Below are 72,089 nucleotides of genomic sequence, written 5' to 3'. Positions count from 1 at the left end.
GCATGAGCATGAGCAGTTATTACTTATGAGCTTTGCATGAGCATAAGCAGTCATTACTTATGAGTTGCACATGAGCATAAGAAATTTTTACTAATTAGTTGCGCATGAGCATGTGCAGTTATTACTTATGAGTTGCGCATGAGCATGTGCAATTATTACTCTTTACTAACGCATGAGCATGAGAAAGTATTACTTAAGAGTTGCGCATGAGCGTGTGCAGTTTTTACTAATAAGTTGCTCATAAGCATGAGCAGTTATTACTGATGAGGTTTGCATGAGCATAAGCCATTTTTTACTCTTGAGTAACGCATGGGCATGAGCAGCTATTACTTATGAGTGGCGCATGAGCATGAGCAATTATTGCTGTTAAGTTGCGCATGAGCTTGTGCAGTTATTCCTGAAGAGCTTCGCATGAGCATGAGAACTTATTACTCTTGAGTAACGCATGAGCATGAGCAGTTTTTACATATGAGTTCCACATAAGCATGAGCAGTTATTACTCTTGAGTAACGCATGAGCATGAGCCGTTATTACTTATGAGTTTCGCAGGAGCATGAGGAATTATTACTCATGAGTTGCGCATGAGCATGTGCAGCTATTACTGAAGAGTTGCGCATGAGCATGAGCACTTATTGCTCTTGAGTAACGCGTGAGCATGAGCAGGCATTACTTATGAGTTGCGCATTAAGATGAGAAATTATTACTAATGAGTGGCGCATGAGCATGTGCTGTTATTACTTATGAGTTGCGCATGAGCAACAGCAGTTATTACTGATGAGTTGTGCATGAGCATAAGTACTTATTGCTCTTAAGTAAAGCATGATCATGATTAGTTATTACTTATGAGTTCCGCATGAGCATTAGCAGTTATTACTCTTGAGTAACGCATGAGCATAAGCAGTGATTACTTATAAGTTGCGCATTCGCATAAACAATTATTACTGATGTGTTGCGCATGAGCATGTGCAGTTATTACTGAAGACTTGGGCATGAGCACGAGCACTTATTACTTATGAGTTACGCGTGAGTATGAACAGTTATTACTTATGGGTTGCGCATGAGCATTTGCAGTTATTACTTATGAGTTTCGCATGAGCATGAGCACTTATTACTCTTGAGTAGCGCATGACCATGGGTAGTTATTACTTATGAGTTGGGCATAAGCATGAGCAATTATTACTGATGAGTTGCGGATGAGCAAGTGCAGTTATTACTGAAGAGTTGTGCATGAGCATGAGCACTTATTAGTCTTAAGTAACGCATGAGCATGAGCAGTTATTACTTATAAGTTGGGCATGAGCATGAGCAATTATTACTAATGAGTTACGCATGAGCATGTGCAGTTATTACTGAAGAGTTGCAAATGAGCATGAGCACTTAATACTCTTGAGTAACGCATGAGCATAAGCAGTTATTACTTATGTGTTCCGTATGAGCATGAGCAGTTGTTAATCTTGAGTAACGCATGAGCAAAAGCAGTTTTTTTTTTATGAGTTGCGCATGAGCATGAGGAATTATTACTACTGAGTTGGGCATGAGCATGTCCAGTTATTACTGAAGAGTTGCGCATCATCATGAGCACTTATTACTCTTGAGTAACGCATGAGCATAAGCAGTTATTACTTATGAGCTTGGCATGAGCATGAGCAAGTCATTACTTATGAAATGCGCATGGGCCTGAGAAATTATTACTAATGAGTTGCGCATGTGCATGTAAAGTTATTACTTATGAGTTGCACATGAGCATCAGCAGTCATTACTGATGAGTTGCGCATGTGCATAAGCACTTATTATTCTTGAGTAAAGCATGATCATGAGCAGTTATTACTTATGAGTTCCGCATGAGCATGAGCAATTATTACTGATGAGTTGCGCATGAGCATCAGCAGTCATTACTGATGAGTTGCGCATGTGCATTAGCACTTATTACTCTTGAGTAAAACATGATCATGAGCAGTTATTACTTATAAATTCCGCAGAAGCATGATTACTTATTACTCTTGAGTAACGCATGAGCATGAGCAGTTATTACTTATGAGCTTTGCATGAGCATAAGCACTCATTACTTATGAGTTGCGCATGAGCATGAGAAATTATTACTAATTAGTTGCGCATGAGCATTGCAGTTATTACTTATGAGTTGCGCATGAGCATCATCGGTTATTATTGACTAGTTGCGCATGCGCATAAGCACTCATTTCTTTTGAGTAAAGCATGATCATGAGTAGTTATTACTTATGAGCTCCGCATGAGCATGAGCAGTTATTACTCTGTAGTAACGCATAAGCATGACCAGTTATTACTTATGAGTTGCGCGTGAGCATGAGCAATTATTGCTGATGAGTTGCGCATGAGCATGTGCAGTTATTACTGAAGAGTTACGCATGCGCACGAGTAGTTATTACCCTTGAGTAACGAATGAGCATGGGCAGTTATTACTTATGAGTTGCGCATGGTCATGTGCAGTTATTACTTATGAGTTGCGCATGGTCATGTGCAGTTATTACTGATGAGTTGCTCATGAGCATGAGCATTTATTACTGATGAATTTCGCATGAGCATTAACGCTTATTACTCTTGAGTAACGCATGAGCATGAGCACTATAAACTAGCTAAAAACACGCTCTTTGATAGGTTGCTTAAAAATTAAAAACGATTTTATGTCTTTGAAAGAGAGCGTTCTAAAAGTTTCCATTCCTCAATACCCTGGTAAAGGAGTGTCTTGTTTCTGTAGTTAGTTCATACTTGTGGAAGACGGAAATCATTCTTTCTCCGGGTATTATAGGAATGGATGTCGCTGTTTTTAAGAATATTAAAATTATAATCTACAAGTCCATGAATATACTTAAAAGTGATTATGTATCTATTTACAAGGCGACGTTGGGACAAGGTTGGCCAGCCAAGTGACTTGAGTGCATCGGTTGATGAGGCATAGCCAGGCAAATCAAGGATAACTTTTGCTGCCTTATTTTGCAGAATCTTCAAATCGCCTATAAGTGTAGTGTTATCTTTGTCACCCCAGATAACATCAGCATAGTCGAAAAGGGGACTAATCAAAGTGTTATACAGTGTAATCCGTGCATCTGCCGGTAACAGAGGCTTGACACGTTTCAATAGGCCAATCCTTTGATTCACTTTGGTAATTAATGAATCGATTTGCTCATTCCAAGTCATGTTTTTGTGAATTTCACGCCAAGGTACTTGATTGAATCTGAATTCTCGAGGCAAACATTATCCATAACAAGCTTGACATCATGGCAACTTTGCAATTTACGATTGCTGCCAAACAGTACGAACTTAGATTTGGACGTGTTTAAAGTTAGGTAATTGTTATCAAACCAATGGGCTAACTTGCCAAGGTCGGCATTTGGATGCGATTAAATTTCGTGGCAGCTTTTCCCACTATAGTATAACACAGTGTCGTGTGCATACATGACAACTTTGCAGTACTCCAAGCAGTGTGGGAGGTCGTTTACGTAGCTTAGAAATAGAAGTGGACCAAGGATGCTCCCTTGCGATACGCAAACGCGAACTTCGTGAGAAGGGGACAGACAGTTTTCAATTGATGTTACTTGATGTCGGTTATTCAGGTAAGACACAAACCATTTTTCGACTTGGGTAGAGACACCAATAGACTTGAGTTTTCTTACAAGAATCTCATGATCCACTGTATCGAATGCGTTCGAAAGATCTATGAAAACTGCACCGGTCATACAGCCGCTGTCTAAGCTCAGAAGAATGTTGTCGGTAAAATGGGCGAGAACAGTTACAGTAGACAGTTTAGGGTGAAAACCGAATTGGTTTTGGGTGAGCAGTTTGGACTCAGACAAGTAACCATACAGCTGTATGTGCACAGCCCGTACAAGTAACCATACAGCTGTATGTGCACAGCCCGTTCAAGAATGTTGCTAATGGTTGGGAGAACAGTAATGGGCCTATAGTTATTACAGTCAGTGTGCTCTCCTGCTTTAAACAGAGCGGTTACTTTACCCTGCTTCCAGATTGCTGGGAAGGCGCTTGTCTGAAGAGACCGGTTGAATAGTCTGGTCAGAACAGGTGCTATACAATCAGCAGAGTCTCTCAACAATCTACCACTGATGCGGTCTAATCCTATGGCATTGTTAGTTTTCAAACCCTTCAACTGCTTGAGAACGAACGATTCAGTGATATATAAAAAAGAAAAGAAATTTTCTTCGGTGGGACTTCCAGCAGGTGAAAAACACATAGTAGCATTACTGACCTAAGATTGAACCTTTTCTTTGATTTTGGTTGCCAGTTTAAGACCGATCAGGGAGAAATGCGTATTCAAAAGGTTTGCTTTAGATTCATTATCAGTGTACAAGATGCCGTCTGACTCACTGATGGGGTTGACCTGTGAACTGGACTTTCTTGAGGTGATTTCGTTAAATGTCTTCCAAAGTACACCAAGATTACCTTTGCATGAGCATGAGCATGAGCATGAGCAGTTATTACTGATGAGTTGCGCATGAACATAAGGAGTGGTTACACTTGAGTAACGCCATCGGCATGAAAAGTTATTACTTATAAGTTGAGCAAAAGCATGAGCAGTTATTACTTATGACTTTCACATGAGCATGAGCACTTATTACTCTTGAGTAACATATGGGCATGAGCAGTTATTACTAATGAGTTGCGCATGAGCATGAGCAGTTCTTACACTTGAGTAACGTATTAGCATGTGCAGTTATTACATATATGAGTTGCTCATGAGCATGAGCAGTTATTACTTACGAGTAACGCATGAGCATGAGCAGTTATTACTTAAGAGTTGCGCATGAGCATGTGCAGTTATTACTGATGAATTGCTCATGAGCATGAGCAGTTATTTCTGACAACTTGCGCATGAGCATCAACACTTATTACCCTTAAGTAAGGCATGAGCATGAGCACTTATTACTTATGAGTTGCGCATGAGCATGAGCAGTTATTACTAATCACTTGCGCATGAGCATGAGCACTTAGTACTCTTGAGTAACACATAAGCATGTGCAGTTATTACTTGAGTTCCGCATGAGCATGAGCAGTTATTACTGATGAGTTGCTCATGAGCATGAGCAGTTATTACTGATGAGTTCCCCATGAGCACGAGCACTTATTACTCTTGAGTAACGCATGAGCATAAGCAGTTATTACTTATGAGTTGCGCATGAGCTTGTGCAGTTATTACTGATGACTTGCTCATGAGCATGAGCATTTATTACTGATGAGTTTGGCATTAGCATGAACGCTTATTACTCTTGAGTAACTTATGAGCATGAGCAGTTATTACTTATGAGGTTTGCATGAGCATAAGCAGTTATTACTCTTGAGTAACGCATGTGCATGAGCTGTTATTACTTTTGCGTTGCGCATGAGCATGAGCAGTTATTACTTTTGACTTTTGCATGAGCAGAAAAACACTTATTACTCTTGAGTAACGTATGAGTATGAGCAGTTATTACTTATGAGTTGCGCATGAGCATGAGCAATTATTAGTTATGAGATTCGTACGAGCATGAGCAGTTATTACTTATGTGTTGCGCATGAGCATGAGCAATTATTACTTATGAGTTACCTATGAGCATGTGCAGTTATTAGTTATGAGTTTCGCATGAGCATGAGCACTTTTCACTCTTGAGTAACGCTTGACCATAAGCAGTTATTACTTATGAGTTGCGCATGAGCATCAACAGTTATTTCTGTTGAGTAACGCATGATCATGAGCAGTTATTACTTATGAGTAATACAGGAGCATGAGCAGTTATTACTGATTCGTTGCTCATGAACATGAGTAGTTATTACTGACGACTTGCGCACGAGCACGTGCACTTATTACTCTTGAGTAACGCGTGAGCATGAGCAGTTATTGCTTATGAGTTGCGCATGAGCATGTGCATTTATTACTCTTGACTAACGCATAAGCATGAGCAGTTATTACTTATGAGTTCCCCATGAGCATGTGTAGTTATAACTGATGAGTTGCTCATTAGCATGAGCATGAGCACTTATTTCTCTTGAGTACCGTATGAGCATGAGCAGTTATTACTTATGAGTTCCGCATGAGCATGAGCAGTTATTACTCTAGAGTAACGCATGAGCATGAGCAGTTATTACTTATGTGTTGCGCATGAGCATGAGCAATTATTACTTTTGAGTTACCCATGAGTATGAGCAATTGTTACTTATGAGTTGTGCATGAGCATGTGCAGTTATTACTTATGAGTTTTTTTTTTAACAAAATTAGACGTTATTTCCAAGAACATATTACTTACATTATATTACAATGCTTTCACTACAGATTACTTACAGTACTAACAATACAAAACTCTATTTGCCATTAAAATAGTGTTTCAAACATACAATTACTTAGCTTAATTACTTATAATGTGGCTGTATATACTATTAACTACTTTTCATTTACTACTAACTTCACTTACAACATTAGTAACACCGTAAACAAAACGAAATATAGATATATATATATATTGATTAGGTAAATATCATAAAAAAATTTTGATCACTGATTTTGTAGAACACACCTTAGAGAAAGAAGAACTAAATATTTTGTAAGAAATCCCACTTTTTGATATATTTAGCTTGTGTGCCTGATTTACTCGCGATGTATCGTTCCAAAACTAATTTGTCGCGAACTCGAGATTTAAATTCACCAAACTGAACTTTATTTCTGGCATTGGAGTTGATGTATAAATAGTATTTTCCTATGATGATGAGATGATTTAGGGCTAAACAGTATCGAGAGGAGTGAAATACACCATATAAAACATTTAAGTTCGAAAGATGGAGTTTCGTTCCACTTTGGTTACCATACCAGTCTTGAAATTCTACCCAGAAAGAGTTGGCTTGCGAACATTCTATAAACAAGTGCCAAATAGTATGGATCTCGGAAGGGCAAAATGGGCAATTTGGAGAGTCAACTTTTTTTATTTTATGCAATAAACTATTTGTGGGTAGAATGCGATGAAGGATCTTATACTGGAACATCGTCAATTTTGTTTCCTTTGTGACATTAAAGGGTAAGAGGTACACTTTACTCAAATTATTCTTTTGTAAACCATATTATATAAGTTTTTTTTCTGCCTTGGGTGGTGGTAACGTTTCCAGAGATAGTAGTTTTTCATATAAAGCTTTGCATGACAATAAGTCGCTAATTGAGTGAACAGATGCGATGTGGGGTCGTTAGCTAGAATTTAATAACTTTTTCCAGGAGGCAGGAACAGAAGAAAGCACGCTGTAGTATTGGAGAAAATTAAACTTTGCGTTATATTTTTCGCAGAGGGAGTTAAAAGATAGAAAACAGTTCTTTTCTGCGTCAAATAAATCTGAAATGTAAATGATTCCAGTCTGATGCCAGCGCGGAAAATAGATCGATTTTTTATCAACAATTAAAAACCTATTGTTCCAGATCACTTGATTTAACACCTCAACTTTGTTTTGGGGTCAGCTTACAGCAATTTTCTGCCAATAGGTAATGATATCTTTGTAAAATCTGGGGAGGTGTTCACTTAGGGAAAGAAGTTTGCAGTCATAATTACACTGAAATAAGAAGGCGCCACCGACATTAGCAAGAAGAGAGGTTGGAATATATTTCCATGGAGCGTCATGGTCTGAACATAGACGGTATATATATTCTCGTATATGTCTTTAAAGAAGAGTTCCATTTCTTGAAGAATCTGTTTTGGATCTGTTATCCTCTTATCTTCGTGATTAATTATAGAACTCACATGTTTCTTCTATAGTTTGTTTTTTCTAAGCTATAAAAATATTTGCTATTTTTCTCGCCGTGCTCATACCACCGTGCTCTACTACGGACGATTGTGCCTTCTGTTTTGATAGCCTCTATTCTGGAGAGTTTGGCTTTCAGTTTGTCCATTTCTGTTTTGTCGCTTTCATTGTAGTTTACTTGCAGCTTATTTTGAATATCTATTAGCATTGTTTGCAGAGCGTTTTCCTCATCGCGCTTTTTCTTTGCTTTACGTTTCGAATATTTGATCGTGAAAGCCCTGATTTCCATTTTGATCATTTCCCAGAACAAACCTCTATCACTTACTTCGCAATGTTTATTTACAAATTCAGGGAGTATAAAAGTTAGCAATTCAACATAGTCGGTATCCATCAAAAGCGAATTATTAAACTTCCAGAAGCCTGCTCCGCGTGTAGGACTGTCTTCGTTAAGGGCAATTTTTAGCAGTACAGCAGAATGGTCGGAATGGATGTTTGGAAGTATATTACACTCTCGAATAAGTTTGCACAAGCTTTTAGAAACAAAGAGGTAATCTAGCCGACTTTGGATTTTTTGAGAGGCATTGCTCCAAGTAAATCCGCCCGAGTCGGGATTCTTAAAACGCCATGAATCGACCAAATTGTTTGTTTTGATCAGGTTTTGAAGTTCAATGTCTGACACCTTTCTTGCATCAAACGGTTTGCCACCTTTCTTGTCTAAACTGTTAATTACACAGTTGAAATTACCTCCGAGTACAACATTCTCGTTAATGTATTCTTTAAGAAAAGAATTGAAAAGCTCATTTAGGAAGGAAACCTGATGCCTCGCTTCATCAGGTGCGTAAACGTTAACAAGTATGGTTTTCGTATCGTCAAGGGTAGTTTCAATTAAGACACACCTCCCATAATTATATGTGATGATCTTTTCAATGCACACGTCAAGTCGCGGTTTGAACAAAATCATTACTCCTCTACTGTGTGAAGAACCATGACTGTAAGCAACTTTGCCACCCCACTCTGTTTCCCATGTTTTAATTGTCTGAGGAGTGGAATATGTTTCTTGAAGAAAAATAATATCGGGCTGTTGACGGTGCAGCCATCGAAAAACTTGTCTTCTTTTTCTAGAACTGTTTCTCCCTCGAATGTTCAAAGATAGAATCTTATACATTTAGCTCTTCTTTTTTCAAATGTAGTATTAATGATGACTGAATAATAATAATAATCGACCAAACGAATACTGTTTTGGTAGGATGTGTTCTGCGAGATTTACTAGCCATAGTTCCAGTGATTTTACTTAATAGAAAGTTATTTGAAATTAACACAAAATAAAAGACAATAAGCAAAAAAACGAAAGAGTAATTAAAGCTAAACAAGAGCACAAACTGGATACAAAACAACTTAACTATTAAAGACTTACGTAATCGTTTGTTCGGCATTTTAGCTGACCGGTTTTGGGTGAAGGCGAGCGTTGGCCGCCATAATATAGCCAAGATTAGTTTCAGAGAAAATAGCTGTTACATTTACTGCTTTAAATGTCCATTAAACGTCCGCACAGTGGAAAGTCCTTACTGAGTTTCGCATGACCATGAGAAATTATTACTCTTGAGTAACGCAAGACCATGAGCAGTTATTACTGATGAGTTGCGCATGAGCATCAACAGTTATTTCTGTTGAGTAACGCATAAGCATAAGCACTTATTACTTATCAGTAACGCATGAGCATGAGCAGTTATTACTCTTGAGTAACACATGAGCATGAGGAGTTGTAATTTAAGAGTTGCGCATGAGCATGTGCAGTTATTAGTGATGAGTTCTGCATGAGCATAAACAATTATTACTTATTACTTATTACTATCGCATGAGCATAAGCACTTATTACTCTTAAGTAGCGCATGACCATGAGCAGTTATTACTTATGAATTGCGCATGAGCATCAGCAGTTATTTCTGTTAAGTAACGCATGAGTATGAGCAGTTATTACTCTTGAGTAACGCATAAGCATGAGCAGTTATTACTCTTGAGTAACACATGAGCATGAGCAGTTATTACTTATAAGTTGCACATAAGCATGGGCAGTTATTACTGATGAGATGCGCATGAGCATGTGCAGTTATTACTGAAGAGTTCGGCATTAGCATAAGAACTTACTACTCTTGAGTAACGCATGAGTATGAGCAGTTATTACTTCTGAGCTTTGCATCAGCATGTGCAGTTATTACTCTTGACTAACGCATGAGCATGAGGTGTTATTACTTATCAGTTGCGCATGACCATATGCAGTTTTTAGTTATGAGTTCTGCATGAGGATGAGCAGTTATTACTTATGAGCTTTGCATCAGCATGTGCAGTTTTTACTCTTGACTACGCATGAGCATGAGCTGTTATTACTTATGAGTTGCCCATGAGCATGTGCAGTTAATACTTATGAGTTCTGCATGAGCATGAGCAGTTATTACTGCTGGGTTGCTCATAAGCATCAGCAGGTATTACTAACGACTTGCGCATGACCATGCGCACTTATTACTCTTAAGTAGCGCATCAGTTAAGAGCAGTTATTACTTATGAGTTGTGCATGAGCATTTGCAGTTATTACTGTTGAGTAACGCATGAGCATGAGCAGTTATTACTTACGAGTTGGGCATGAGCATAAGCAATTATTACTGATGAGTTCCACATGGGCATGTGCAGTTATTACTGAAGAGGTGCGCATGAGCATGAGCACTTCTTACTCTTGAGTAACGCATCAGCATGAGCAGTTATTACTTATGAAGTTTGCATGAGCATGAAAATTATTACTAATTAGTTGCGCATGAGCATATGCAATTATTACTTATGAGTTGGGCATGAGCATCAGCAGTCATTACTGATGAGTTGAGCATGTGCATAAGCACTAATTACTCTTTAGTAAAGCATAATCATGAGCAGTTATTACTTATGAGTTCCGCATGAGCATAAGCAGTAATTACTCTAAAGTAACGCATGAGCATGAGCAGTTATTACTTATGAGTTGCGCATGAGCATGACGAATTTTTACTTATGAGTTACGCATGAGTATGAGCAGTTATTACTTATGGGTTGCGCATGAGCATGTGCAGTTATTACTTATGAGTTTCGCATGAGCATGAACACTTATTACTCTTAAGTAGCGCATGACCATGAATAGTTATTACTTATGAGTTGCGCATGAGCATCAGCAGTTATTTCTGTTCAGTAAGCATGAGCATGAGCAGTTATTACTCTTGAGTAACACATGAGCATGAGCATTTATTACTTATGAATTGCGCATGAGCATATGCAGTTATTACTTATGAGTTCTGCATGAGCATGAGCAGTTATTACTGATGGGTTGCTCATAAGCATGAGCACGTATTACTAATGACTTGCGCATGACCATGCGCATTTATTACTCTAAAGTAGCGCATGAGTATGAGCAGTTATTTCTTATGAGTTTCGCATGAGCATGAGCAGTTTTTACTTATGAGTTGCGCATGAGCAAGAGCAATTATTACTAATAAGTTCCACATGGGCATGTGCAGTTATTACTGATGAGTTGCGCATGAGCATGAGCACTTATTACTCTTGCGTAACGCATCAGTTAAGAGCAGTTATTACTTATGAGTTGTGCATGAGCATTTGCAGTTATTACTCTTGAGTAACGCATATGCATGAGCAGTTATTACTTACGAGTTGCGCATGAGCATGGGCAATTATTACTGATGAGTTCCACATGGGCATGTGCAGTTATTACTGAAGAGTTGCACATGAGCATGAGCACTTATTACTCTTGAGTAACGCATCAGCATGAGCAGTTATTACTTATGAGCTTTGCATAAGCATGAAAATTATTACTAATTAGTTGCGCATGAGTATGAGCAGTTATTACTTATGGGTTGCGCATGAGCATGTGCAGTTATTACTTATGAGTTTTGCATAAGTATGAACACTTATTACTCTTGAGTAGCGCATGACCATGAATAGTTATTACTTATGAGTTGCGCATAAGCATCAGCAGTTATTTCTGTTCAGTAAGCATGAGCATGAGCAGTTATTACTCTTGAGTAACGCATGAGCATGAGAGGTTATTACTATTGAGTAAAACATGAGCATGAGCAGTTATTACTTATGAGTTGCGCATGAGCATGTGCAGTTATCACTTATGAGTTCTGCATGAGCATGAGCAGTTATTACTGATGGGTTTCTCATGAGCATGAGCAGTTATTGCTTATGAGTTGCGCATGAGCATGTGCAGTTATTACTCTTTACTAACGCATAAGCATGAGAAGTTATTACTTAAGAGTTGCGCATGAGAGTGTGCAGTTATTACTGATGAGTTGCTTATGAGCATGAGCACTTTTTACTCTTGAGTAACGCATGAGCATGAGAAGTTATTACTTGTGAGTTGCACATGAGCATCAGCAGTTATTTCTGTTCAGTAAGCAGGAGCATGAGCAGTTATTACTCTTGAGTAACGCATGAACATGAGCAGTTATTACTTATGAGTTGCCCATGAGCATGTGGAGTTGTTACTTATGAGTTCTGCATGAGCATTAGCAGTTATTACTGTTGGGTTTCTCATGAGCATCAGCAGTTATTGCTTATGAGTTGCGCATCAGCCTGTGCAGTTATTACTCTTTACCAACGCATAAGCATGAAAAGTTATTACTTAAGAGTTGCGCATGAACATGAGCAGTTACTACTGATGAGGTTTGCATGAGCATGAGCACTTCTTTACTCTTGAGTAACGCATGAGCATGAGCAGTTATTACTTATGACTTTCTCATAAGCATTAGAAGTTATTACTTAAGAGTTGCGCATGAGCGTCGACAGTTATTACTAATAAGTTGCTTATGAGCATGAGCACTTCTTACTCTAGAGTAACGCATGAGCATGAGCAGTTATTACTTATGAGTTCTGCATGAGCATGAAAAGTAATTACTCTTGAGTAACGCATGAGCATGAGCAGTTATTACTTATGAGTTTCGCATGAGCATGAGCAATTCTTACTTATGAGTTATGCATGAGTATGAGCAGTTATTACTTATGGGTTGCGCTTGAGCATGTGCAGTTATTACTTATGAGTTTCGTATGAGCATGAACACTTATTACTCTCGAGTAGTGCATGGCCATGAATAGTTATTACTTATAGGTTGCGCATGAGCATCAGCAGTTATTTCTGTTTAGTAAGCATGAGCATGAGCAGTTATTACTCTTGAGTAACACATGAGGATGAGCAGGTATTACTTATGAGTTGCGCATGAACATGTGCAGTTATTACTTATAAGTTCTGCATAAGCATGTGCAGTTATTACTCTTTACTAACGCATGAGCACGAGAAGTTATTACTAAAGAGTTGCACATGAGCGTTTGCAGTTATTACTGATGAGTTGTTCATGAGCATGAGCACTTCATACTCTTGAGTAACGCATGAGCATAAGCAGTTATTACTCTTGAGTAATGCATGAGCATGAGAAGCTATTACTCTTGAGTAACAAATGAGCATGAGCAGTTATTACTTATGAGTTCCGCATGAGCATTAGCAGTTATTACTCTTGAGTAACGCATGAGCGTGAGCAGTTATTACTTATGAGTTGCGCATGAGCATCAGCAATTATTTCTGAAGAGTTGCGCATGAGCATGAGCACTTATTACTCTTAAGTAACCCATGAGCATGAGCGGTTATTACTTATAAGCTTTGCATCAGCATAAGCAGTCATTACTTATGGGTTGCTCATGAGCATGAGAAATTATTACTGATTAGTTGCGCATAAGCATGTGCAGTTATTAGTTATGAGTTGCGCATGAGCATCAGCAGTCGTTACTGATGAGTTGCGCATGTGCATAAGCACTCATTACTCTTGAGTAAAGCATGATCATGAGCAGTTATTACTTATGAGTTCCACTTGAGCATAACCAGTTATTACTCTCTAGTAACGCATGACCATGAGGAGTTATTACTTATGAGTTGCGCACGAGCATAAGCAATTATTACTGATGAGTTGCGCATGAGCATGTGCAGTTATTACCGAAGAGTTGCGCATGAGCATGAGCACTTTTTACTCTTGAGTAACGCATGAGCATAAGCAGTTATTACTTATGAGCTTTGCATGAGCATAAGCAGTCATTACTTGTGAGTTGCGCATGAGCATGAGAAATTATAACTAATTATTTGCCCATGAGCATGTGCAATTATTACATATGAGTTGCGCATGTGCATAAGCACTCGTTACTCTTGAGTAAAGCATGATCATGAGCAGTTATTACTCTCTACTAATGCATGAGCATGAGCAGTTTTTACTTATGAGTTGTGCATGAGCATGAGCAATTATTACTGATGAGATGCGCATGAGCATGTGCAGTTATTACTGAAGAGTTGCGCATGAGCATGAGCACTTATTACTTTTGAGTAACGCATGACCATTACCAGTTATTACTTATGAGAGCCGGATGAGCATGAGCAGTTATCACTTATGACTCGCGCTGAGCATGAGCAATTATTACTTATGAGTTACGCATGACTATGAACAGTTATTACTTATGGGTTGCGCATGAGCATGTGCAGTTATTACTTATGAGTTTCGCATGAGCATGAACACTTATTACTATTGAGTAGCGCATGACCATGAATAGTTATTACTTATTAGTTGCGCATGAGCATCAGCAGTTTTTTTTGTTTAGTAAGCATGAGCATGAGCAGTTATTACTCTTGACTAACGCATGAGCAAAAGCAGTTATTACTCTTGAGTAACACATGAGCCTGAGCAGTTATTACTTATGAGTTGCGCATGAGCATGTGCAGTTATTACTTATGAGTTCTGCAATAGCATGAGCAGTTATTACTGATTGCTTTCTCATGAGCATGAGCAGTTAGTGCTTATGAGTTGCGCATGAGCATGTGCAGTTATTACTGTTTACGAACGCATAAGCACAAGAAGTTATTACTAAAGAGTTGCGCATGAGCATGAGAGTTATTACTTATGAGTTGGGCATGAGCATCAGCAGTTTTTTCTGTTCCGTAAGCATGAGCATGAGCAGTTATTACCCTTGAGTAACGCATGAGCATGAGCAGTTATTACTTATGAGTTTCGCATGAGTATGTGCAGTTATTACTTATGAGTTCTGCATGAGCATGACCAGTTATTACTGATGGGATTTTCATGAGAATATGAGAATGAGCAGTTATTGCTTATGAGTTGCGCATGAGCATGTGCAGTTATTACTCTTTACTAACGCATGAGCACAAGAAGTTATTACTAAAGAGTTGCGCATAAGCGTGTGAGTTATTACTTATGAGGTGCGCATGAGCAGATGCAGTTATTACTGAAGTGTTGGGCATGAGCATGAGCACTTATTATTCTTGAGTAAGGCATGAGCATGAGCACTTATTATTCTTCAGTAACGCATGAGCATGAGCAATTATTACATATGAGTTACGCATGAGTATGAGCAGTTATTACTTATGGATTGCACATGAGCATGTGCAGTTATTACTTATGAGTTTCGCATAAGTATCAGCAGTTATATCTGTTCAGTAAGCATGAGCATGAGCAGTTATTACTCTTGAGTAACGCATAAGCATGAGCGGTTATTTCTTATGAGTTGCGCATGAGCATGTGCAGTAATTACTGATGAGTTGCTCATGAGCATGAGCAGTTATTACTGTTGTGGTTTGCATGAGCATGAGTATTCTTATTCTTAAGTAACGCATTAGCATGAGCAGTTATTACTTATGAGTTCTGCATGAGCATTAGCAGTTATTACTCTTGAGTAAGGCATGAGCATGAGCAGTTATTACTTATGATTTGCGCATGAGGATGCGCAATTATTACTGAAGAGTTGGGCATGAGCATGAGCATGAGCACTTATTACTCTTGAGTAACGCATGAGCATGAGCACTTATTACTCTTGATTAGCGCATGAGCATGAGCAGTTATTATTTATGAGTTCCGCATGAGCATGAGTAGTAATTACTCTTGAGTAACGCATGAGCATGAGCAGTGATTACTCATGAGTTGCGCATGAGCATGAGCAATTATTAGTTATGAGTTACGCATGAGTATGAGCAGTTTTTACTTATGGGTTGCGCATGAGCATGTGCAGTTATTACTTATGAGTTTCGCATGAGCATCAGCAGTTATTTCTGTTCAGTAAGTATGAGCATGAGCAGTTATTACTCTTGAGTAACGCATGAGCATAAGCAGTTATTACTCTTAAGTTACACATGAGCATGAGCAGTTATTACTTATAAGCTGCGCATTAGCATGTGCAGTTATTACTTTTGAGTTCTGCATGAGCATGAGCAGTTATTACAGATGGGTTTCTTATGAACCTGAGCAGTTATTGCTTATGAGTTCCGCATGGGCATGTGCAGTTATTACTCTTTACTAACGCATGAGCATGAGAAGGTATTACTTTAGAGTTGCGCATGAGCGTGGGCAGTTATTACTGATCAGGTGCTCATGAGCATTAGATACTAATGAGTTGCGCATGAGCATGTGCAGTCAATACTGAAGAGTTGCGCATGAGATTGAGCACTTATTGCTCTTGAGTAAAGCATGATCATGAGCAGTTATTACTTATTAGTTCCGCATGAGCATGAGCAGTTATTATTTATGAGTTGCGCATGAGATTGAGCAAGTATTACTGATGAGTAACGCATAAGCATCAGCAGTTATTACTTATGAGTAACACATGAGCATGAGCAGTTATTACTCTTGATTAACGCATGAGCATGAGCAGTTGTTACTAATGAGTAAGGCATGGGCATAAGCAGTTATTACTTATGGCTTGCGGATGCGCATGTGCAGTTATTACTTATGAGTTGCGCATGAGCATCAGCAGTCATTACTGATGAGTTGCGCATGTGCATAAGCACTTATTACTCTTGAGTAAAGCATGATCATGAGCAGTTATTACTTATTAGTTCCGCATGAGCATGAGCAGTTATTATTTATGAGTTGCGCATGAGCATGAGCAATTATTACTGATGAGCTGCGCATGAGCATTAGCGGTCACTACTGATGAGTTGCGCATGTGCATAAGCACTTATTACTCTTGAGTAAAACATGATCATTAGTAGTTATTACTGATGAGTTGCGCATGAGCATGAGCACTTATTACTCTTGACTAACGTATGAGCATGAGCTTTTATTACTGATGGGTTGCTCATGAGCATCAGCAGTTATATCTGTTGAATAACGCATGAGCAAGAGCAGTTATTTCTTTTGAAGAACGCATGACCATGAACAGTTATTACTCTTGAGTAACGCATGAGCATGAGCAGTTATTACTTTTGAGTAACACATGCGCGTGACGAGTTATTACTTATAAGTTGCCCATGAGCATGTGCCGTTATTAGTTATGAGTTTTGCATGAGCATGAGCTGTTATTACTGATGATTTGCGCATGAACATGAGCAGTTAATAAACTTAAGTAACGCATTAGCATTAGAAGTTATTTCTTATAAGTTGGCATTTAGCATGAATAGTTATTACTTATGTTTTGATTATGAGCATGAGCAGTTATTACTTATTAGTTTCGGATGAGCATGAGCACTTATTACTCTTGGGTAACGCATGAGGTTGCGCACTTATTACTTATGAGTTGGGCATGAGCATGAGCAATTATTACTGATGAGTTGCGCATAATCATGTGCAGTTATTACTGAAGAGTTCCTCATGAGTATGAGCACTTAATACTCTCGAGTAACGCATGAGCATGAGCAGTTATTGCTTATGAGTTGCGCATGAGCATCAGCAGTTATTTCTGTTGAATAACGCATGAGTATGAGCAGTTACTTCTATTGAATAACCCATGAGCGTGAGCAGTTATCACTCTTGAGTAACGCATGAGCATGAACAGTTATTACTCTTGAGTAACACATCAGCATGAGCAATTATTACTTATGACTTCCCCATGAGCATGTGCAGTTATTAGTTATGAGTTTTGCATGAGCATGAGCAGTTATTACTGATGACTTGCGCATGAACATGAGCAGCTGATACACTTGAGTAACGCATTAGCGTGAGAAGTTCTTACTTATAAGTTGTGCATGAGCATGAACAGTTATTAGTTATTAGTTTCGCATCAGCATGAGCACTTATTACTCTTGAGTAAGGGATGAGCATGAGCAGTTATTACTTATGAGTTGCGCATGAGCATCAGCAGTTATTTCTGTTGAATAACGCATGAGCATGAGCAGTTATTTCCGTGGAATAACCCATGAACATGAGCAGTTATCACTCTTTAGTAACGCATGAGCATGAACAGTTATTACTCTTGAGTAACACATGAGCATGAGCAATTATTACTTATGACTTGGCCATGAGCGTGTGCAGTTATTAGTTATGAGTTTTGCATGAGCATGAGCAGTTATTACTGATGAGTTGCGTATAAACATGAGCAGTTAATACACTGGAGTAAGGCATTAGCATGAGAAGTTATTACTTATAAGTTTTGCATGAGCATGAACAGTTATTAGTTATTAGTTTCGCATGAGCATGAGGACTTATTACTGATGAGTTGCGCATGAGGATGTGCAGTTATTGTTGAAGCGTTGCTCATGAGCATGAGCACTTATTACTCTAGAGTAACGCATGAGCATGAGCAGTTATTAACTAGTTATTACTGATGAGTTGCGCACGAACATGAGCAGTTATTCCACTTGAGTAACGCATTAGCATGTGCAGTTATTACATATATGAGTTGCGCGTTTGAATGCGCTGTTCTTAATTATGAGTTGCCCATGAGCATAAGAAGTTATTACTTACTAGTAACGTATGACCATGAGCAGTTATTACTTATGAGTTGCGCATGAGCATGAGCAGTTATTTGTTATGAGTTAAATGAGGATGAGCAGTTATTACTGATATGTTGCTCATGAGCATGAGCAGTTATTACTAATGACCTGCGCAAGCGCATGACCACATAGTAATCTTGAGTAACCCATGAGCATGAGTAGATATTGCTTATGGGTTGCGCATGAGCATGTGTAGTTATTACTGATGAGTAGCTCATGAGCATGAGCAGTTATTACTGATAAGTTTTGCATAAGCATTAGCAGTTATTACTCTTGAGTAACGCATGAACATGAGCAGTTATAACTTATGAGTTGCGCATGAGCATCTGCAGTAATTACTGATGAGTTGTTCATGAGCTTGAGCAGTTATTACTGATGAGTTTTGCATGAGCATGATTACTTCTTATTCTTGAGTAACGCATCAGCATGAGCAGTTACTACTTATGAGTTCTTGATGAGCATTAGCAGTTATCACTCTTGAGTAACACATGAGCATGAGCAGTTATTACTTATAAGTTGCACATGAGCATGAGCAATTATTTCTGATGAGTTGCGCATGAGCATGTGCAGTTATTACTGAAGAGTTGCGCATGATCATGAGCACGTATTACTCTTGAGTAACGCATGAGCCTTAGCAGTTATTACTGATGAGTTGCGCATAAGCATGTGCAGTTATTACTGAAGAGTTGCGCATGAGCATGTGCAGTCATTACTTATGAGTTGCGCATGAGCATGAGAAATTATTACTAATGAGTTGCGCATGTGCATGTGCAGTTATTACTTATGAGTTGCGCATGAGCATCAGGAGTCATTACTGATGAGTTGCGCATGTGCATAAGCACTTATTACTCTTTAGTAAAGCATGATCAAGAGCAGTTTTTACTTATGAGTTCCGTATGAGCATGAGCTCTTATTACTCTTGGGTAATGAATGAGCATGAGCAGTTATTACTTACGAGCCTTGCCTCAGCATGTGCAGTTATTACTCTTGACTAACGGATGAGCATGAGCTCTTATTACTTATGAGTTGCGCATGAGCATGTGCAGTTATTACTTATGAGTTGCGCATAAGCATGAGCAATTATTACTTATGGGTTGCGCATGAGCATTAGCAGTCATTACTGATGAGTTGTGGATGTGCATAAGCACTTATTACTCTTGAGTAAAGCATGATCATAAGCACTTAATACTTAAGAGTTCCGCATGAGTATAAGCTCTTATTACTCTTGAGTAACGAATGAGCATGCGCAGTTATTACTTATGAGCTTTGCCTCAGCATGTGCAGTTATTACTCTTGACTAACGCATGAGGATGAGGTTTTATTACTTATGAGTTGCGCACGAGCATGTGCAGTTAATACTTATGAGTTCTGCATGAGCATAACCAGTTAGTACTGATTGGTTGCTCATGAGCATGAGCAGGTATTACTAATGACTTGCGCATGAGCATGCGCACTTATTACTCTTAAGTAACGCATGAGCATGAGCAGTTTTTTCTTATGATTTGCGCATGAGCATGTGCAGTTATTACTCTTTACTAACGATGAGCATGAGCAGTTATTACTTATTAATTGCGCATGAGCATGCGCAGTAATTACTGTTGAGTTGCTCATGAGCATAAGCAGTTATTACTGATGGGTTTTGCATGAGCATGAGCACCTCTTATTCTTGAGTAACGCATCAGGATGAGCAGTTATTACTTATGAGTTCTGCATGAGCATTAGCAGTTATTACTCTTGAGTAACGCATGAGCATGAGCAGTTATTACTTATGAGTTGTGCATGATCATGAGCAATTATTACTGACGAGTTGCGTATGAGCATGTGCAGTTATTACTGAAGAGTGGGGCATGAGCATGAGCACTTATTACTCTTGAGTAACGCATGAGGATGAGCAGTTATTACTTATGAGCTTTGCATGAGCATAAGCAGTCATTACTTATGAGTTGCGCATGAGCATAAGAAATTATTAGTAATTAGTTGCGCATGAGCATGTGCAGTTATTACTTATGAGTTGCGCATGAGCATGAGCAGTCATTACTGATGAGTTTTGCATGTGCATTAGCACTCATTACTCTTGAGTAAAGCATGGTCATGAGCAGTTATTATGCTCTAGTGACGCATGAGCATGTGCAGTTATTACTTATGAGTTCCGCATGAGCATGAGCAGTTATTATGCTCTAGTGACGCATGAGCATGAGCAGTTATTACTTATGAGTTGCGCATGAGCATGAGGAATTATTACTGATGAGTTGCCTATCAGCATGTGCAGTTATTACTGAAGAGTTGCGCGTAAGCATGAGCACTTATTACTCTTGAGTAACGCATGAGCATGAGCAGTTATTACGTATGAGTTCCGCAAGAGCATGAGCAGTAATTACTCTTGAGTAACGCATGAGCATGAGCAGTTATTACTTATGAGTTGCGCATGAGCATGAGCAATTATTACTTATGAGTTACGCATGAGTATGAGCAGTTATTCCTTATGGGTTGCGCATGAGCATGTGCAGTTATTACCTATAAGTTTCGCATGAGCATAAACACTTAATGCTCTTGAGTAGCGCATGACCATGAATAGTTACTACTTATGAGCTGGGCATGAGCATCAGCAGTTATTTCTGTTCAGTAAGCATGAGCATGAGCAGTTATTACTCTTGAGTAGCGCATGAGCATGAGCAGTTATTACTGATGAGTTTTGCATGAGCACTTCTTACTCTTGAGTAACGCATCAACATGAGCAGTTATTACTTATGAGTTCTGCATGTGCATTAGCAGTTATTACTCTTGAGTAAGGTATGAGCATGAGCAGTTTTTACGTATGAGTTGCGCATGAGCATGAGCAATTATTACTGGTGAGTTGCGCATGAGCACGTGCAGTTATTACCGAAGAGTTGCGCATGAGCATGAGCACTTATTACTCTTAAGTAACGCATGAGCATGAGCAGTTATTACTTATGAGCTTTGCATGAGCTTAAGTAGTCATTACTTATGAGTTGCGCATGAGCTTGAGAAATTATTACTAATTAGTTGCGCATGAGGATGTGCAGTTATTACTTATGAGTTGCGCATGAGCAGCAGCAGTCATTACTGATGAGTTGCGCATGTGCATAAGCACTTATTACTCTTGAGTAAAGCATGATCATGAGCAGTTATGTCTTATAAGTTCCGCATGAGCATGAGCAGTTATTACTGATGAGTTGCGCATGAGCATGTGCAGTTATTACTGAAGAGTTGCGCATTAGCATGAGCGCTTATTACTCTTGAGTAACGCATGAGCTTGAGCAGTTTTTACATATGAGTTCCGCATGAGCATGAGCAGTAATTACTCTTGCGTAACGCATGAGCATGAGTAGTTATTACTTATGAGTTGCGCATGAGCATGAGCAATTATTACTTATGAGTTACGCATGAGTATGAGCAGTTTTTACTTATGGGTTGCGCATGAGCATGTGCAGTTATTACTTATGAGTTTCGAATGAGCATGAACATTTATTACGCTTGAGTAGCGCATGGCCATGAATAGTTATTACTTATGAGTTGCGCATGAGCATCAGCAGTTATTTCAGTTTAGTAAGCATGAGCATCAGGAGTTATTACTTTTGAGTAACGCATGAGCATGGGCAGTTATTAGTCTTTACTAACGCATGAGCATGAGAAGTTATTACTTAAGAGTTTCTCATGAGCGTGTGTAGTTATTACTGATGAGTTGCTCATGAGCATGAGCACTTCTTACTCTTGAGTGACGCATGAGCATGAGCAGTTATTACTTATGAGTTGCGCATGAGCATCAGCAGTTATTTCTTTTCAGTAAGCAAGAGCATGAGCAGTTATTACTCTTGAGTAACGCATGATCATGAGCAGTTATTACTCTTGAGTAACACATGAGCATGAGCAGTTATTTCTTATGAGTTGCGCATGAGCATGTGCAGTTATTACTTCTGAGTTCAGCATGAGCAGTTATTACTGATGGGTTTCTCATGAGCATGAGCAGTTATTGCTTATGAGTTGCGCATGAGCATGTGCAGGTATTACTCTTTACTAAAGGATGAGCATGAGAAGTTATTACTTAAGAGTTGCGGATGAGCATGAGCAGTTATTACTGATGAGGTTTGCATGAGCATGAGCACTTCTTACTCTTGAGTAACGCATGAGCATGAGCAGTTATTACGTATGACTTCCGCATGAGCATTAGCAGTTGTTACTCTTGAGTAACGCGTGAGCATGAGCAGTTATTACTTATGAGTTGCGCATGAGCATAAGCAATTATTACTGATGAGTTGCGCATTAGCATGTGCAGTTATTACTGAAGAGTTTCGCATGAGCATGAGCGCTTATTACTCTTGAGTAATGCATGAGCATGAGCAATTATTACATATGACCGCATGAGCATGAGCAGTTATTACTCCATCCTCGTTCCCAGAGCCTACGATCTTTTGGTCAGCGGTTTGGATCGTAGGCCCTGGTAACAGCCGTTTCCGGATGTCGTGAATTTGGCGATATCCGGTAGCGCACGCTCAGTGTGATAAATTTCTATTGCGGTTGCTCAGTATTACGAAACCGGAAACATTTTGTCGAAGGATTGTCAACACAACCGAAGAATGCTGTGAGGCGTTGTGAGAGTGTTTTCATGGCCAATTTAAAAGGGATTTTAACTACCCTTCTCGCCGCTACTCTGGAAAACCACAGCCTACGTCTTCGATTAACGGCTTTCAGGCGTTATTTTTAAATAATTCAACAACTTTTTCGTTGTGGATACAGTCGTGGTTGTATGTTTACACCCGTCCGGTTAGTACTTTTTACTACGGTCTTGATCTGTTACGCCTTGTAAGGCGAATGACTTCGGAAAAAAGTCAACCAGTTTTCCGAAGAATTAAGGAAAAATTACTCAGAAGTGGAACTCAAAAGCCGAATTAGTTTGTCTCATTTATCGGTTAAATTATTCACTGAATTATTGGAAACGAAACGTGGGAAGAAATGTTTTAGTGGTTTCTTGTACTTTTTGTACATGTTGTATAAATTTTATACATTCTGCACCGCTGTTATCTTAAGTTGTTGTGGAATATTGTTATCGGACTTTCACCTTGTGTCATCAATGTAATGTTTAAAATACGTTCCATAACTGAGGCAGATTGTTGATGTCGAAAAATCTGTGTGTTGTTTATATGAAAGGGGGAAAATGGAACCCCGAATGCTCCTATGTTAGTTCAAAGACCAACCATTGCCATTCAGTGAATGGCTCGGGTATCTTAATTTATCTTACATCTCCGTGTTCTGAGATCTATTATCTCGAATAAAAAGCTTACCAGCTTTGTAACATCTGTAAAATGTGAGTAAAGATCAACAGTGGCACACTGTTATTATTTAAAACTCCCTAAAGATCAGATGAAAATGATTATTTTGTTTCAGTGGTCAAACAAACTACAGTATAGTTTTGTTTCTGGTTACCCAATTTAAGGACCCCAGTCATTTTTACTCTCTCTCAGAAACCACAGGGTAAAGGTGGATGGGTAGAGAATCCTACTCACAGTGATGAGGGTGATTCTAATACTTTTTAGCATTTGATTCCTTTTAAGGAATCTTAAAAGATGTTTAAAACTGAAATGATTACCACTGAATGACACCATTAATTTCCTTTGTTGTTCTCATAAACAATAAAATAAAACATGCTTATGTGACATTAGCAGCTACAGGTAGGTTAAACTAAATCAAACAGGTCTATTTGCCACAGAGGCATTTTGGTAGTATTCTTTACAGTGGCCAAACACTTGCTCTGAGTCTTTCATAGGGTCAGAGAAGTTCCCCACACTACCAGAAAAAATATGAGACCTGCCATTGGGGCTTTGCTAGTCCATTTGAAACTCTAAAATGTGAAAAAATGTTATGTACTTAGATAAAGAGCTTAAAACAAATTTATTTATACTTGCAAAATTTAAAAATTGTTATAAGATAGAATGGAAAAAACCAGGAAAGATTTATTACTCGACGTTCCGGGGTCATCGTGACTCCATTATCAAGAGACTAGTTTAAAGACATCTTTCCTGGTTTTTTCTATGCTTTTGCTTTAGCAAATCCCTGCTGATCAAGTGTAAGATAGAACGAGTCATAATATTAAAAAACGAATTCAGATGTCTTAAAAAGTGTCTAAGAAGCATCAATTAAAATACTTAGGGCAAAACCAAGAGATGGGTGTCACTTGAGTGTAGTAACTTTTAAACACAGGAAGAAAATTCTTCATCTAGAAACAACATTTAAAACTAGTAAGAAGGATAGCTCACAGAGAAAGAGGCAAACAGATGGGATGTACTCTAATAGGTGGGTACTGGTGTCATGCATGTAAAGCACATGTCAAACGACAACAACAACAATAAAAAGAAACAAATTAAAGTCAGGTGACCCTTGCAGTGGCAAAGTCACGGATGTATCCTTCTTCTATCCTTCCTGTGTAGTGAATCCGGAAAAGCCACAAATGTATCCTTCCTCCATGTCAACAGGCCATCAGAGGTTGTGATTTGAAGAGGTTATCAGTTCAGTTACGTTGCTTTTAATTCTCAATAGAAAAATGGGATGCCGTCATTTCCATGTGACTCAGAAAGGGTGCAGTTCTCATGTGAGCTGTTGATTGAAATTGATTATTTAATTGGAAGTTAATGGATTGTCCAGACAAATTCAGTATTAAATAAGACTTACATAAGTCACTTAGTCCTAATTCTTATTCCTTTCAACAAAACTACTTATAAGCCATTTTCATTCTTAAAAGCAAACAATGCACTAATTGGGTGAACCGGTGGAAGCAAGAAGAACGTTTAATCAGTCCAAGAAAAATCCAAGAACAAATTTTTAATTTGCCTTTTAGCTTCTGTTTGTTTAGCCTCTGATCGGTGAGTTGGTAGAGCTTCTGTAAGGTTTACACTTATTTATTTTATTTTTATTTATTTATTTATTTATTTATTAAATCAATTCCAAATTACGTTACTTTGCACAGGACAATCCAATGAAACTGTGGTCAGCGTAAAACAGAATATGAGATTCCTTGGAACAAACCGCCCAATACATCACAGAAAGTTACTTGAATTATCGCCAAAAAGGGAAAGTTCAATTTTTCTCAGCATTTTATTATTTGTGTGCAACTGTGTACGTACAGTACTTCCGAATATTACCAATCGAAATGTTGTGCCTGTTTGGCTGTAAGCGTGTTTCTGGGCAACGGAATAAAGCCGAGTCAGAGGCATGCACTTACCTTCGAAATTGAGAGCTACATCACTCCTGACTTGTGCTAAACCCCCGGGGTAAACCATACTCTTTGTACTACTCTTCGTTCAGTTCTTCCGATGCTCAATTATTAGTTATGAGTTACGCATGAGTATGAGCAGTTATTACTTATGGGTTGCGCATGAGCATGTGCAGTTATTACTTATGAGTTTCGCATGAGCATCAGCAGTTATTTCTGTTCAGTAAGCATGAGCATGAGCAGTTATTACTCTTGAGTAATGCATGAGCATGAGCAGTTATTACTCTTGAGTAACACATGAGCATGAGCAGTTATTACTTATGAGTTGCGCATGAGCATGTGCAGTTATTACTTATGAGTTCTGCATAAGCATGAGCAGTTATTACAGATGGGTTTCTCATGAGCCTGAGCAGTTATTGCTTATGAGTTGCGCATAAGCATGTGCAGTTAATACTCTTTACTAACGAATGAGCATGAGAAGGTATTACTTAAGAGTTGCGCATGAGCGTGGGCACTTATTACTGATGAGTTGCTCATGAGCATTAGCAGTTATTACTGATGAGGTTTGCATGAGCATGAGCCCTTTTTACTATTTAGTAACGCATGAGCACGAGCAGTTATTACTTATGAGTTGCGCATGAGCATGAGCAGTTATTACTTATGAGTTGCGCATGAGCATGAGCAATTAATACTGATGAGTTGCGCATGAGCATGTGCAGTTATTACTGAAGAGTTTCGCATGAGCATAATCACTTATTACTCTTGAGTAACGCACGAGCATGAGCAGTTATTACATATGAGTTCCGCATGAACATAAGCAGTTATTACTCTTGAGTAACGCATGAGCATGAGCACTTATTACTTATGAGTTGCGCAGGAGCATGAGGAATTATTACTGATGAGTTGCGCATGAGCATGTGCAGTTATTAATGAAGAGTTGCGCAAAAGCATAAGCACTTAATACTCTTGAGTAACGCGTGACCATGAGCAGTTATTACTTACGAGCTTTGCATGAGCATGAGCAGTCATTACTTAAGAGTTGTGCATGAGCATGAGAAATTATTACTAATGAGTTGCGCATGAGCATGTGCAGTTATTACTTATAGTAGCGCATGAGCATCAGCAGTCATTACTGATGAGTTGCGCATGAGCATAAGCACTTACTACTCTTGAGTAAAGCATGATCATGATTAGTTATTACTTATGAGTTCCGCATGAGCATGAGCACTTATTACTCTTGAGTAAAGCATGAGCATAAGCAGTTATTACTTGTAAGTTGCGCAGGAGCATAAACATAACTGATGCGTTGCGCATGAGCATCTGCAGTTATTACTAAAGACTTGTGCATGAGCACGAGCACTTATTACTTATGAGTTACGCATGAGCATGAGCAGTTATTACTTATGGGTTGCGCATGAGCATTTGCAGTTATTACTTATGAGTTTCGCATGAGCATGAGCACTTATTACTCTTTAGTAGCGCATGACCATGGGTAGTTATTACTCTTGAGTAACGCATGAGCATAAGCAAATATTACTCTTGAGTAACACATGAGCATGAGCAGTTATTACTTATGAGTTGCGAATAAGCATGTGCAGTTATTGTTTGTGAGTTCTGCATGAGCATGAGCACTTATTACTCTTGAGTAACACATGAGCATGAGCAGTTATTACTTATGACTTGCCCATGAGTATGTGCAGTTTTTAGTTATGAGTTTTGCATGAGCATGAGCAGTTATTACTGATGACTTTCGCATGAGCATAAGCACTTACTACTCTTGAGTAGCGCATGAGCATCAGCAGTCATTACTTATGAGTTGCACATGAGCATCTGCAATTATTTCTGTTGAGTAACGCATGAGCATGAGCAGTTATTACTCTTGAGTAACGCATGAGCATGAGCAGTTATTACTTATGAGTTACGCATGAGTATGAGCAGTTATTCCTTATGGGTTGCGCATGAGCATCAGCAGTTATTTCTGTTGAATAATGCATGAGCATAAGCAGTTATTACTCTTGAGTAACGCATGAGCATGAGCACTTATTACTCTTGAGTAACGCATGAGCATGAGCAGTTATTACTTATGAGCTTTGGATGAGCATGAGCAAGTCATTACTTATGAAATGCGTATGGGCATGAGAAATTATTACTAATGAGTTGTGCATGAGCATCAGCAGTCATTACTGATGAGTTGCGCATGTGCATAATCACTTATTACTCTTAAGTAAAGCATGATCATGAGCAGTTATTACTTATGAGCTCGGTATGAGCATGAGCAGTTATTACTCTCTAGTAACGCCTGAGCATGAGCAGTTATTACTTATGAGTTGCGCATGACCATGAGCAACTATTACTGATGAGTTGCGCATGAGCATGTTCGGTTATTACTGAGGAGTTGCGCATGAGAATGAGCACTTATTACTCTTGAGTAACGCATGAGCATGAGCAGTTATTACTTATGAGTTGCGCATGAGCATGAGCAATTATTGCTTATGAGTTACGCATAAGTATGAGCAGTTATTACTTATGGGTTGCGCATGAGCATGTGTAGTTATTACTTATGAGTTTTGTATGACCATGAGCACTTATTTTTCTTTAGTAGCGCATGACTATGAATAGTTATTACTTATGAGTTGCGCATGAGCATCAGCAGTTATTTCTGTTGAGTAACGCATGAGAGTGAGCAGTTATTACTGTTGAGTAACGCATGAGCATGAGCAGTTGTTACTCTTGAGTAACACATGAGCATGAGCAGTTATTACTTAGGAGTTCCGCATGAGCATGTGCAGTTATTAGTTGTGAGTTCTGCATGAGCATGAACAGTTATTACTGATGAGTTGCGCATGATCATGGGCAGTTACTACACTTGAGTAACGCATGAAAATGAGCAGTTATTGCTTATAAGTTGCGCATGAGCATTGCAGTTATTACCCTTGACTAACGCATGAGCATGAGCAGTTATTGCTAATGAGCTTTGCATCAACATGAGCACTTATTACTCTTGAGTAACGCATGAGCATAAGCAGTTATTACTGATGAGTTGCAAGTGAACAGAACCAGTTATTAGTTGTAAGTTTTGCACGAGCATGAGCACTTACTACTCTTGAGTAACACATGAGCATGAGCAGTTTTACATATAAGTTACCCATGAGCATGTGCAGTTATTAGTTATGAGTTCTGCATGAGCATGAGCAGTTAATACTGATGAGTTGCTCATGAACATGAGTAGTTATTACTTATGAGTAACGCATGAGCATCAGCAGTTATTACTTATGAGTAACACATGAGCATGAGCAGTTATTACTCTTGATTAACGCATGAGCATGAGCAGTTATTACTCTTGAGTAACGCATGAGCATAAGCAGTTATTACTTATGGGTTGTGCATGAGCATGTGCAGTTATTACTTATGAGTTTCGCATGAGCATGAGCACTTATTAATCTTGAGTAATGCGTGACCATGGGTAGTTATTATTTATGAGTTGTGCATGAGTATCAGCAGTCATTTCTGTTGAATAACGCATGAGCATGAGGAGTTATTTCTGTTGAACAACGCATGAGCATGAACAGTTGTTACTTTTGAGTAACGCAGGAGCATGAGCAGTTATTACTTTTGAGTAACACATGCCCGTGACCAGTTATTACTAATGAATTGCCCATGAGCATGTGCAGTTATTAGTTATGAGTTTTGCATGAGCATGAGCAGTTATTACTGATGAGTTGCGCATGAACATGAGCAGTTAATACACTTAAGTAACGTATTAGCATGAGAAGTTATTCCTTTTAATTTGTGCATGATCATGAACAGTTATTACTTATGAGTTGATTACGAGCATAAGCAGTTATTTCTTATTAGTTTCGCATGACCATGAGCACTTATTACTCTTGGGTAACGCATGAGCTTACTTATGAGTTGCGCATGAGCATCAGCAGCTTGTTTTGTTGAATAACGCATGGGCATGAGCAGTTATTTCTGTTAAATAACGCATGACCATGAACAGTTATTACTCTTGAGTAACGCATGAGCATGAGCAGTTATTACTCTTGAGTAACACATGAGCATGAGCAGTTATTACTTATGACTTGCCCATGAGCATGTGCAGTTATTAGTTATGAGTTATTACTTACGAAGGATGTCATCGAATGCGCCCAGGTGTTGTATTGTCAACAACTTCATTTGCAACGAGAGAAAACGCATTGAAGACAGATGCTCCTCAAACACATCCACAAAACAACTCCTGGGCGCATTCGATGACATCCTTCGCCTTAACGGTTACCCAGAGAATAGTATAGAGCAAACTAAATGCCCACAAAATCTTCAACACAACTCTCAGCCTACCGGCACGGAGTGGTCGTACTTTAAGATCCCTTACATTTCTGAGCGACTCAATCACAAGATCACTAACATTTTTAGAAAGGAAAACATTCCAGTACGCGTTGCCCACAAGTCCTACACGCTCAGACAAGCCCTATCCCACACCTCCACGGAGCGCAAATGCACCAGAGACAAATGCCCCATCGCTAACACCGGATTGTGTTTACGAAGAAATGCAGTGTACCAGCTCACGTGCAACAGCTGTGATCAACATTACATTGGTAGCACAACACGCTTCATCCATGACCGCGTAAGAGAACATATCCGTAACGATAGCTCCTCCGTCAAAAAACACATCTCTTCCTGCCAGAACAACGACCACAAAGGCATTAACATCAAAATTATTATGAGCGAAAACGATCCCGCTAATCTACGCCTCTACGAAGCATTTTATATCAGAAAATACAAGCCGACACTCAATTCCCGAGAGGAATGTACTGAATTTGCGGAACTGCTATTTTAATATTTAATTTTAGACACTACAATCCATCATCAGAACCTTGTATAACGCTCGCAGTTTATTTCTATAGCTTTCACACATACGTCACATTTTTTACACATTTCACCCTTCACCCTACACTCTCTTTGTATATATATATATAGCGCGCGCGGTATATTTTCTCATCCCTGATGATGCCGTTGATCGGCGAAAGCTCGGATTTTAGTTTTTAAACAGCAGTGTAAGGCCTCAATTGAACAGTTTTTATATATTTTAAACCATGCTGCTGAAGGACAACATGAACAGAATACTATCCTCTCAGTTTCAAGGCGGCCAAGGTTTTTTTTCCTGTTTTGGCGCAGTCTTCAGGAGTACGTTACAATTCTTGAATCCAGAAATGTAAGATCAGAATAGTTTCCTTTGCTTTTTAAGCTACACTGTGTCCTGTATTGAAACTCATTGAGATTTTCCTTAATAAAGCAGATCCTTCCCTGAAACAGTAACAACAAAACAACAAAAAGTTACCATAAGCCCTATAATTATCTCAACACAAAATGTGCATGTTGCTAAGTACGTCTTCTAGACAGTTGGCCGTCGGAGGAACTTACCCTATGCAAAAAAGAGCGCAACATTGCTAGCATTCCCTTTCTTGATAGCCTAGAGGGAGAAGGAATCACTTGGAGGAGCAAAACACACTCGACGAGGCCCGAGTTCTTTCTCGAGATTTCTTTCTCCTTTGTTTCTTAAGCTCGCTGTCCAGACCGTCAAGAGAGGCAATAGCTACGAAAAGAGCACCTGATCACAGATGGCACCACTCCCAACTGTGGCCAAGCTCAGAACTAAAAATTCTTGCATTTCTCTTCGATAAACGGTCATAGTAGCACATGTTCAGGGAAGTACTGCCCAATAGCTCTCATGGGTACACTTCAGGCCCCAGTTGTTCAAAGCGTGGATAATTTTATCTACTGGATACTTTGCTATCCGGCCGATAAATGTGTGCAACCTTTTCCCCGATAGCCCTACACTCTGTGAATACAGTATGAGCATATGTCAAATTCAAATATGGGATTGTGTGTAAAAGTTGCCAAAAGGGTTGGTTGGAGTAAGTTTGCTCCTCTGGATAGCGACTTATCCAGTGGATAAAGTTATCTGCTCTTTGAACAACGGTGGCCAGAATTGAATCCAACTAAAAAATAGAACCACATGGTGCAGCGCATAAAATAATAAACAGCTGCTCAATAGCACTCGTTTGAATGGTTAGAACCAGTTTGTAGGACGTAAGACATTATCACAGGAAAGTACTGCTTATAAAAATCAAAGAAATATTTTTGCTTGTCTGTGATTGGTCGAAATCCGTCACGTAAGGCAATATGTCCCCACTTAAATTGGCAATACAGGATGATATTCCCCCGCTTTTAAAAGTTAGAGTTACTTCAGTGCAACAAAGCTGTTGGAACAGATGAGGAGAGCAAACTCGTCTAAAGTGTTTCTGGAAAACTCCAAAACGTTAGTGCAGTGGTTCAAGAGGTTCGTTATCTAAACATCAAGACTGAAAACCACTGAAAAAATAAGAACTCTAATACCCAAAAGTACACCCAATGCGCTTTCAGCTAAAATATTTGAAGGATAATAAACACAGTAGCTCTCATATGGTATTAAAAATTAAAACTTTTGCGTAATTCTTTCGCTTTGGAAAAACTGTTTGCTTCTCGGAACAGATAATGTGCGGGGACAAATGCATGTGAAATCTTCGTGCCAAATAAAGGTTGCTTTTTAGTCCCCGTTTCAATGGGAGAAAACAATACTGCACTTTTGTCTCATGGATCCTCGCAGAGTGTCAAACTTGTTCTTAAGGAGAGGTTCAAGCTGTTCTGTTAATTTTGTGTAATTCCTTTCCAACTCTTTCTGATAGGCACGCTGATCAACAGTAATCAGATGTTTGTTCTTCTGCAGTGCATCTCCGCATCTGAAATGAACGACCAACAAAAGAACACTAAGAGAACATTTTGGATTAAGAGTAATTAGGTGATACACTTGGATGTGTGTTTGGACTGCTTTCATCTAGGACGGTAGCTCCTACCCAAAGGTATTATTACAGGGAAAGCTTAGTCACAAACTGACAAAGGGCTATTGGAACCCAAAACAGAAATTGGGGGGGAACCACGCCATATGTAACGTTTAGCCGGAATAAGCCTCGGTTACCCCAATTTTCGTTTTGGACTCCACTAGTCCTTGTTGAACTCTGTTTTCCCAGAGAAGTCATAAACCACACAAAAAGAGTTAATATAAAGAGGCACCATCCTCAAATAGCTCAAGTTTGTCAGACTATCCAGTGATGCGCAGAAGGAACGCACAATAACAAGTGGAGGTACCAGTTCAATAGTAATTTTTCCATGTCTTTTCTTAAGCGTAGAACATGTTTGACAAATGCTCATTCATCAAACAACTGCGATTCTGTTAATGACGTTATTGCTAAAAAAAAGTTAGCGAGATTCCGAGAGACCAGCTGTCATTTCTCGCCAATAGTTTGTCAACATGTTACCACGTTTGATGTTTTTCGGTGTCCGCACAACAGAATTCTCAACACGTGCTTGCAAACTATTATTTGTGTTTGAAACACCCTTCTTATTTCAACAATAAGTGTATGTGCTCAGTATGTATGTAGATGTCTACATTTGAAATGTAACTAAACAAGACTAGTGTCTAACTAGAAAACTATATGGTTAACTTAGGCACTACGACAATAAAAATAAATACCTATAAAACTTTAAATTAACTAAATAAATTATATACATATATAATATTAATATGGTGTAAGGAAATGTGAAATAACTTCCCAACTATCGTTTATAAACTTGGCTCAAATCATGGACCCCAATGCAACAAACTGCCTATGTGTAGAGTAATATTAACCTTTTGACAAACTCTTTGAAGCAGAGCCTCAGTCTGTGATGGTGTCTGGTGAACATCTGAGATTCGCCTTCTTCGTTAGAATCCTGACTGTGACAAAGAAACACCAGAGCTATCTCCAATGGACCCTGCCGCCGAGAAACATAATCAAATATTGCAACCAGTCCATAAATTGACACCATTAACATGTTACCAATTGCCTTAATTCTTGCGAACATGCTGGACATAATTGGTACTGACAATGAAGTGCTATTAGGATAGGGAAATGCTATGTAAGACAAATCGGCAATTGCAACTGTGACAACTGTGACATGTTAGATGGGGGGGGGGGGGGGTGGAGTTTCAAAAGCAACCTAAGGAGAACAAAGACTATAAATATTTAAGGTAAATTAACCGTCAGGAAGGTGAAGGCCTGAGTGGGACTCAGGATGAGAGGGGGAGCGGGTACCCATAGAGAACGACCACGAATAGTAAGATCAAGGAAGCTGGTAACGGCTGGGAAGCCGGGACAAAATGACTCCGAAAAGAGTAGCCTGCAGGAATATGTACCATGCATGTACCATGCATGTTACCAGAGATTATCCATCACAATCAAACAGGATTCGTTAAAGATCGTTATATAGGCGAAACAATTCGATCTATCTATGATATAATGGATTATACTGTTGAAGAGAATATTCCAGGACTAATGATTTTTATTGATTTTGAAAAAGCTTTTGATAGCGTGGAATGGGACTTTCTTTTCGAATGTCTTGAATCCTTCAATTTCGGACCTAACTTTCTTAACTGGGTTAAAACTTTTTATAAAAACATACAGAGCTGTACTATAAATAATGGAACTGCTTCAAATTATTTTGTGCTTGAACGCGGAGTCCGGCAAGGTGATCCACTCTCGCCGTATCTTTTTATAGTAGTTGTGGAAACTCTTGCAATTGCCATTCGTCAAAATAAGGAGATAAAAGGAATCTCTATCGAGAATGAGGAAACAAAGCTATTGCAATACGCGGATGACACTACTGCAGTGCTCTCGGATATGAACTCGGCCAAAAGTTTATTTGAATTGTTGGACATTTTCAAGGACATTTCGGGCCTTAAGATTAATTGCACAAAAACTGAGGGTATGTGGATCGGAGCATCCAAAGAAAATGAAACAGAACCTTTTGGAATTAGATGGCCTATGGAACCAATAAGAGCTCTCGGAGTATACTTCACTTATGACCTAAAACTGCTCAAAGAAAAGAATTTCATCGAAAGACTGGATAGTATTAAAAAACTGATAAACATTTGGTCTTCCAGAGGTCTTTCAATCCTTGGTAAAGTGACAATAATAAAATCCTTTCTAATTCCCAAATTTGTTTATGTATGCTCACTCCTGCCAACACCCAATGAGCTGGTGAAACAATTAAATCAATTGCTATTCAAATTCTTATGGAATGGAACAGATAAAGTAACGCGTGTGTCAACAATAAACGATTATGGGGAAGGTGGACTAAAAATGATTGATTTAGAAAGCATGGTTAAAGCTTTGAGATTGGCATGGCTTAAACGAATATTCAACGCAAACGATGGGACATGGAAGCGGTACTTACAACACCAATTGAAAACAGTTGGAGGACTGTTCTTTTTAAATTGTAACTATGACGTTAAGGATTATACATTCACTTCCCAGTTTTATCGAGAGCTTCTTCTGTGGTGGTCACAATTTCGCGACAGTTTCGCTACTGACATAAATTGGACAAATGTTATTTGGAATAATAAAGAAATAAGAATAGATAAAAAGCCCATTTTTTACAAAAATTTCTATGAATCCGGATTTATTTACATACGTGATCTCCGACTTGATTTGAATATCAACGATTCCTTTAGTTACGTTTCAAATAAAATTGGAAAAATTAGCATTCTACAGTGGGCGGGCCTTCGGCACTCAATACCTGATTTCTTAAAAAATACGCGTGATCAAATCTACCCACTAACGCCTTCTTTGCTTCAGATAAATAACAGCATTTTTGATGTGAAAAAGAAGAAATCGGAAGATTACTATTCGTTATTTGTTGCGAAGAAATCACGGCCACCTAATATTGTTCATAAGTGGAAAGGCGATTTTAATATATCAGATGATTTATTGAAAGAATCCTTCATTTTGCCTCACGCTGTTGCACTCGAATCGTACGTTAAGGCCTTTCAGTATAAAATTCTCAATAATATACTCTACACAAACGCGAAATTATGCAAAATTGGTTTTAGAGTTGACGAATTATGCACTTTCTGCGAAACTGAGCGAGAAACACTATATCACCTACTTTATCAATGCACTTATGCTAGGCAGTTTTGGAACGAGTTTGAATTGTATTGGCACCGCTTGTCAAATCAGGTGATTCACCTGACTTTGGAAAATGTCTTATTCGGAATACTTTCAACACCATGCCCTTCACATATGCTGCTTAATTACTTTATTAGCATTGGAAAACTGTTTTTGTGGGACTGTAGAAGAACACAAATACATCCTAAAATACAAGGTTTTCAGAACACGATAGCTATCAAATATAATATTGAAATAAAAATAAGTAAGAAAAAGTTTTATGAAAAGAAATGGATATTCAAATGAGAAGAATTTGATAACTACGTGAAAAGTCTTTAAAGCTGATTCGCCTAATCTACTATTCTTTTTTTTTTTATCTGATGTTGCTCGGTTTAATTGGTTTAATTGGTTTATTTAGTTAAATTAGTTGAATTATTATTATTATTATTTGAATTATTTGATTTGCTTAAAAATAGAAATGGGGTAACTGTGCAAAATGTATGAATTGTTATTATTTTAACCTATATATAATATTGTCAATGAAATTGTAACTGCTCTGTAAATGATAAATTTCAATAAATATTATATATATATATAAAAAAAAAAAAAAAAAAAAAAAAAAAAGATGGTCTTTCTCTTGTACTGGGTTACTAACTCGCTATGCGCCTTACCGCTTGGTGTGAATGGTGTTTCATACACGAATCTCCCTAGCAATACAACAACAACATATTTCATTTCATCAGAACATAAATTTTTTAACTTATCACAGCTGTCATCAAATTTAGACAGTAACGAAAGGGAAGTATAGGGAGTACAGGAAACAAGCAAATTAAATTTGGGCAAAGATTGACTAAGATGCAGTCTAAGTGACTTAAATTAACAAATTAAACATTGATGAAGATACGACAGTGTAGCACTCACTTTCTCCATATCCGCAGTGGGTTTGGAGACAATTGTCAGACTTTTACAATTCGCATGTTGCATTCTCACAACTCGCATGCCGGAGAGCACCTACAAGCGTCCATACTAATGTTGCAGGGATTGACTAAAAGCTAATCACACAGTAGCCTCTACACAGCTGGCCACTCTCTGAACAAAAATTGGTTGAGAAGAGCGGAACATTGAGCACAGGCTAAGCACACAGGCAAAAATTTAATTAATATTTCACCACTGCATAAGAAACGCACAAATTCAGTGCACTCGCTCCATTACCTAACAGCGAGTTAGCATAATTTCTACACTAGAACAATGCTACTATAACCTATCCCGTTAAGTACCTAGTGCAGAATAAAAAGAACATACTTAAGTTGAAATTCTTGTCAAAGTATGTAATACGGTCCTTCAGTTCATATTCGTCGAAGTAAGGATCCACAAATGTTAGCTGAATATACGCTTTATCTGGATCAAGCTTGTCCTGTTCAACAGCATTGGAATCTTTTATCACTTCAATGACATCTGGTCCAAACGTTTCTCCGTAAAAAGCCTGAAAACAAACAGAGTTTAAATTTGACAGTTGCAAGGATAAGCGCAAAGGCAATGGAACAATTTCATTCCCAACCGTACTCCAAATGTTGCAAAAACAAACAGCAGCGTTTAACTCGTTCTTCCTACACAGAATGAAAAGTCAGAACCACCTTAAACAGCATAGGTGCTGTTATACCACATACATCACATGTGTAATGAGAATCTATGAGAATTTAAACTGGTTTGACTGTCATCTGCGAGATGCAAGCATCAGGTCTGAACGCCAGGGAATAAGAGTAGACTAGTGGTTAGTTAAATTCTGGATGCCCCAAGTTGAAATCTCGCCCTGACCACTAGCTGAATAGGCCATTTCCGAGTTGCTGTGAGCCTCATTATGAAAGGGAGGCTAAGTGCAAAAGCTTTTCATGTGAAACTGATTATTTTTGTTTGCATATGGATGACAACTAATTTTTATAACAAAAACTTTGCACTTAGCCTCGCTTTCATAATGAGGTTCACAGCAACTCGGAAATGGCCTATTGTTTCATGGCAAACACGTGTTCAACTCTTCAGTCACACTTGGGAATAGTTGTCAAACGGCCAACGTGATATTTGCATTTGTGTTTTCTTGAGAAAAGGAGTATGTAGATTAGAATTGTACAAAATAATTCTGGCCTTTGATGATTACCCAAACTACTCCATTTTACTGAGAAACTGGAAACAGCGGGCGGCAAATATAGGATAAACATGTTCACATGGTCATTTCTGTAATTTGCCGTTTAGCGTAAACAAAATTCTAAATCTTTCTATTACGTTTTTCTTGGAATAATTTAAGGATTTACTGGCAATTGAGTCACCCCAAAAAGTATTTTTGGTAGACTCTTGTTTTGTTTTTTCTTAAGTTCTTGTTACAGACTGTCAACAAACCTGCAAACGATGTGAAATTTCTGGCAGCTTTGTGATGGCCGGTTCTTTGTAAATGTACTCTTCACCATCCAAGTCGCCAAATTTTGATCCGTAAAATCCAACTCTGAAATATGTCCCTAACATGCGCTTTCCTTCCTATGAAGTCACACAAAAACAGTCTACATCAATAAAATACTTTACATGGAGGGAAGAATCTCCTGGCTTGCAGTGGTCTAAGGAACTTCAATAGTTGCATCACATTCAAAACAAAAGGTACGCAAATGTATAAATTGTGTGCTGGGGGTGGAGTGGGATGGGGAGGACCACTGCGGAGGAGAGGGTATAGGTAAGATGAATTAGAATCCCTTACCGTTTGTATAATCTTACTGAAGGCTTCTGAAAGTTTCTGATGAACGTGCGTTAGCTTTTTGTAGTTACGTCTGGCCTCTAGTGTAGGTATCAGTAGTTTGTAGACTTCATTTACACACTCAAACAGCTGAGCACGGAAAAATGTAGTGGCAGCCTTTTCCTGAAGGGACACCAAGCCATTTTCACAAAAGTACTTTCCGGTACAAATGCCCTCCTCATCCTTAAAGAAAATTATACGAAATGTACACATGGCTGCTTCAACATGGTTATTAACCTACCAAACAGAGTAAAGAAGAACAAATCAACTCTCGTCACTCAAAACCAATGCATGCAAGACTCACTCACAATGCCATTTTCATATCTTGAATTTTTCAAACTTGTCTTGAAATATCAGTTCAGAATGACGAAGGAGAGGAAGTTTCATGATTGGCACTTCTTACTTGTTTAAACCTGTTCTCTCCTGTCCTGTTGTTTTACTAAACAAGAAACTTTGTTCCATAACTTGGACCTGACAAAAACCAGTTGAAGCCTACCTTGGGACTCATTTTAGCCCTTAGGTGCGTTAGAGCCCGTAAAATTAAGGCCATTTTGGCCCTTAGTTAGTGAAGCCCAATTAGATCCCAAAATAGTATTGTTTTTATCGTAGGGGAGTAGGGGAAGCTTTAAGTGCTTTAACCCTTTCACTCCCATGGGAGTTGTCGTATTTTTGTAAAACGGCAACTGTGAACCCCTACACCAACTGTAATACACCAATTAAAAGGTTTTATCTGGGGCATTGTATAAATCATTCCAGCTAAGACAAAGGAAGTAACAGAAAAGAATGAAAAGTGTTTAAAACAAGAAAATATTAACCTCAAAATACATCTCACTTCTTGTATTACCCTGTCCATCAGGGTATGGGTTTACCTGAAGAACAATAATAATTCATGGCACTGATGTATACAACAAATAACAATATTTTAAATATTGCAAAGTATTCAGTAGTCACAAGCCCCCACAGCTACCAGAAACCTGCCATTCAAGATAATGTTAAAGGGGAAGTATCACGGGGATTTTCAACTTTTGTGATGAAAATGGTGCAACAACACCTTCACTTGGTTACAAAAAATTCTTGCATGAACATCAAGAAAAAAATCAAGTGAATTCTTGTTAGGAACAACTTATGACCTGCTCAGTCCATTTGTGGCCAGAGAGGCCTTGATAGTCTTACATGTAGTACACTGGGGTGACACTCAACAACACATTTGTATGAGCGATACTTTTAGGTTCTGTTGATACTTCCCCTTCAAGAAAGCACTAAAACAAAAAATGAAAACTAGGAAGGAAAATCATACTACTTGACACACAAATACAAAATAAAAACATGGTAATTTGTAAAAGGCAATACTTTGATAACAGGATGTCCAAAACAAGGCAACAAACTTTGAGGGTTCGGTGGACCATTTATCATATATTTTACTTTATGTTATGTGTACAATGCACATTTCAATAAAATCAGATAGCAGTAATATTGCAGGGAACAAGATTGTAAGGAACTTACAGTGCAACGCGCCTTACCGTGGCCACCCAATAAACTTTTTTTACAAGTTAGCCAATCATGTTATTTTGTATTTTATGAACAAGGAGGAAGATGTCCTGATTGGCTAACTTGTAAACAAATTTTGTTGGGTGGCCACGGTAAGGTGCGTCGCACTGTAAATGCAGTTTCCATCTTCTCATCAGAAACACATTTATTTAATTTTTAATTAAATTTCAATATTGTTTTCTCTTCTTGTCAAAAAAAAAAAGAGCAAATAAAACTTGATGAATACCTGGTGTAACTCAGAAGTTAAACAGTAAGGTGGTTTGTCTCCAGGAGGAGAAATGTCCAGCTTTAGTGTACCTGTAACATAACAAAGCTAATTGGTAAGACAATAATACAAAACACAGTACACTCAAAATTAGCCAGCAAACTGTGTGCCATACTTTCTCTGGCATATAGGCAGGAATACACTTAGTTACTCCTGTTGGTGTAACTTTTCCTTCTAACCTCTGAAGGTTCTCAAAATTAATTTTGGTATAATTAACTAATCAGGTTAGTAGACAGACAAGTACCCATAGCTTGACTTCTACATGCATCCATTTAATAACAATGTATTAAATAAATACAAAGAATACTATTACTCATCTGATTACTTTGTTCGAGTAAGTCATCAAAACTATAACTAAATAATTTAACACATGCATGATAACCTTTCCAGATCCTCATATGTTTTAGACACATTACATCTCTTACACAACTAAGACATTAAACAACAATTTTCCAAATCTATAGAAACTGATGTTAAGGCACTAAGGGGCGTGCACATCAATATTTGGTAAAAGTTAATAAAGTATTTGTCTGGATGAGATACATGCAGTTATCATTTTAAGGAAACTCGGTTTACCATTTAGTTAGTGTTTGCTACCACTTGGATTGTTTAAAATTTAATTAAAACTTTATGTACCCTAGTACCTTTTAGAACACAAACCAGAAAACAATATCTCTGGGTAAGGAGCAAAACTACTGTACTCATCAGAATTGGTAGCCATTAGAAGTGAAAATGAATTGGACTTAATTTGCCCACAAAACACAATAACGGTCTGCTAGCTACAAGTAACTTCACAAAAGGTTCCAACAAGCACCCCACTCCCCAGACATTTTTATATGAATCTGAGGTCCACCCTGGTACTTGATGGACTTTCTTAGTATTATCGTTGCTCAGTAAACAAAAATTACCTGGATTACACAACAAAAGGACTACAACACTAAACATAAAAATCACCTGGAATGCACTTGAGACGTTTTAATACAGATGACGGTCTTTTCAGGTCAGCTAAGAATTTGTACAGGTCATCATCTTTCAATTTATCTGATTCCTGAACAGAAGAAAAAGGATGATATAAGCACAGATTGCAGTGTTCCAGATAAGAGAGGGGTCTCAGGTCAAAAACCCGAGAAGCCTGGTTTCCTGACCTGACAAAATGAATGGCAAACTTAAGAAGATTTAGAGAGAACCAGAGCTATTGACCCCTCAAAATTCTTCATTGACTCTCTGATTTTGAAAGTTAACTGGAACACTGGATTGCCTGAATTCGTTTTATAAATCATACTATTAAATAAATAAAGAAACATTAATTTAACTAAAGTCAGGTTTTCTTCATGAGACCTGTACCATAACTTGAAGCGTTATCACTTATGACAGAATGAGAGCTACAGTCAACTCCTGACAACTCGAACCTTCAATAGAGGAGTTGAGCACAAATGACCGAAAATAAGGAAAAACGGTGTTTACTGCTTCTTTCTATTCACACAAGGTACATTTTAATCAAATTTAATTGTAGAGAAGTCGAGTGAAAATGGAACAATATTTCTAGATTATAAATCAGAACGTAACCGAAATGTAACGTAATGCAAAACAAAGCAAAGCAGACTAAGTACCACGAACTTTGCAGGTTTTAAAGATATCAACATGCCGCTACTGCTACAAAGTTCATCATGCAATTTATTTTCACAAGGAATATAGTCAGTTAATATGCCCTGGTGCTTCTGAACTAATCTATTACTATTGATTGTCTTTAAAAGTGCTGTTTTCTAAGGAGAAGGAATTAAGCAGCAAAGCTTGATGAAGATACAGTACACTGTAGTTAAAAGTACCGTAAACCAGCAAAACCCTGAGCTGGAATGACACGGTGTAATGTAAAGAAAAATTAAAAGAATACACGGCTGCTACAAAACATTTTCAATGTTTTGGACTACAGTATTAATAATTATTGTTTTGACCAGTCATGTCATGATAAACATAGTTCGAGTTATCGAGGGTAAAATTATATAGAAAATGACCTGAAGGGAAACTAAAATTGGTTTGATTAAGCTGGAGGTTCAAGTTATCAAGGGCTCGAGTTACCAAGGGTAAGTAAAATGACGCAAATCCAGGGGAAATCAATCTTGGTTCGAGTTAGCACGAGGTTCAAGTTAGCGAGGGTTCAAGTTATCGGGAGTCGACTGTACTTCCTGTTATACTGTTTATTATCTTGTACAAAGCGATTTTAAGTTTTTAAGGCTTGGATAAAGTCCTAAGGCATGACCACTGAAATCAAGGCTTGCAACTGAGCATGGTTGTTTTTTTGTGTGGTGCTAAGAAGCATACCTGTTTGAAGAAACTGCTGACTGTAAGTGTGACAGGTCTAAAATTTGTAAGATCAGGAACTATGTCTAATTCAGCACCATCACCCAGATGAATTGACTTCCGTGCTTCATAAATTGAACCTCTGCTGGAACGTAGCATTGCAGATGGCGCATCTACCATACCAGATTGCTGTTAAACAAAAACAAAAAACTTAAACCAAGAAGAAACAAAATACACTCAATTGAAAAAACATTGTCACATGCAAACATGAACCATGGCCCATCAAATGTGTTCTTCCAGGTTATGAAAGCCACTCTGAAAATTAAGCTCCAACTTTTAATAATCTGGATTAGCTAAGTGGTAAAGTATTGGAGAGTTCTTTTCTGCACAGGGTTGCCATTAATCAAGAATTCAAAAAAAAAAATCCTGAGTGACTTGTCCCTGGCTTTTTATGGATCACCAACAAGTTTCCACTGACCGTGCATGATGAATCATTTGGTCATAAAGCCAAATAAAAAATTATTCATAGACATCTGTCAATAACTATACCTTCCCAACAAAAAATAAACTTTATCAAAAGTGCATGTAATGGCAAGGAAAAACTGCAATATTGCCTGAGTGAGTTTTTACTGTCTTTGAGGTAGAATTTAGAATTTCCCTAGCTTGATGCAAATTTCCCTGATCTTAAAAAATAATTTGCTTTCCCTGGACTGCACCAATTGGCAACTGTTGCTGTTGCATTTGCTTTGAGGTCTGGCTGGACCTTGTGTTGTTTACGTTTGTTGTGATTGACTAGGGAGACTACAGGGGGACAATACAGGTAAAAATCAAAACTATTTTTTCCAGCAGAAGTAAATGGCATCAAGCAGAGAGAAACAAGCACAAGCAAGTCATCATTACTCTTGGCTTGACTCCTAGTTGGTTGAAAAAGTGAAAAGGTTTTTTAAAGCAATCCCAAAATATACAGAAAGCAAAACGACAGAGCTGAGGAGGGCATTGGGCATCCTCTGAGACCGAGGGGCGGTTAGTCGGGCAGAAAGGATTTACATGGGCAAACGTTGGTTTACTATAAAAACGGGAGAGCCCCTGGGCTTACTGAACCAGTTCCAGAAGCATTTAAATTCCCCGATTTTGATTGGCCGGAAAATTTTTTCTGTTACATTACAATTACTGAACTACTGTAAGAAAAATGGCCTGATGCCACAATACTACTATGTTAACCTTTTAGCCCTAACGCCAGTGATCAGCATCAAGTTTCTCCTTGTAATATCAATGCTTCATTAATTTTTGGGATATTTTAATAAGTTCTCCCCAGTACTTTTATAATAAAAGTATGAGACCAAGATAGGAGAATTTTGTTCTTTGATATTAGGGGTTAAAGGTTAACTGCATGTACCCTTCTATTTGGAGCAGTAGCTGCTGGACTGTCTTTCTCCTAAACAGGTCCTGTGTCAGTGTTCTTCCCAGTGATAATGTCCACTAGATGTATAGCAGTCCATGCAAATGGCATGCGATACTTGCTAAGCCTGTCACAGTTTGATACAGCTGCTAAACGCATCTTGTCTCTATGCTAGTGATTAAAGACAAGGCAAAATAAGTCTAGGAAACCAACACAAATAGAAGTGGGTGTCCATTTTGTGGGCCAAGTTGAGCAATAAATTGTATATCTTTTCACTTTGCCTGTTTCAAATTCCAGCACCATGCCAAATTATTCTAGTAATTGGTTCAGACATTCGTGTTTTTTCTTAAAATCACTGAGCTGCATGATTTCTTTTGATGAAACCACCATCACATTCTCATAGTTTCACCAGGTTTTAAAATTCATTCTTTGTTTCACAATTTGCATGTGCACGTGTCCAAAATGTACACCAGCATGGCACCATTCAAAAATTTTTGATCACCTACCGGCAAATTAAATAAATTGCAAAAGGTAAACAAAACTCAAACCTTTCTTAATTTTTCATGATTGTAACTAATGATATGCAGTTTTTTATCACCAGCTATTAACTAAGACTGTCTAGTATTTTACTGTACTAATTTTGCATTGTACATGTACCTCATCTTATCTTAACTTAAATTTTGTCCTTTATAATTTATTTTATTTATTTACTTACTTCACCCAAACTAACCTTAGGGTTTTCAGTATCCTTCAGGTATGGTTCAGCACATTCACTGATGTCTCCTTGTTGCAAAACTTTTTCTAATTTTATGACAAGGAACACATCTGTTGAGGGGTATGTGATGGAAAATATCGCTGAGCGACTGAGAGTAGAGATGTCAGTGCGAGGATTGTGCTCTTTAACCAACTTTCTGCACCACTCACTGTTCATGTCAAAGTAGAAGTTTTCTGATATCTAATGCACAGTAAATCAGAGAAAATCAATTATTAATAATTATTAACGATGATGGCCATCAATATTGAGCACAACTAGAGAATAAATGGAAATATTATTTTTTCCCCAAAAAAGAACAAAAATACATCTTGAAGACTTTACAGATTAACTTATGACTGTATGGAACAGCTTTGTCATGTTACCTTTTAATTAATAAAATGCCAACTCTGAAGTTCAAAACTCAAAGAAAGATCACTTTTTACACAGCTTTCAAATGAATCATATTTGTCTACATTTCTCTCAAAATTGAAGGATTGAGGGTGTTATTATTAAGGGCCTATGTCTTAACTTTAGGTTGATTTTTGGCTTTTAAATAAATTGTACATGTTGTAGGTCGATTTTTTATTTTTCTTGAAAATTACCAAATACTAAATTCTGTGAGTTAAATAAGTGTGAGTAAATGTTAAATGAACTCTTGTGGGCCATGTGCCAGAAATGAGGTTAACCAGAAGATAACAGGAAAATATTATGAAAACCCATAAGATTTGACAGTAAGGGTTGTTTTTAGTACATGTACTTTGGATTGCCCTTAATTTTGATATGACCAGAACCTCAATTAAGCAACCACCTGTCATTATCATCATCATCATCATTATCACCATGATAAGCTTTACTTTAATCAGGGTATCATAATCATGTAGAAGGTCTTAAGTACTGCGAGCTGTGCTAACTACTTTAAGGACAGTGCCTACTAATACCGAAGTATTTTTGTTCGGTTTATGACTATGCGGGAAAAGCAGATCTTAGCAAGGCCTATTGGAATCCAAAAAGAAAATTGGGGGTAGCCACGCATTTTTCAGAGATAATTATGCAAAAATATCTCTAAAAAGCGCCAAAATATAAAGCAATGTATGAGATTTTTTCCTAAATTGAAGCTTAATTTTCTCTGAAAAATGCATGGTTACCCCCAATTTTCTTTTGAGATACCAAAGGCATTTGGTAAGTTCTGCTTTCTCAGTATAGTTTTAAACTGGCAAAAATATTCCTGTATTAGTAGGCACCACCCATAGGAAACCCGAGAATCTTGCGATGCGCAGAATGTATGCGCAGTAACAATAGTAGGCACCGTCCTTAAGCTAATAAATATAACCTTAAAAGTATTTTAAAATAGGCCACAAGCCAAATAGAAGGGCAATCAGAGGATTGACTTAATTAAGCAGCCTCACTCAACCAAGCACCACCAACGTGTCACAAAAACTGAAACTGACACCAATAATCAGTCTCCAGTGAAAAGAAGTGAGAAAAGTACAGAAGGCAAGAGAGGGCTGAATTCACTCCACATTTCACTGCCAAGGCAATAAGGATATAAGCCAGTTTATTGCAAGCAAGGGTTTTAACATTTCTGGGGATGGGAAGTATGGCTCACCCAAACTCTGAAAGGAATAAGTTTGGGCAGGTGTTAACTTTGAAGGATCCATGGAGAATTTCTTGAAATTCAAGGTCAATGTTAAACTGCATCATAACATGAATATTTGCCATTTAAGGTGGCCGAACACAGTTTTTAAGTATACAGGTGTTAGTAAACATTTGAAAACTACGTACTTCTGAGTACCCGAAATAAGCATGGTGCAAAATTAACTAAGAAGGAATAAATTTTGATACTTCTCGTTGAGCAAGGTAACGTTGCCATGGCAACACAGCAAGCTATTAACCGTCCACAAATAAAGGTTTTCCTTAATTTTTAGAAATGCACTCGTTAGATTTTTTTCCATTTTTTGTATCCAGAATCAAAGGCCCCTGTGAGCCAACTCGTGAATGCAGATGACACATAGTAATTGAAATTTAGACGGCTACGGAAACTTCCTTGAAAGCTAAAAGAAACTATATCTTTGCCCGATTATGTAACGAAAAATAACCATTCTTGTACTCTTGTATTCTGATGCGCCAATTAAAGAAAATCACGTGTTTTTTTATTCAAAGTTGATAGAAGCACGCCATGTGCAGCTACGTCAAGCAAATTCGTGTCCCCGATAAACCGGGGCTACTGGATTTTGCAATCGGGCTAGTGGATTCTAACCATCACTTGCCCGATGGGCAAGTGAAGTTTTTTTGGGAATTAAAATTACAAAATTACTGTAGGGCAAGCCGATCTCACAAAGGGAAATCTGTTCAACAAAGTATCGCATTACATTTCATGCCCGACATAAATGCGTGAAATTTTTCCTTTGGAGTTCAGTCCACGTAATCCTCAAGTAAAAATAATGAACTATGACAAGCTCTTGCTAAATAAGAATTATTTATCGACCGCGTCCTTTTGCTTCCCCATAAATTACCAGTTGTAAATTTCGAAAATGAAACATTTTTCCCTTTGAAACCTCTATGAAAGCTGACAAGATCTTAAAGTGTTCATTTCACCAGAAATTTGCATAATTTTGTTTACGACGTCAATGATGTGTGACATGGCACGTTCCGCTTTCGCGTGAAAACTGACAAATTAAATTATTTTTTAATTAAATTATTTCTAAATTAAATTATTTTTAATTCTTAAAAGAAACCGCACTCTGTAGAATAAAACGAAAAAAACCTAACTTTGCTCAGATTCAACGAAAAATCTCCACTCTTACACTAAAATAATTGTCAAATTATTCTCTACAGAATGAATGAGAGAATTTTGACGCGTCGTGAAAAAAATTTTCACGCTTTTTTTTTTCACTAATTGAGTTTACGACCCCGGACTTTCTGAAAAACTGAAAAAACTTGTAACTTTGCTCATATTGAACGAAAAATCTCCATTCTTGCACTAAATGATCATCAAATTATTCTCTACATATTGAATAAGAATTTCCTGATGCGCTGTGAACAACAAATGTTTGCGGGTTTTTTTTCACTAATTGAATTTAAAACTCATTCACTGCGCACGCCTGAAAGTTAACGACAAAACCGACCGACCGACCGACCAACCAACCAACCAACCAAGTCGACAGTCAGCTATCGCTATAACTCGTTAATTACGCTACGCGCATTCACGAGTTAAAAACTCACAAAATACTGACATAGTGACACTGCTTTCATGTAATTTTAACAGAGAGATCTCCTGTAAATGTTGGTTTTGCACTTTAATGTTTTTTTAACACACCCTCTGTTAGATTTTGTTTTTTGTTTGTAGGCGAGTTACGCTTTTAGAGAACTACTATTTTGTCAAATTTCACGAAATTCTAACGAGCAGTTCCTTAGAAAACAGTTCATTTCCATTAAAACAACCAGTCACAATTTTTTGCTCAAATGCGCATGCGTGGCTTTTAATTAGATTTTCTCAGCAAAGATGAAAAGCGTACAAAAAGGCTTAGCTCTTCGTGAACTTACTTTTTTTGTTTGCTGATAAATGAAGAAGGATTCACAAACAAGAAGCTGAGTTATTTTAAGAGCTAAACTTACCTTTGTGATCCATTTAGTATAAAATCGAGGGATCCTTAGTATTTGCTTACCACAACCCTAGCGCGCGCTTAATATCATCACTAACAGAATCTGTAAAGCGCGCGCAAACTGTGTTCGGCCACCTTAACACTGTACAGGAGACCCATAGTGAGACAGAGTGAAATTGAAAATAATCAAAATCAAGTGCACCTTTTTCTTCACTCTTCCATCATACAGAGCCATTGATGCAAATATTGGCTCCACTTCCAACTCAAGCCTAAAATTAAAAAACAGAAACTTGTCAGTAAATTAACATTTCATGATCGTGTTTCGTATGGTGAACCTTGGATACAACCACTTTTCTCCACACAGACCAACACGGGCCAGATAAAAAGGTCAAGCTAAGAAAAATAATCACTACGTTTTTATTTACCCGGTAATTAGTTTCATTTTGTTTGACAATAAAATATTTTTGCTTTATACGATGTGAAAATGCAATGAGACAACAGTCATATGCAGGTGAACAATCAAACTTACTTGAGTTGAAGACACTTGACCAAAATTCTCTGCCCAAAATGTTCTTGAGGAATAGTTGCAGGAACTCTCTTTTCGATCCCTTCTTCCTGTACAAAAATGAACATAACAACATGAGGTGGATCAAAGCACAAAGGGTCACACATCCCAGTGTTTATTTGCTGTTAACTAAAGGTAGATGTAGTAATTACTGTGTCAAATCTAACAGATCAAACATTCCACAAGTTACATCATTAACATTGATCTACAAAGTTTGTATCCACACTGTCTTATTTCTTTAGCATGAAGCAAGTAGGAGTGATTTCTTGAACAGGATGACAAACCTATCTTTATTAAAATTTACTTAATTTAATTTGTTGGTACCAATAATATTTATACATCTTGCTGGAGAATTGGAAAATTAAACGAGACTTACCTGTAAGTTGAAGTTTGATTGAAATTCTATCCGTCACCAAGCACTGAGGGATTACGTGAGATAGCATTGCGCCTGCGCGAACTCAGTTTTTAAAGCACTTGCCATGTGTGCAGGGGAAAGAAAACCCTGACCAGCAAAATGGGAGGGCCTTAAAAGGGAGGGCACGTAATCCCTCAGTGCTTGGTGACAGATAGAATTTCAATCAAACTTCAACTTACAGGTAAGTCTCGTTTAATTTTCCAATTCTATTCCGTCACCGCACTGAGGGCTCACGTGAGACTTCAAAGCCCACTGCACACATGAACAGAGTAATGACCAACCAAGCAAGTCATATTGGTCAAAACAGTTTATTAACTCTACTCTTGTAACAAAACGTTAGAAAAGCTATCTGTGTTGATAACAGGCTTGCTATAAAACTTTGCAAAAGTGTCAGATGAGCTCCATCCTGCGACTGATAAGATGTGCTCTAATGGTACAGATTTCAACAAAGCCTTAGATGTTGCGGCAGCCCTAGTACTGTGGGGCTTGAAAAGGTTTACATCAATTCCTGACTTTTGCATTACAGCTTTGACCCATCTACTGATGGTGTCCCGGGAAACTGGTTTAAATGGCTTGTAATGACTAATAAACAATTGTTGTGCACGTCCACGTAAAGAAGAGGTACGATTAAGATATGCCTTCAAGGTAGTGACAACACAAATGTTAGGGTTGTCCGGGTAAGCTACAAACTTAACAACAGTGGGTTTCGACCCTGGCTTAGACTGTTTAATAGGCCTGGAGATAATAAAAGTCACAGAAGTTTCTGAAACAACCATGTCCTCCAAAGACAAGTAGTGAATTGTCTGCCCCCGTTGAGCTGATACTAATGACATTAAAGTGACTAATTTTAAAGTCAGATCCTTTAGTGAGCAGTCTGTAATAGAGATTGTCTTCAGATAGTTCAGAACCTTGCTCACATCCCATGTCTCAGTATATCTTGGGTTGGAGGGTCTTGCTTCGTAAACTCCTTTTAAGAACCTCTTAACACTCTCTTGTGCTCCAAAAGTCATCCCGTCCACAGGCTTTAAGACACTGGATAGAGCAGACCTTGCAGTGTTAATACCACTGTAACCGATGCCTGACTCAAATAGCTCCACTAAAAAATCTAGTGCCTGTGGGACAGTGGCAGAAACTGGATCAATCTGTTTTTTATGACAATATGTAGTCCATCTTTTGATGTAACATGAATACTGCTTTGTAGTTCCTTTCCTCCAGGACTGTAAGATGATGGAGGTTGCCTTTTGAGAAATTCCTTGTGTCTCATAGGACTGCCGGACAATCTGCATGCAATCAGAACCATTTTCCTGAATAGGGGGTGGACTTCTTGTGGCATCCCCGGCATTTGTAAGGCAGTTCGTTGTTGTGGTAACACTCTTGGAACAGCCACTAACATGCGAAGAAGTTTGGGATACCAACTCTGGGTTGGCCACATTGGAACTATCATCAATCCCTCTGCACAATCGGTTTGTATTTTCTGTAGGCATCTTGCAATTAAACTGAAAGGAGGGAAAGCATAGAACAAGTGTTTATCCCATGTTACAGAAAATGCATCAATAAAGGCTGCCCCTGGGTCAGGTTTCCAAGATACATAGCATGGAACCTGATGATTTAGTCTGGATGCAAAGAGATCTATGGAGGGCTCCCCCCAGATATCTGTGATCTGTTGGAAAATATCAGATCTTATCATCCATTCCTTGTTGTCTGAGAAAATGCGTGATTCCCGATCTGCCTCAACATTTTTTCTCCCTGGGATATGAGCAGCTGTTAACCATATTTGTTTTTCTATGCACCACTGCCAAATATCTTTAGCAATAGTGTGACATTCCCTAGAATGTACACCTCCCATAGCATTAATATAGTTCACAGTTGTAGAGTTTTCAGAGTAAATCTTAACATGAATGCCTTGCTCATTTTTGCAAAATGCCTTAAGTCCAAAATTTGCAGCTAACAGCTCCAGACAATTAATGTGATATTTTGCTTCTTCCTCTGACCATCTACCTCCTATTTTCTCTGTCTCTTTGACAGCTCCCCATCCTTTAGTTGATGCATCGGTGTAAATTATTACATCAACCTTTGAATTAGGCAATAATATGGGGTAGTTATTGGTCTGTATGTTATCATACCACCACTTTATCTCTGAAAAGCTTTCTTGGGATAATCTCATTTGAGCATTATAATTGCCATAGTTTTGTCTTAAGGCTGTAGTTTTATCCCTCTCAAGTTGTCTATAATACAGTGGTCCATATAAGATCCCAGGAAAACTTGACACTAAAAGCCCTATAAAGCTAGCTAGTTCCTGGATTGGGAGCTCAACAAGCTCCATCATTTTCTTGCATCTTTCCCTTATGCGCTGGATTTTTTCCTGTGTTAAGGAGACAGTCATATTAACTGAATCCAAGACAAATCCCAGAAATGTAAGGACTTGAACTGGCTGTAAGACCGACTTATCAGGATGTAGGATAAAACCCAATGTTGAAAATAAGTCACAGGTATCATTAATATTGGCTTGGCAGTCCTCCACACTCTCCCCTTGTAAATAAGAGTCATCAATATACCCTACATTTAGGTGACCCTTCTGGCGCAGCGTAGCATACACTGGCTTAAGGATTTTTGTGAAGAGTCGGGGTGCACAAGCCAGACCATTTGGTAGACATGTAAACTGAAACAATCTACCTTTCCAGCAAAACCTCAGATATTTTTGATCATCTTTGTGAATTGGCACTGAGTAGTATGCGTCACGCAGGTCTACTGAGGCCATATAACAGTTTGGAGTCATAAGCCTTATTGCCGATTGTAAGGTATCCATCTTAAAATGTTGATACTCCACATGTTCATTCAAATTCTTCAAATTTAGAATTAATCTAAACCCTCCATCTTTCTTAGGGCGTATGAATATAGTAGAAATATATTCACCAGGGCAATGTGTGGTTTCTGAAATCACACCTTTGGTCAGCAGTTTATCAATTTCATTGTCAATGACCTCCTGCTCTGGTTTTGTAAAATTTATTTCTTTTGGTGGCATAAACTGCATTGGCTCTCCATTTTCAAACTCAATTTTATAATTTTTCACACTATTAAGTATGAAAGGATCTGAGGTTATGCATTGCCACTGAGAGGTAAATTGTTTCAGTCTTCCACCTGTAATTTTAATAGATTGCTCTGACACATTTCTTACCTCAACGTTGTTAGCAGTCTGATTCATTTTGACTTCCCCTCCTTCTTCCTCTTGAAGTTCGGAGGGTGTTTGTGGTCGTTTTTCCACGAGCCTAAAAAAGGCTTCCTGTAATGTTGGTTTCCTGAGCGTCCGCGGCTATGTGCGTAAGAGTTGTGCCTGTGATAATCAGGCTTGTTCGTTGATCGACCACTGTGTGTAGAGACTTTCTTTCCCACTCGATTGACCTCGGTCAATTCTTTCACTTGTTTCGGGAGATCATTGCCAAACAATTGGTCAGTGATCGGAACCGACGAGGAGCAAAGATGTTTGTATTCCTCGTGTAAATCCGGTTTAATAAATTCCCTTCGTCTTTGATTGAGTTCACTGTTTGCATTAGCGAACAATGTAAGTGCATCTGTTGACTTTTGAAGAAGGTCGTTTCCCGCTGGGAGTGACGACAAGTGCTCAAGGAGTTTGTCGATCATATTTGTCAACGCGCACATTCCTTTGAAGATGGATGTCTGCACCTTTTGCAGTCTAACATCTTGGGACCGGACTGTTGGAGTAAGGTGGTCCCATACTGGTTGATTGACTCGTACTTTTGTCAAGAATTCACAGTTCTCTGGTCTGTGATACTTGTTCAACTTTTCCTGAAGTTTCTCTTCAGGCAGCCCTTCTTTGAGCATGGCATTCACTACATTCGCCAGCTCTGTGTTTACACTTGGGCCCGTCTCCTCTTTCTTCAGCTCTTGTTTCAAGCTGTTAAGTACCTCAAATTTTCCTTCATTAGAAGGCATTTTTTGAGCCCCGGCTGAGTCAGCCAGCTTTGTCACAGCTTCTTCTAAGCTCGTAGTTTTGTCATCTTGCTTCTTCTTCGTGGGGGGCTCTTCGCTGACCTCGTGGTCATTCTCGGCAGATTTTGCCTCCTGTTCTTCCTCCGTGTCAACATATTGTATTTCAAAGTCTGACTGAAACTGTTTGAACGACTCAGCAATAGTCTTGGATAAATCTTGAGACATCTGGGTGAAACCCTGTCTCAGCGTAGCGGCAAGCTCTTGTAAACCATGTGAGTCAGTTTTGGCGCCATCGGCGCCATCACCTCTTTCGATGATTCTAACATTTGCTTCGATGTGTTCGCTTCTAGAGCCACTACTTTTCCTTTTTAAGTTGTCTTTCTCGCCCTTAAGCTCAGATTTATCCGAGGTCTCGGGCATTTTTAGCGAATTATCGCTTAAAACTAAAATTCTCAGCGTGTTGAAAAAACAAACGTCCGTTCGCTCCAAAGGCGGCAACACACTGAGTTCGCGCAGGCACAATCCTATCTCACGTGAGCCCTCAGTGCGGTGACGGAATAGAACTACAATGTGCAGCTTATTATTAAATTTAAGGCAACACTAGGCTCAGTAACAACATAAAAAAACATAAAACATAACATGGTAATGTTCATTTAATCAGGATTCCAAGCAAGCAATGAAATTTAGCTTACTAGGGATGACTGACTTTGTGACCTTTTATCAACAAACTGCTAAGCAAATCATAATCCATGAAGTCCACCATATTAACAACTACACTGCCGGCTCTGAGTCATATTTATTTACCTGTTGAACAGAATAGATGGAAAATAGAGAGTGTATTCTGTGTTGTTGGCGATCCTCTTCATTTGCACGGTCCACCTCATCTCCAGGAGTGCGACCAAGAACAGCAGGAAGCAAGGGATCAGGGTTACAGGACTGCAGGTCAAAAATGCCAAAACAATAAAACAGCTCACTGTTATGAATGCATAATGATTGGAAAATTCTAATATCAACCAAAATCATGCCATAAAAATGGTTCACTCAAACAATAAGAGGAAATGAACTTGTCCAAGACATATATTAGACATTTCTTATACGTTATTAAAGACAAGCAGTAAATACACCCCTTTTGGCATCTGCTACAAGGTGTCCCAAGGAAGAATGTCTGCAGAATATACAGCTAGCAATGACACAAAGTTTTGAGAGAAAATGTCAGATTTTGGAACAGTCTTGCAGCCAAAGGTATTATCATTCAATAAACCAGCATGATGGAGCAAGGCAAATGTTTTTTTATTTTATTTTGCCCTCTAAGAAAACAGCTAGTGTTGGTCAAAGTGTGATTGTAGGAAAATTCAAATTGATTTGTTTAGTTGATTTTCGTGTTCTCTAAGTTAAATGAAAAATAAAACCTCAACAACTCTAAAGAGAAATAGCCCGGCTGCTGTATCCCAATTACATGTTCACTTACACTTCAAAGCCTCAGACTGTGAAATGTGAATGCCAATAGGTGACAACCCTGCCTCAAAGTTATGCTTAACTGATATCTCACACAGACTCCACTGTACCAGTTCTGTAACCGAATGGAAAATCTAGAAGGAATATTACCTTGATGCCCAGCTGTCCCTGGGTAAACTGTCCTCCTTTTCTTTGCCTGTTTGTGTTAATTTCTGCTGTAATGCACTCTTACCCTATCAATAAAAGTTACTTTGTGATCCATCATTTTAAAGAAAACACTTTATTCCCAGTATCTTCTACTCCACTGTGTCCAGTTGTTGAGAACAGGGTTAAGCCAACACAGGATTAGCATCAGATTTTAATTTTGGTTTACACCTGAGGAGAAATTAATGATTAAAATGAAAATCATAATAATTTCATGTTATTGTAAACACTGGAGGACTACATGTAGCTTATCCAAAAGAGCATCTAGAAATGTTTTGTAAACTTCCCGAATTGAGGCAATCATCACTGTAAGAGCCCGGAGTTAATGAAGCAAAGAATTTAAAAAGTACAGTTATTATTAAGAAAGTTTTACAATACAATTGTACAACGTAGTTAATGGAACGTGACGCCCTCAGCCCCGGGTGGCATCTCTACGTACTGTACTTTAGACTTATCACTGTATCATTGTCACGTTAGTCAATAGTCACATTGTAATATGTTGCGACATTGTCTGGAGACAAGTTAGTTCGCTTTTTCTGTATGGCTAAACCAGTGAATGGTGCATTCATGTCGCGTTTGCTATGATGTAAAGTCTATCATAAGCATAGTACAACCCTGGCCATTGGCCCTGACATTGAACGCTGTCTAGCTTTAAATGTGTGATAGAAGGTTCTAAGTCACACTTGGTTACGACATGGTTTTATCTACTGTTACGCTGTAACAGATATGCATGTATCGAGATATGCATGTATGTTGGTAACAAATGAGGCTAATATGAATGTCCTACATTACATCTCTCTGTATACTTCAATGGTTAGAACATGAAACCAGTGTCCAGCCTGTGAATACAGCCGCCTCTCATCGTTCCCAGCCCCAGTGTCTGGTGTATCAAGGATTCAATTCCAATCCAAAAGGAAAACTTGCACAAGAAGCCTAATTAGCCCACACAGCCAGGGCTTAAAAAGATTTCTATGGCATGAAACAAATAGGAGTACCTATTTATACACCTGGGAGAAGAGAGACAATGTGGAGCGAAGTTCCTTGTCTCAGGAAACAACACAGCAATGCTGAAATCAGCCTGTCCTCGAATTAACGTCGGTCTGTTAAACGTTTGATGCACCAACCACTACCATGGTGATTTGGTTCCAATCTGGCACTCCAGTTTTCTTTCTATGTAGCACAACATAATCATGACAAACTGAATTTAACATTTTAATTTATGAGGTTCATTAGTTACCCTGTATCTTTAGGAAAGCATGGATTGACTGTGCGACATTGTCTGGCGATTGTAGTGACTTCTATATCATCATCTGGAAATTCCAGCATTTTACTGTTTGGGTCATTCTCGTCAAAGGGTTGTTGTGCCAACACAATGTCTTCAAAATCTGGTGGTTCTACAACCTCATTAAGGGGGATCTGCAAAGAAATGCAAACTTACATATTAATTTAGCTTCAGTAAGGACTACAGTCAACTCCCGATAACTCGAACCCTCGCTAACTCGAACCTCGCGCTAACTCGAACCAATTTTCCTTTCCTTTCAGGTCATTTTCTATATAATTGTACCCTCGATAACTCGAACTCCCGATAACTTGAACCGTTTTCAATTTCCCTTGAAGGTTCGAGTTATCGGGAGTCGACTGTACTTGTTTTCTGCTCTTTGGCAGGGGCAAAAGCAAGTGATATTTTGGACAATAGACCCTTCTCCAAAATGGCGGTAGAAAATTCAAATAAGTAAAAATTAAAAACGTAAACCAGCACTAGAAAGAGCACTTCTACCTTAGTAACCCTGCAAAGTTTCAGAAGGAGAAGAAGGGTCTATTGAAGTATTTAAATTGCAAATATCTCATGAAACCATAGAATTACATAATAGGCCATTTCCAAGATGCTGTGAACCTCATTATCAAAGTGAGGCTAAGTGCAAAGCTCTTGCATATTGTTTACATAAGAATGGAAACTAATTTTCATAATAAAAACTTTGCACTTAACCTCGCTTTCATAATGAGCTTCAACACAACTTGGAAATGGCCTATTATACTCATGAAATTTAATTTAATGTCCAGTTGTGTTTGAACACTTTGTAATGTTGGTTCAAGGTGGAGTTTGGCAAAAGTAATTAAGCAGAAAATCATTGAAGATAGCAGCAAGTTTGAGAAAACCAAGTTCAAGATAGAAAATAAGTAAAAAAGCAAGGGCAAATCTAAGGTAACAAGTTTGATTGCAAGATACATGTCTTATCCAGTTTAATAGAGTATTGACCACTGTGGCAATGTTTTTCTCTGCATAATGCCCACATTAAAATGAATATAAAGGAATTAAAACTTCAAAATGCAAGAAGCTGGAAAAATATCGATCAGTCATGCAATGAGAAAAAAGCATTTTAATTTAGTGAAAAAAATCTCGAGGAAGATTTTAAAACATGAATTTTTGAGGTCAAACTATCTTTTTTCTTTGTAGGGTTGAAATTATCTACAAGGAAAGCAAACAACAAAACCTGAAAAATTTTAATGAAAATTGATACGGAAATAGAAATGGTGGTGGGCCACTTCCTGCACTCTCAATTATTTTCTAACTCAGTACGTTACGGTTTCATAAAGGACCTCGTTGACGTTTTACATGTAATTAAACGGAATTATTGTATCTCCTTACTTCCCATTACCTTGGAGCCTTTTTCTGCTCCAATCAATCTCAGTTCATTCATAAAACAAACAATCAATACATCCTTGTTACGTACAAATGTATAACTCACAATGTGTCATTCACTATCGGAATTCCCCGACTGTTGTGTGTATTTGTGTATGTTACAACATGACACAGCAAAAAGACTTCTAAGGCTACCACTACAAAAGATCTGAATATCCAACGCCTATATTATGCCAGAAGAAACATACCGTTCCCGTGGCGAAATGAAGGAAGGAGCTTGATGAAGACGGTGATTTAGTGAGACTTGTCTGAGTGCCAAAACTCGCCGATCCCTTGCGCCGATATCTAAAAGACAATAGAAGTAGGCGAGTGAACTATAATAAGCAACGAGTCCTAAATATGTTTTAGCTCTAATTAAAGTATTAGGTGAGTTACTTGTTAAGTTTTTGGGCAAATGCCCTTGTTGAGCCCGAACTTTGACTGCCTGAGCTCTGGGCGGCCATTTTACTATCAACACAGCCTACTCGTCCCCAGTGTCTCTCTTATCATATGGCTCTGCAGCCACTTGGATGCTGTTCATGTAAGGGAACATCAGGTATATACTTCATGTAGCCTGCAGAACAGGCGTGATTTTTTTTTTTTTTTTTGCGTTCTTCAGGCGAGCGCGCGGAGTCAAGCGCAAGTCACGCGCGACGGAAAGGGCGCAAAGATCGCGTGTGACTCGCGCCCCGCGCTCGCCTCGTGCTTGCCGCCGCTCACCTGAAAAAAACGCAAAAAATAACGCGTGTTCTCGGGCTGTACTTCATGCTACAATGACTCTGACTTCAGAAAACTGAAAAAACGTTACACAACGCCTTTTATCAAAAACTTAGAAAAGAGCTTTGTGCTTTACAGACAAACAGTCTAGCCACTTGCAGCAACTGGATAAAGCAAATTTTCCATCTTGGCACGGTAGAAGGCTGCAAGATATATGTGTTTTACTGTAATGTATAAGGCTAAACTCAATTTGTGTTCCATGGCCGGGACAATCCATGATTTATTTCAGGCTAGCAACCACATTTATCAGTTAAGACAAACCGACTTTGTGCTACCCAGATTTAACACTGTCACTTCCAGCCAATACCTTGGTCCCGATAAACTGTGGACTAACCTCTCCAGTAAGAAGAGAGTTGCGAGCAATCTAAAAGAAGAAGGCGTAATCTATCGAGCTTTCTACAAGATGGATGCAAGGCCTGCCATCTATACAATTCTTAGTTTTTGTAACAGACATTGTAATATTTATCTCAATTTCTTACAAAAGTTTTTATGGAGTTATCTCAGTGACTCAGTTATAGTCACTTAATTGTTAGTTAGGTGTACACTGTTAGAGGTCGGATCTCTGCTAGATACTTCAGTTTAGACACGTTAATAAAGTTCATAGACCTTATTCCAAAATGCCGCTACCACTGATTTTAACATTGTTTTGTTTGCATTCGAATGAGCCCTCCTTACCTCGTTCTTAATCTCAAAAATCAAAAGAAAATTTTACCTTGAACGAGGCAAGAAGGGCTAATTTGAATGCAAACAAAACTATAGTAAAATGGGAGCCATTTTGGAATAAGATTTATTGATTCCGGGGGGGTACTCCCCTAAAGGGTGTGGGTTTTTTTTTTTTTGGCCGTTTTGGTCTGAAAACGGGTATAGATTTTGACCATTATGGTGTTAAGTCGGGGGTGGTTTTCAAGGGAATCACGAGAGTGTATAAACGTATTTGTCTTTTCAACTCCAAATGAATAGTAGAGAAAGAGAAATATCCAAAATATATCATTCGAGCTGAATTTTCGGGTGAATTTTACCAATTCTTGACTTCGGCACTGTTGTGACGCTTAATTACGCTACAAGCCAGGTCTGAAAACGGGTATGGATTTTAGAGGCCAGGTCTGAAAACAGGTGTAGAAAACGGGATGTTTTGGTCTGAAATAGGGGTCAGGATTTGGAGAACTGGGCGGCACACCCCTACCGAGAATACCGAGGAGACCCCCCCTCCCTCCGGGGATTGATTGATTGATTGATTAGTTTCTTAAGGTCATATATGAATAAATATATGCGAGCTAGCAAAACCCTGATTGTTTCATAACTTAGTTCAGAGTATTAATTGTAAAGTCTTTAATAAAGATTGTTGTTATTGTTATTACCACATACAGCTTGTGCAAATTCTGACAGTATCATGAGAAAACGATTCGACTAAGATGAATATAAACGTTTACGCAGAAATGGCTCATAAAAATGAAAATTAGAAACAACTAGTAGTATAAAAGCACTATCTAGCTTTTAACGCGCAATGCTTATCCTTCGTGTTCAATAGAAATTGTTTTGATTATAATGGTTGTTGCGAAACCTAAGATCCCCGAAAACTGAGACTCAATGGGGTCTTCAGGAGCAGACTTCAGAAGCATTCCAGCTGCATTGGACCCTCAAATTTAATTTTGAACAAGTTACCCATTGCAATCATTTGCTCTTTTCTTTCAGGACGAAATAGCAAATACTATTTGAGAATTATTTTGCAACTACGTGTAACAGTATTTTCTTTTGTCATAATTTCGAGAAAAACTTAGACGAGACAAGTGCCTGGTCTTGAAGCTACGCCCCCTACGGAAGGCGGAAGCAAAGACACCTTTAATTTCTGTATTTTTTAACAGAAATCTAAGACCTCTACTCAGCAGACGTTAAAGATGCTCTAATCCGTTCCTAAGACTCCCTAATTTCTTCATTTTTCAACCAGGCTCTCGGTTTTCGCAGACACAAAAACTTTCTAAAGACCTTCTAAGTATTTCATCTGTATGCCTTTCGTTGTGATATCCTTCAGTATCAGAATTTCACAATAAGTTAAACCGCCATACGCCATTTGCTGGCACCGTCTGCAGTTCACACATTCCCGTCAAAATCTACCATTTACGTCAATATTATACAGCAATTGAAACAATGAGAAAAGAAATCCAATTAGAAGGAGCTTGAGCTGTTATTGATCTTGCCAACTGATACGCTTACAAGGGTAAAAATACGAGGCCACTGTTTCCAGCCAAAAGGGAGAAATTTAGAGTTTGGCCAAAACGAAAACTAACACTGCTTTATCATAGGCCAAAGAAATATAGTAATTAGCGAAAAGGGAAAAGCACATGATCTTTTACCTGATAAAATACTCTCTGCTGTGAACAGGAGCGATTATTTTTAATCCTGAAACGAAAAACACACGTTCTACTGAGGTTGATCCACTCCTTTATCATAAGCCACAGAAATAAAGAAATTAGGGAAAAGGAAATAGTACATGATCTTTCAACTGACAAAAGGTTCTTTATTTATTTATTTATTTATTTATTTATTTATTTATTTATTTATATATTTATTTATTGATACTGAGAAATAAAAATAGAGAAAAGAAATAGGGTCCTGATTAATCAGCAAATAAATAGACTCCAGTGTAAAATCACTGGTTCACAAGTTCACTGGCGCTTGAATAATTGCTTCGCAAGTGACTTAAACTTGTTAAAGTCACATACCAATCTTATTTCAGAGGGTAGCAAATTATAAGCATGCGCACCATTGATCTTAAAACTGGCCTGGTATTTATGCCAGAAAAGAAAAACACACGTTCTACTCAAGTTGATCCACTGCATTTTCGAAAGGCAAAGATGAATAGTTATTTGGGAAATGGGAGAAGTCCATGATTTTTTAATTGACAAAATTCATTTTGCTGTAAAACCGAGCAATTATTTTTATGCCAGGAAAGCTAAACGCACGCCTTACACGGCTTTGTCTGCGGCTTTATCGAAAGTCAAAGAAATCAGGGAAAAGGAAACCTGTAAACCGGAATGATTATTTTTATACTAGACTAAAAAGTACCAAGCACGTTCTACTCAGGTTGATTAATTGCTTTTTTGAAGGCCAAAGGAAGAAAGTCATTAAGGAAAAGGGAAAAGTACATGATCGTTTAACTGAGAAAATGCTCTTTGCTGTGAAAACGAGCGATTATTTTTATGCCAGAAATGGAAAACGCACTCTGTACGGCTTTTTCAAGAAACGGAGGGACGATTTTTATGCCAGAAAAAGAAAACGCACCATCTACGGAAGTTAATCCAACGCTTTTTCTAAAGACACAAAAAAAATAAGGTAATTAGGGAAAAGGACATGATCTTTTCACTGACAAAATGCTTTTTGCTCTTAAGCGGAAGGATTGTCTTTATGCCTGAAAGGCAAAACAAGCGTTCTACTGCTTTTTCGAAAGCCAAAGAAATATAGCAATTAGGGAAAAAAGAATAAGTGCATCACCACTGAAAAAAAATACTTTTAAGTGTTGTAGCGAAATAAATTACGTTTTGCTATCAGCTTGTTTCGAAACAATTTTTTTATTCCGCTTGTAAGCCGCCCCTCCCCGGATACAAGGGCATCCAAAACCACTCATAAAATTGCATAAGTTAAGGCTTACTTATGAAAGGATACCGCTTGACACCTTATAAACATATTTGGAACAATCTACCGAAAAATTGATTTAGTGCCCAGAAAACATCACCAGAAAGAAAATTCCACGGAAAAATATTTCGACGTTGCTAACCTAACGCGTGAAAATTTTTTAATCAGCGCATCAAAATAACCTTATTCGATGAGTTTGCAATCATTTTTATGGTATAAGAATGGTTATTTCTCGTTACATGATAGTGCAGATATAATTTCTTTTAGCTTTGAATTCACAGGGAGGCTTAGATTTTAGAATTGCAGTCATGGGCTCTTGTGGAGGTCATGTGACATTTGGTCACGAACCCACCGCTGGTGAATTATGAGACTCGGGGGGAATTGAATCTCGTCACTGTAAGACCCATATCCCAAAGATGACGCCATTTTCGCTGATCCTCGGAAGTCGTTGAATACAAAACCAGTAAGCAAAAGTCCATTTTATTAATTAACTATTACAGTCAAATTCATTACCACGCGACCTGGTTTCAAACCTTGCAAAAGACGTCCGTCAATCAAGCATACACACGGGTTACCGAGGGGTCAGTAATGCATGTTTATCCGTTTGTCTTGGAGAGGAAAGTATGTTTTCCTATGCATAGGAAACGCATAGGACACCCTCCTTTGTAACAATGAACACCTCTTAAACTGGGTCCATTTTATATAAAAGTGCCGTGTCGGTATCTGTATAGGAAAGATTTTCGCAGAACCCCATACATTAATTATTTAAACATTTTTTGACTTAAAAACTCTTATTAATACTGGCCATTTTTGGAAGAGGGTTTATACTGTGACAGCGGTGCATATATAATTAATGTAGGGGGCTGTGCATAAATCTCACCTTTTTTTTGCAAAACGTGAGGTCCACATTGATTGATGGAAGACAATATATTTTTATTATCATTCAAAGTAGCTTATAATTCTTTTCTCTTTCTATTTAAGTCCTTAAAGAGCACAAAAACATTGTTTCTGATCATGCAGGATTAACATAAAATTATATATTACAAATCTGTTGCGATGACCTCATAATACCATGACAATATCTTGGCTTTCTGAAATGACTCGTAACACCTTCCTTTGTTTGCAAATCATGTGCAAATTTACAACAATAACCTGCAGTTTTGATAGATTTTCTTGAAATGTCACAAAATGTTGAGCACAAAAATCTGCAACTACTCTGACACTGAGCATGGCAAAACTTTAACCTATGGAAATTTAGTTACATTGGAAAAAAGCAGCTTCTGTGGAAACACCATTAGTAACTATAGTAACAGTCAATGTCTTTTACAGAAAATTCATTTGAGTAACTTTTTTTATTTAAAGGAAGATATCAAATGTTGCATAGACGCAAAAGACCAAGACATATTGCCCATGGGAAACTCTGAGGCAAAAGCACAGGCTTTCATCTTTTGTCTGGTCAACTGTGCTTTTAAGTTAAAACGTAAGCCTTTCTTAAGGCGCCATTTTAATAGTACTCCAAACAGATCAAAAGAAAATAAAAAGCAAACAATATATAAACAAATAAAATTTTAATAAATGAACACATTGTTGAAATGTGTTTCTGTGCTTGCTAAGCTTATTTGAAGCTTGCAAGGACTGTTTTACAAACTTGAAGCCGCATTTACACTGATATATTTCTATATTTCATGTTGTAAAACCATGTCACAAGCTTCAAAATTATAAAGTTCAACTGTCTTTGTCTTTATATTCCAGAGTATTTTCATTTCATCTGGACCTGTTTTAAAAGCTCTAAATAATTTTAGTAGAAAGGCTTTTTTGATAACTGACACAGTCCACCACACAGTTGTTCAAAGCCCGATTAAGCTAATCCTGGGTTAACATGAACTTTGATTCCAGTATATTTATTTATTCATAAGGATTCGTTCAAAAGATTTTGTCCCTAACTTTTGTCTTAGACGTTTCTTTACCATTGGCTTAAAATGAGTCTTTAAAATCATTTTTAATGAGCGAAATGAAAACCTTGGTTAAGTTTTAATCGTGGATTAGTGTTAATCGGCTTTTGAACAACCCAGCACTGATGAATATCATAATTCTGTAGGCTACATATGAATATTTTTGACACTGCTTCCTTGGCCTCAAAAGGTAAGGTGATAAGGTAAGGTGATCAGCATTAATCTCCACCTCTCCTTCTCTGAAATCAGCCCATAGCAAGTGTTCACTTCAATTGTAACGTTTTGTAATCTTAATAACCCAAATTACTGTAAAGCAGTTTTGTGCTGTTTCAACATTGTATTGTAAAAAAGTGTTCACTTTGCCAACATATGAAATCTGAGGTCTTTTAGGGAAAATTCGGTTATCACACACGAAATCAACCCCTGAATCCCAAAATTATATAATATTATAAATTTTATCAAAATAAATGTTCTGGTTATTTTAAAGGCGCCAGACAGTCGCCTTCCGCCACTGTTGCTCGGCTGCTTATAAAAGCATTACCAGGGGCTACGAAATCGAGGACGTGCAACAAGTGACTTCACTGGCAGAGCCTGTATGAGACGGAAAGGCATTTCTCAGCAATTGTGAGGATAGCATTGCTATTCTCCCTGAGACCTTATTACCAGTGCTTTAAGCCCCCAAAACTATGTTTCGTGGTGAACATGTACAGGTTGTTTTATGGGTGACACAATAAAATATTGCATGAGTCTAAAAACTGTCTTATGGCAACATGATGGCTAATCACACTATCAGTGTAACTCATGATTAAAGCCTTTAATTTTTCAGTTCCAAAGAGAGAATCTACAGTGAAAGTCCCTTCTTCAAAAAACCACGGTTCATAACTCTTATTTTCTGTACATACAGTGAGTTTAGTACCTAGAGAGAAAACGGAAACGTTTGGGAGAGATAAAAAAGGCCAGGGTAGACAAGAAGGTATGAACATACAAGCTTTATAATTAATTGTACATCTACATCTTGTCCCATTTTATTATGTGATACAGGTTGCAATCTTTAGTTTTGGTATTTAACTTGCATTTGATGACCTGCTATATTTTCTTTGAACCTTTATCTTATTACCTTAATTAATAACAATATCATTCATTTTTTATACTGCATAAATATTAACATAACTGTAACTTTTAATCTTATTATGATCATTATGACCACGGGTTTTAATTGGAAGTTAACTTAAGTTGTAACAGTTCTTGTATCTCATAGATTCACTCAAACAGTAACAGTTTAATTTATTACAATTTTCGAATAAATTAAGTAGACTATCTTTTGTGTCAATTGTCTCAATGTTCAAATTCAAACATATTGAATTTAATATGTTGCTAGTGACCACAATTCCAGTGTAGTTGTTGGGTTTTGGTTTTCAGTTTGGTTGAGTAGTTGACTTACATCAAATAGTGCTGGTCAGTGATTACCCGCAATATTGTATGTAGGAGACACATTGTTGTAGTTCACCATGTTGAATGTTCAACAAAAGATCAACTTTTTCAGTTTGATGGGAAACTATATTAACAGATTAACGGTGTGGCAAAAGGTTCCCCCTTTGTCCTCTTATGGCAAACACGTTTATGAGCTCCATCAAAAAGAATCTTAAGCGCCAAGACAAGATGCCCTCCTTCTACAAAAGATACTTGGATGACACACTGACAATTGTGTGTGAGATGTAACAGCTACAACAGGTTTCCTAGAAACACTTAGCAATTGCAATTCTTCTGTCTCATTGACCATGGAACTGCAGTCTATTATTTTCAACAAACTACTCTTTCTTGGAATGCAAATATAAAAAAAGAAAGGCTGTAGATTAGAGACAAAAGTGTACAGAAAGCCAACCAACACAGGTCTCCTTCAACACAATCAACAACAGAAAAAAAATCATTAGTGGAAACAATGCTGAACTGTGCCTACCATCCCTCATCCTCTTGGCAATATTTCTCTGAGGAATGTGAACATCTGAAAACAATGTTTTCGAAACTCAAATATCCAGCAAACTTTGTAAACTCAACCATAACCCAGGTTATCACCTCAAAGGCCTCCCACGTGCAGATTATCCATAACAACAATTAAATCACACACAAATCAGATGACATACACTGCCAACTTAGAGATTTTAAGGAAGCAAAATCGGTAAAGAAATTCAGCCAGTCTTCACAAGGAGAAAAATCCAACATGATGTTAAGATACACAAACTGGAAGCCAGCAAACCGTACTGCCTCATTTATGAGATCCAGAGTGATCCTTGGGGTACGCCTGATGTGACAGAGGCCTCTCTGGAGGTGGCACTGCAAACGGTGACTCTTTGTTTGTGATGAAAATAAGTGCTGAATCAGTCATGTAAGCAGCCAGTAATGTTAAGTGGTGCATGCCTTGACAAGTTTTTTCATTTCAGGAATGCAGCTAGAAGCTGTTGCACACCCTATGTGCACTGAGACCCGAAACTGATGTTTCATGTGCTAACACATACTGTTCCAGAAGCAGAAGACCTGCTCACCTCAAAGACTGTGCATAGCTGGTGCTGATCTTTAAGGCTTTTTCTGCAAAGCTGTTTATATGTCAGTTTTTTATGCACTTTTTTCAACTCTATTCATTTAAATTTAGGACAATTAAAACAGTTACATGTACAATGACATTGTTCCAGGATTGAGCCCTGTGAAAGTATAGGATGACATCTTTGGGACTATTGCCAGTAGATTGAAGCGCTGTTGCTCTTTAACATCTTGGTTTATCAGCAGCTTTCAAAACCATACATCAAGGGATAAGAATTACATGACTACTACATATGTACTGAATTAATTGATGATGTAATGATGTTATATGATACATGTAATATGATAGCTTGATTTAACACAATAAACGATTCTAACAACTCCGGTAAAAGGCAAAGGAAACCAAGGAGACATCTACCTAACAGTCCTGGCCCTACAAACACTCCCACTGAATCAATGGATACCAGTCCAGCCCAGCTGTTGTAAGGCTGACAGTGTAAAACACAACCTACTTCTACCAAAGAATTGCTGAAGTAGTTAAAGATACACGGGCATGACAAGCAGAATAAGCCAAGCACTACAACAAGGGTTCCCAATCCTTACCTACCTACAACTTAACAATAAGCCCTCAATGTAGTTCAAGTCATAATTAATTGAAGTCAATTTGTTTTCATGAACAGTTACCAGTAGTACCAGTTACTGTTATTCTCACGTAATGTCTGGAGTGCCCCTTGGAATTGTTCTTCAGGTCTTGTTTTGCAGTTGTTGTACAGGTCTACACTTGGTGAAATTGTTAGAAGGAACCGCATGAACTAGCATTTTTATGCAGAAAAATTCACAGATTTGTTTCTTTTTAAAATCTTGTTTAACCCACTTTCATCATACTGTCAATCTGGTTTTGCCTCTTTGGATGGTGTTGTTGTTTACAACAAGCCTGAGATAAATGGTGACAAGACAAAACCCTTAAGTTGTGGATTGCATCATCTATTGCTGTTTCCATTTATTATCTTTGTTTTCTATGATATTGTTTCTTATTTGTTATTAAACTATTCATTTTTTAAATAATTTAACAATAAATTTATTATACCTTAAAAAAGCCCACTTGGCAGTTATAAGCTATTTTGTAGATTTAAGCCAGAAAAGTATTGTTCTGGCCTCATGAGATTATGGCTTTCATTCATTCAACCTTAAATTACTTTGCAGTTCACAAATGATCACTTCATATATGCACTTTCAGAAATGATCTTAGGTCTTCATTTGCCTCCACTATGATATTCCAAGCAATATATTATACTTGTATCATAATTTGTTTGATTATTATACTTTTGCAAGTTCCTAAGAATACAAAAACCATCAACTAGTGTTAGGGTTATCTTTTCTCATAAGATACAATGGCCCTCTAATAGTATTATACTCTAGACAAGAGCAAGGAACTTTCAAGTGTCATTGACATGTGCATGTATATTATTAATTTGAAGCCACAAAGTCTCATACAATACGAACAGTAACAGAGAGTATGCTTCTTTTACAAAGAATTAACTATATACATACTACATTAATTTTAGCCAATTCGCCAGAGGCCTGAAAAAATCAATATTATTGAATATGTAAACTACATACATGCCCAACAACTGCAGGCGGCATGTAAAAGCATTTTAAGAGTGTTTAATGTTTAAAGGAGTCCCATAGATTTTATTTGTTGGTAATGTAACATGTTAAGTTAATTGAGCGACTGTATAGTTTTATCCATTTACCTATTTTTCACCTTTGAATCATTGAAACATGTTTGCAGTTAAAAGAATTTTAAAATTATCTGGATGATGAGGAAACAAAAAGAGGATAAGTCCATGCTGGAATTAAAAGCACCCATTGCACCCCTCTGCCAACTAATGCAATTGGAGGGGCATGCATTTTAAGTTTATCAGTATATTGAAGACCAACTCCATTCCAAGGGCTATTTTACCTGGCATTTAGTAGCATTATTTGCATTAGTAAGCCATACATGTTTTAAGAGTTGAAATGTTCAGGGGGGGGGGAAGGGGGGATTTAAAATTGCAGTGGCTTGTCTTGGTGCAATAAATACTTCATACTGTTTGTCCCACTCCTGTAGCTCAGTAGTAGAGCATCTGAACTAGTAATCAGAAGGTTAGGTATGACTCCTGATAGGAGAACTCGGATTTTGCGAGTGTCCAGGTGACACTGAATAATACATCATTCTCATCTATTTACCCGGCTAAAATATTGCATCACATTTTATTGTTCCATTGCGCATATGCCACACAACATTCCAACCCTAGCAGTATGCAGGATGTTTGTCCTATGAACCTAGTTTAATGGCCTTGCCAGATTTCCTGTATTTAAAAAAAAATAAATAAAAAAAAGCTCCCACAAGTCTCCTGTAGCTCGGTGGTAGAGCATCCGAAGGTCACCTCCTGGCGCTACTTTCTCGCCATTGTACAGATCTTCAAGATATTGTTAATTACGTATAATGCTATCCATGGACTCGCTCCAGCGTATCTTAGCGAACTTATCACCCTAAAGACCGTATCTAGATATAGTCTTAGATCGTCCGGCGAAGTCCTCCTTCAACCGCCCAGAATCAAGACTCTGCGTACGCTAGGTGATCGTAGCTTTACCGTAGCCGCACCAGCGCTCTGGAACAATTTACCCAATGCAATTCGCTGCGCACAAAGTGTTCAATCTTTCAAGGACAGGTTGAAAACTCATTTATTTGGACAAGCCTTTGACATTTATTAGAACTGTATTTTAGCCATTGACCTTGCCATTGTAATTTTAAATTATATTTATTTAGGATATCTTTATTGTAAAGCGCGCGAGAGCATCTGTTTATGATTCGCGCGCTATATAAGTAATAAATTATTATTATTGTCCAGGGTGATGTTTTTACTTAATTAAACCTGGAGGTCTTGGATAGGTGATCAACACCTATGATTAACATCACCCTAAAACAGGTAAATGTGGTGTTGTCAGGTGGCCAACCAAGCATTTCCGCACCACACACACACTCAATGCCTGGAACAAGTTAATGTTTCTTCCACTCAGATAGTGTTGCACACAGGGTACAAAAGGGTATGTAAGGGTAGGTAGGTATGTAGGGTACACAAGGTGCAGAACAGTATGTATGGTAAAGGGTGTGCAATAGTATGTAGACTTCACGGGGTGTACAGGGTACCCAGGATGTCCAATGGTATGTGGGTGTTTACTGGGTTTCCAATGGTATGTAGGGTGTAAAATGGTATGTAAAATACACAGGGTATACAACGATAGGCATGATGCACAGGATGTGCAACAATATGTAGGGTACACAAGGTTCAGAATGGCATATACGGTACAGAGGGTGTGCAACTTTATGCATGGTGCAATGGTATGAGGGGGTTCACAGGGTATCTAATGGTACAGTATGTAGGGTGTACTACAGCATGTACAGTACAGAGGAATGGTATGTAGGATACACAAGGTATACAACGATATGCATGGTGCACAGGATGTGCAACAATATGTAGGGTGCACAAGGCGCAGGATGGTATGTACAGTACACAGGGTATGCAACTATATGCATGGTGCACAGGGTACCCAATGGTACGTGGGGTTCACAGGGTATCCAATGGTATGTAGGGTTGACAGGATATCCAAACAGTGTGTAGGGATGCTCGGTGTAAAATGATATCTAGGGACGCAGGGTGTACATTGATATCCAAAGATATGCATGGTGCATAAGGGTCTCCATGGTACAAATGAGGTTTATAGGGGTACAGTGTGCCTTATAAAATAATATATTTTATTAAAAACTGGATCATTGTATAATGCAATTCCAGGGATTTGATTGGCTTAGCGGCTATGGTGAGCCATTATACCATGCCCGAGAAATGGCAACCATTCAATTGATTTTCAATTGTTCTTCAAAGCGAAATGGGCAAAATCTAGCAATATTTCTTGATTGTTTTTAATAAAACAATTATTCCACTCACGCTTGTTGGATATGAGATGATTATCGCCGACTCGGCGCTACGCGCGTCGTTGGCTATCTATCATCTCATATACAACACGCGCTCGTGGAATAATTGTTAAGTATACAACAGAAGGGTCCACAGGTTATGTTATGTCCTCAGGGGCACATAAGGTATACCAGACAAATGGAAATGTATGTAGGGAGTATTGCCCAAGGACAACAACTGTACTTTTTTCTCTGGGTTGTAGCGATTACAGTGTGCTGAAATGGATATGTATGTCATTTACCTTATATGAAATAATGTGTTCAATAACCATAAAAACCAGAGACTTATAAGGGCATCTGCAGGGAATATAACCAGACAGGTATACCAGTTTTGGTGCAGATTCTGGTTTCTATGCTGCACCTCTCGTCAAAGGCTTCAACACATTTTTATAAGTGATTAAGCTTTCAGTCACACATATATGTAGACAGCAGTTTTATCCTGCGAGGTTTACATTTGCAGTTATACTGGGCATTCAATAGTCATGCTGGCATTTAGATAGTGATGCTTACCATGCAAAGTGGCACCATTTATTCTAAGATACTCTGAATAAAATCATCAAAAATAAGAAATAAAAATTAAAAAAAGAATAAAAATGTTATAAAAAAGCTGTTTACAGCATTCACTCCTGTTCTTTGAGTAAGGTTGAGTAAGGAGTTTTGTGCTAGTCAGTGACTGTTATGTTACTCTGCCCTTTTTTCTTTATATGCAGACAAAATGTCCAGTTACCATGTGTTGGCATATAAAATATGTCACTCTGTGTACTCACTCAGCTATATTTAACGGAACCCTGTACCAACTTAGCACATAAAAGAGATCATACCTTTTCTAAGATTAAGGAGTGTCACATAGATAGTGATGGTAATATTTGATGCCAACTGGCTATTCCTTTATTTGCAATATTACGCAGGTAAAATACCCTGTCACCATGCTAAAGATTTCATTCCTTTATTTCTACAATTAAGAAGTGTCATGTAGTCAGTCAGCTATGGAGAAACATTTTTTCTTTTTCACCTGTAAAAGCCAACCACTTCAAATGCTCCAAACGATTTTCAAAAATACAAAACTATTCAAGGAACTCAATCTTACTGAGAGGTTAGGGTCAGGGTTTGTTAGTAAAAAAAATGCAATAGTGACCATGCACCATTTTGGCATATTCAACCTTTTAAGCTCCAATATCAACATACATTTTCTTCTCACTATTCTCCGTATTTTTGTCATGACATTAGGAGTATTTGTCAAAAGATGAAGACCTTTGTCTTTGGTGGCTATTTCCGTTTTTTATCATTAGCTGAATCCTTGAACAAGTTGTGATATTGTGAGGAGAATTTGCATGCTTGTCACTATCTGGTCTTAATGGTTAAGGGAACCATCCCAAAATACTAGAAGTAACCTTGAGATAAATAAACATTCTGCTCAAGGGAGTCAGTAGATATAATCCCAGTTGGTTCATGTTAATTACACAGGAGTTGGCACTCAGTGGTTTATGCA

The 72,089-nt window shown here is 38.0% G+C and overlaps 3 protein-coding genes across 4 annotated transcripts; all 3 read right to left on the bottom strand.

Annotated features, from left to right (window-relative positions):
* Window positions 1–30,631: 30,631 nt before the first annotated feature.
* Window positions 30,632–54,913, bottom strand: LOC146474369 (dedicator of cytokinesis protein 7-like). Of its 2 annotated transcripts, XM_085117236.1 has the most exons (11): window positions 44,066–44,196; window positions 42,691–42,858; window positions 41,326–41,419; window positions 40,333–40,403; window positions 39,374–39,427; window positions 38,523–38,741; window positions 38,174–38,308; window positions 37,085–37,265; window positions 33,487–36,489; window positions 32,384–32,539; window positions 30,632–31,064 (listed from the first exon to the last, which is right to left on the bottom strand). In XM_085117236.1, exons 2-9 carry the CDS (start codon window positions 42,847–42,849, stop codon window positions 36,365–36,367), a joined length of 1,038 nt encoding a protein of 345 aa, XP_084973362.1. In that variant the 5' UTR covers window positions 42,850–42,858; window positions 44,066–44,196; the 3' UTR covers window positions 30,632–31,064; window positions 32,384–32,539; window positions 33,487–36,364. The 2 variants fall into 2 exon arrangements, with proteins under 2 accessions (XP_084973362.1, XP_084973365.1); XM_085117239.1 differs by lacking the exons at window positions 30,632–31,064; window positions 32,384–32,539; window positions 33,487–36,489; ... (4 more) ...; window positions 40,333–40,403; window positions 41,326–41,419 and adding exons at window positions 44,799–45,023; window positions 48,627–48,693; window positions 48,954–49,039; window positions 54,157–54,913 and having other exon boundaries at window positions 42,720–42,858; window positions 44,066–44,239.
* LOC146474370 (uncharacterized) lies at window positions 50,764–53,859 on the bottom strand. The gene is made up of 2 exons (XM_085117154.1): window positions 52,580–53,859; window positions 50,764–50,900 (listed from the first exon to the last, which is right to left on the bottom strand). Exon 1 carries the CDS (start codon window positions 53,770–53,772, stop codon window positions 52,603–52,605), a length of 1,170 nt encoding a protein of 389 aa, XP_084973280.1. The 5' UTR covers window positions 53,773–53,859; the 3' UTR covers window positions 50,764–50,900; window positions 52,580–52,602.
* LOC146474368 (dedicator of cytokinesis protein 6-like) lies at window positions 54,157–58,371 on the bottom strand. Its single transcript, XM_085117240.1, has 5 exons — window positions 58,088–58,371; window positions 57,901–57,997; window positions 56,249–56,427; window positions 54,958–55,182; window positions 54,157–54,288 (listed from the first exon to the last, which is right to left on the bottom strand). Exons 1-4 carry the CDS (start codon window positions 58,153–58,155, stop codon window positions 55,137–55,139), a joined length of 390 nt encoding a protein of 129 aa, XP_084973366.1. The 5' UTR covers window positions 58,156–58,371; the 3' UTR covers window positions 54,157–54,288; window positions 54,958–55,136.
* Window positions 58,372–72,089: the final 13,718 nt, after the last annotated feature.

The sequence above is a fragment of the Pavona decussata genome, unplaced genomic scaffold, assembly GCF_977016875.1.
Source record: "Pavona decussata unplaced genomic scaffold, jaPavDecu1.1 SCAFFOLD_90, whole genome shotgun sequence".
Taxonomy (NCBI): domain Eukaryota; kingdom Metazoa; phylum Cnidaria; class Anthozoa; order Scleractinia; family Agariciidae; genus Pavona; species Pavona decussata.
Note: the sequence above shows the minus strand (reverse complement) of the source record. Positions and strands in the feature narration are given on the sequence as shown.

What these genes read in the sequence shown, in the direction of transcription:
- LOC146474369 (XM_085117236.1), bottom strand. Translation starts at nt 42,849, where the DNA reads ATGGTAGATGCGCCATCTGCAATGCTACGTTCCAGCAGAGGTTCAATT. An exon ending in TCAGTAAGATTATACAAACG is followed by an intron (nt 38,309 to 38,522) that starts GTAAGGGATTCT and finishes GTGACTTCATAG; the next exon opens with GAAGGAAAGCGCATGTTAGG. An exon ending in AAATTTCACATCGTTTGCAG is followed by an intron (nt 37,266 to 38,173) that starts GTTTGTTGACAG and finishes GTTTGTTTTCAG; the next exon opens with GCTTTTTACGGAGAAACGTT.
- LOC146474370 (XM_085117154.1), bottom strand. Translation starts at nt 53,772, where the DNA reads ATGCCCGAGACCTCGGATAAATCTGAGCTTAAGGGCGAGAAAGACAAC.
- LOC146474368 (XM_085117240.1), bottom strand. Translation starts at nt 58,155, where the DNA reads ATGGCCGCCCAGAGCTCAGGCAGTCAAAGTTCGGGCTCAACAAGGGCA. An exon ending in TTTGCCCAAAAACTTAACAA is followed by an intron (nt 57,998 to 58,087) that starts GTAACTCACCTA and finishes ATTGTCTTTTAG; the next exon opens with ATATCGGCGCAAGGGATCGG. An exon ending in TTCATTTCGCCACGGGAACG is followed by an intron (nt 56,428 to 57,900) that starts GTATGTTTCTTC and finishes ATTTCTTTGCAG; the next exon opens with ATCCCCCTTAATGAGGTTGT.